Source organism: Lactuca virosa, chromosome 3 (genome assembly GCF_052849685.1).
Source record: "Lactuca virosa cultivar CGN04683 chromosome 3, Lactuca_virosa_CGN04683_v6, whole genome shotgun sequence".
In the NCBI taxonomy this organism is placed as follows: Eukaryota; Viridiplantae; Streptophyta; class Magnoliopsida; order Asterales; family Asteraceae; genus Lactuca; species Lactuca virosa.
Genome location: NC_136428.1, coordinates 103,078,605 through 103,150,693, shown reverse-complemented (window position 1 = coordinate 103,150,693; position 72,089 = coordinate 103,078,605). Strand labels below are relative to the sequence as shown.

Sequence of the window (72,089 nt, the reverse complement as noted above, 5' to 3'; positions counted from 1 at the left end):
GTATTTAAGCATGTAAAAATGCATTTTAATGATTATTTCATATAAATAATTGTTAAAATCTGTAAATAATTATAATTGGGCAAGTTATTATTTTAATAAGAAATTATTAAAATCTGGCCTAAATTGAAAATATAAATTAATTATGCAAAGTAAGTAATTCAATTTAAAATTCATTTAACAAATAAATACCTTAATATTATAATCAAAATGAATTATTGTTAATTCATCTAATATAAGAATATGTGTCTAATTATTTGTATTAATACTCCATTCTCGTTTAGCAGTTCCTAAACCAAAACTATTAATTATATTAGGTTCTACGCCATTTTGACCCGAATCGTCTATCGTACGACACACGCATTTCGTTTTGGGACTAATGTGAGTAATCTACCCCATATTTTATAATTTTCAATACTTTTGGGGTGTATCATGTGGTTCTAATATGTTCCAACTTCATTTTATTGTTTTATCACAATTGAGACATTGTTGGGACATTTATACGTGAGTCATTAATTGTATAACTATTGTTTGTTTACGCTACATGTACTTGTAGTGCATTATCATTTTTAGTCTAATCTCCATGACTATGCCCGTATTCTTGAGGTACGTTATGGACAATAATAGCGCTATTGGGTTGACCACCCAGCCTTGGGACGCTAAGGTGATTGATCGCACGTGGTTGAGTGTGTATGATGATTAGATGCTCCATCCTTTATATATATATATATATATATATATATATATATATATATATATATATATATATATATATATATATATATAGGGTGAGGACTTATTGTTGTTGTTATCATTTGTTAATCAATTTTTGATTTATAAACCGTTATCTCAAATACTATTGTTTGTCGACTTCAAAAGAAAACAAATTTCAAATTATAAATGTTTCAACTTCACAATTTTCTCTACTAAAATTTGATTACTCACCAACTCTAGTAGTTGACCTGTTTTTACCCATGGTGCAGATTTGAAGAATGAAGAATGATGAAAAATAGGTTGCGCCTTAGAAATCCACAAGACAATTTAAATTTGATGTAATAAATGTTGTTCGTATTTGGATATGTATTTGTATGTTGTGGATCTTGTTTGCATACTTAGTACTTAATTGAATCTAATCATATTATAACATAGTTGTCATGAGACTTTGAACAATATATCACGCCTTGATCGATTCCGACAAGGATCGGGGTGTGACAGCTTTGCAATCAACGCCCCTTCCTTTGGCAAAATAAACATATGGACCCTTTGGTAATGGGACTATCTCAGACTTAGCCTTTCTCTTTACCAGTTGGTCAACCGAGTTGACTATGGCCAATCCCTTTCCATTGGGAAGAGAATGCTTTTTCTGGATTTCCAGTGTCACCATTGTCACTGTCCATAAAGTTTTTGGGACGTTGATCTTCTAATCAAATTTGCTTTACTATCGTTCCAAATCATTGCTGATTCAGCAGCACCAGGCAAATAGATATGATCATTAAGGTTCATGTCATAGTCTGTTTCATAGTAGTCCCAAAGGAACTCACTATGTGACTTAGAAAGTGATTGAACATCCAACTTTCTCAAGACTTTGACACCCAACTCTCCCGGCTTGTCAATATGTGACTTCATCTCTAAGATGTGATCACACATAGACCTTGCTTGCCAATAAGGCTTGAGTGACCTTGAACTTGTGGGTTAGGGAGAATAACTGGAGGAGGTGGAGGAAGAGAAGTATGACTTCCATGAGCCAAACTCGAGAAGTCATATTCATTAGGAAAGCTTGGTTTGGGAAGATCATTGTTGTCTAAACCAGACATCAACAATGGGAGAAATTCACGTAAAGTTGATTTAAGTCCTTAATATAACACCCAATATGATATATTAAGGCTAGGACCCAACAAACTATTTTATAACTTGGAAGAGGGATGCCGTAATCCAAGCTATAAAATATTTGAAGGTAGGTGAATGACGATTCACCAATTTCCACCAAGATAAATGAAATGTATTATTAGGTTTTAATTGGTTTTGAAACTCCTAAATTCTTTTGAGATTCATTGAACTTTTCAATGTCATGTTTCAATCTCGAGTGTGCCGTTCAGGTTTTGTGACTGGGATGCCGAGGATCACAAAACAAGGTGTGAAGTAACCATGCGAATATACTTGGTACCCTTAATATTTACCCCTCAATCGATGTGCCGGTTAACCACACACGCTCCAACGATACTATGATAAACATTAAGTTACCCTTTTCCTACCTTGTTAAGTCCATGTTAGTGTGCCGGTTAACCACACACGCTCCACCAACAGCTTAAACAAAGTGCAAAGTGTAATTTCATGGATTAGCACCTTATTCACATTTTCCTAAGTAACTAAGATTGGGAATTTATAAGTGTTTAGTTACTTAGTATTTATCATTATACTTATAATGAAGGGAGAATTATAGTCCTTGTCCTACCTGTTCGGCTAACGACCCTCCACCGGTCAAGGAAGCGGTGAGTGAGAGTGGACACCCATTAAACTGTCATTTTATTGGCAGTAACCTTATACCCCCCTTATAGACCGGCTTCGTGAATGAGGCCTACTAATGGTAAGACGACTTGCTCTTATACATATAATATATTAAACTTTTAATATTATAATAGTATAAGGGTGTATTTTAGACATTTAAAATACTTGGTGGTTTAATCTATTAATTAAACTAGACTTTTAATTTAATTAAACTCAAACCATATATTTATGGATTAATAATACTCTTTTAATTAAACGCTTTTAATTAACTATTAATAAAGTCCATAAGAGTTAATTTGAACTATTCAACAAAACATCATAATTCCAATTATTAAACTCAAAATTAAAACCATTTAATTAATTGTTTAAGTTATGAACCCAAGAGTTTTAGAATTCAATTCTTTTTTTTCATAAAAAACTTTTCTCAAATTCCAAAACTTGAGGGCAAGTTTTGTAATTCTTGAAAACCTTTGGATTCCATAACTTATGGAATTAATGGTGTTTTATGATGAAACTTTCCATGTTCCATAACTTAAGAACAAGTTATGGAATTCTTTAAAACATTAACACCAAATTTTGTAACTCCATAAAAACTTTGAATTTTAAAAAAACTTTCATATCCATAACTTATGGAAGTTTCAAAAACCCTTAAGATCACAACTTTAAAAAAAACTTTTGAGCTCCAAAAATTTATGACAAAATATGTAACTCCTTAAAACATTTAGATCAAACTTTTAAAACTAATAAAATAATCATATCATTTTATCTTTTACTAAATTTGACCTAATTCAACTCATATAACAAATGATTCAAATTTTACAAATAATTCGTTTTTCACAAAAACAAGTAATTATCTTAAAGTTTGACAAACGTCATGTTTTTTTTTCCTTTTTTTTCAACTTGAAAATAAAAACATTTGCATCAATATAACAGAAAACAACCCATGGCTCTGATACCACTGTTGGGTTTTGAGCATTCTAACACTCCTATGGTGTACATGCAACCCTATAAACTTTGGATCTATGTTTTCTCTATTATACATGCAAATATTAACTATTCCAAGGTTTCATCCTAACTAGCATATTATGAAGCACCTATACTACAAAGTTCTAGTTAGATGACATACCTTTTGATGTAGCTTGATGTCTTCAAGCTTTAAGAGCTTAGCCCCAATAGTGTGGAAGCCTCAAATGGAATCACAAATCACCAAAACACCTTGGAAGAACTTGAGAGAATATGTATGCACACTAAAATCGGCCCACTCTTATTTTCACACACTTGTGCCAATTTTGTGAGCCAAGGACCCCTTTATATATTATGGAGGATTAGGGTTACATCCATATAAACCCTAATACCCATGACCTTTCATTTACATAGGATCCATGGGTTAAAAGCTCCATGGACCATCCATGAAAGCTTAGCCCAACCTAAATGAACTTGGACCATTCCATATATATAAGAGTCCATATTTAATTAGTTCTTTTTGATCACTTAATTAATTCTAAATTAATTCTTGATCAATACTAATTAAATAATATGATTCCATATTAATATATTAGAACTTATAATATATTAATATAAATCATAAATATACTATTCTCAAAAGACTATCCATATAAATTATACTGGTGAAGTGCAACCCAAATGGACCATGTCGGGTCGGGTCAAGTACATACCAAATATAGTTATGGACTTAGACATTAATCCAACACTTCTTGGTCAAACGTGTCAAGGGATAAATCTCCGATAATAACCCGCTAAACCCAAGAAGCTACGAATCTCCGAGGCATTCCTCGGTACTTCCCATCGCATCACAGCCTCCACCTTCGCTGGGTCAACCGAAATACCCTCCTGATTGATGACATGCCCCAAAAACTGCACTTCCCATAACCAGAATTCACATTTTGAGAACTTCGCATAAAGCTTCTCCGCCCTCAAGGTCTCTAGCACCTCCCTCAAATGCTGCTCGTGTTGTTCCCTGGTCTTGGAGTAAACCAGGATATCATCAATAAAGACGATCACCGACTGATCTAGCATCGGCCTGCACACCCGGTTCATGAGGTCCATGAACGCTGCCGGAGCATTGGTGAGCCCAAATGGCATCACCACGAACTCGTAATGCCCATAACGAGTCCTGAAAGCTGTCTTCGGTATATCCTCATCCCGAATCCTCATCTGATGATACCTGGACCGAAGATCAATCTTGGAGAACCAAGATGCACTCTGAAGCTGATCAAACAAGTCGTCGATCCTAGGCAAGGGATAGCGGTTCTTCACCGTCAGCTTATTCAGCTCCCTATAATCGATGCACATCCTGTGCGACCCGTCCTTCTTTTTCACGAAAAGGATCGGTGCTCCCCATGGAGAACTACTCGGACGGATGAACCCTCGGTCTAGTAGCTCTTGAAGCTGTGCAGATAGCTCCTGCATCTCAGGTGGCGCCAACCGATATGGTGCCTTCGCTATCGGGGCGGCACCCGTCACCAAATCGATGCGAAACTCCACCTGCCTTTCTGGAGGCACTCCAGGTACCTCTTCGGGAAAAACGTCCTGAAAGTCCTGCACTACTGGCACACTATCAATATCCGTCACTGGCTCCACTCGCGTATCCGAAACATAAGATAAAAATCCCATGCAGCCCTGCTGCAAAAACCTCCTCGCCCTCGTGGCTGAACAGAGGGTTGGGCCCTGTGAGGCCCTCTCACCCTGGATAACCACTTCTCCCCCCCTTGGGGTTCGAACCTGAACCAACTGCCGCTCACAATCGATCATGGCCCCATTGGCCCCCAGCCAGTCCATCCCAATGATCACCTTCAATCCCCGCAACGGTATGGGAACTAAATCCACGTGAAACCTCTCGCCATGCACATTCAGGACACAGTCCTGACATACCCTCACAACACTCACAGTGCGATCATCTGCAATCTCCACCTCGAGCGGGGTATCCAGAGTCCCCTGCGCGTCTCGGAACTTCTTGCTAAGCGCAAGAGACACAAAAGATCGGGTAGCTCCCAAATCGAACAAGACATGGGCCGACATACCATTGACCAGAAAGGTCCGTATACAAGGCATAATACGCACATATAAGCATTTAACATAAATAAGACAGAGAAGAATGAACACGTACCAGCCATGACGTCTTGCGCTGCTCGAGCCTCCTCGGTAGTCAGCTGAAATGTGCGGCTCTTCACCACTGGAGCTTCCGCCTTGACAGGGCGGCCATCGGCAATCCTCATAGTGGCGGGCGCGGGCGCCACCACCGGTCCTCATGTCCTCATCCGTAGCATACTGAGGAATCAACAAAGCTCGCTCTCGAAACTCGGCAGTGATCTCCGCCACAGTCTCAGTGGTCTGCTGCAGATCATGAAACTTCCTCACCATCCGTTGCACCTCAATAGGCGGTGCAAACTCTAGATCGAAACGTCGAACAAACTCAGCCCACGACATATCAGTCACACCGGCTGCTCCCACCTGACTAGTAACCTCGCCCCACCAATCTCGGGCCCTGTCCCTTAGCATACAGGAAGCAAATCCAACCTTTGCCTCCTCCGGGCAAGAACCTGTGTGCTGGGCATTCTCAATGTCCGCTACCCAGCGTCTGCTCACAATGGGATCCCTGACCCCGAAAAACTCTGGAGCTCCGCATGCCTTGAACTCCCTAAACGAGGGGGTACGAGCTCCACTCTGACCCGCAGCAACATCGGCCCTGAATGCTCTAAGTCTCTCCTCCATGATCTCCATCATGCCCTCCTTAACCGTCCCAAAGATGAATGAGGTAGCGTCAAGGATGCCCCTCGTAACCTCGGCCGCAATCAGCTCAGGTAGCCTCTCATCAATACCATCAGTAGAGCCGCCTGACCCAGCCCCGGATCCCGATCCTGATCCCCCTGCTCCAAGTCGTGTCACCACCATGCTGAACTGAAATACCATAAAACATAATGATCAGGATACCCATAAAGAGGGTACTTCCATACCATTTTCCCTTGGAGCTCCCAAGTAGAACATGGATTTGGGTACGGGTCCTGTGCTTCCAGTAGTACGGGCCCAATACTACCTTCCACACCTACCTATACCTTTCCCCCACTGCTTTACCTAGTAATTCCAAACTGACCCAACACCAAACCACGACCCACAACTCTCGCATGAATAAAACCCTGGATGCCCTATGATTGTCCTACTTATAACAATCAAACCAATCACAATAGGTTGCTTTTATGCATGCAAATTATACACAGAAGGGATCAAATAGACTTTCGAATAAGAGATTCTACCCTAAGACCACATCCAAACAAGGAAAAGAAAATAAGGCTAAATCAATCATTCTGAGGCTATCAGCTCCTAACTGTATATAATTTTAAAAACATACACTTAGCAATTTCATATAATAGACAGAGCTCACTATCAGTATAACATGGCTATTCAAATTGGGAAACTACTTACTTGGCTCGGCTGATCACGCGCGTTGCACTCTCATCTTTTTGGGTTTCTTTTAAAATCCTTTTTAGGTTACTTTTGAAAACATCTTACCACTTACTTAGTTTGAGTCCCGACACACCCGAGAATGTGTCCGAATCCCTCAAACCAAGGCTCTGATACCAACTTGTAACGACCCCATTTTTACAAAGAAATTTTTCATTTTCAATTAATCAAACCAACTTCATAAACCATAGATTCCCAAAACATTTGTTTTCCAGATCACATTTATTACATCATTGTTTTTCTTTTTGAAAACATCAGAGGGTCCCAAACATACTAAAAAGAGAGATAGAGTGCACATCACGTCATCACGCCTTGCCCTTGCACTTGGGCTCAGAAGTACCTGAAACAAATGAACAACCTGTAAGCGAAATGCTTAGTGAGTTTCCCAGAGCATACCACACACAATCACATACACATATCCTGATAGCAAATAAAGCTATAAACATACCACAGAAACCATGTAATATGATTCAGCAAGAATGTCATGGGCTACCCCACATGGTCTTTACCTAGGACTGCCATGGGCTACCCCACATGGTCTTATATCCAATTCCATGGGTTACCCCACATGGTCTTTACCTAGGAATGCCATGGGCTACCCCACATGGTCTTATATCCAATGTCACGGGCTCCCCCCGGGGTCTTTCATGCCAATATAATATCACATAACATATCAATTAATAAAAGAATGACACACACGTAACATGTTCACATAATGGGTCGGCCTTGGTGCCTTAGACCCATAGGTGTGGTGAGAAGACTCACCTGACACGAATGCTGAACTGACACTTTGCGACCAAATATGTCCCACGTGCTGCTCCAACTCAACTGCCTAAAAGTGTCATACCATAACTAGTCATTACCCCCCCCCCCCAAGTCAACCCTGGTCAACTTCAGTCAAGGTCAAGTCAACAGTCCATGTTGACCCTAACTCGCCGAGTACATCTAGTGACTCACCGAGTTTCTCGGGATATAGCCCACTCGCCGAGTCACCGGGGTGGCTCGTCGAGTTCCTAAGGTTTGATCGAAATTCTAAGGCCACCAGTCGAGTTTTCCCCTCTTGCGACTCGACAAGATCACATGCATCGTCAGCTAGGGAAAACCTTAACCGACTCGCCGAGTTGTTCCTTCAACTCGTCGAGTCTACGGCAATCTTCATCGGACTCGCCGAGTTCTTCATCCAACTCGTCGGGTCCAGGCCTATCTTCATATGACTCGCCGAGTCAACCTTGCGACTCGCCGAGTCCCTACAGTCCTTAAGCCATACAGACTCTTTTAAGCCATGCAGTGGCTCCAAATTACAGATCCAAGCTTCTAAGGCCTGCTTTTCACGTAAAGTTGCAAACTTTACGTGCATGCATGACTAAAAAGGCTCTTAATGTGAAATCCAAACTCACAATGGGGTTTCACACTCAAGTAAGGCTTCATTCAAGGCCAAGCTCAGAGCTTTATGACTCTAGAACCCAAGGAGGGTCCAGATCTGAAGTTACAACTTCAGATCTAGCTCATATCCCACATAAACCTCTCAATCAAGCCATAAAAACCCTAAATCTCAAAGAAAAGAGGTCTAGAAGGAAAATGAAGTGAAGGTGGCGACTTAATACCTTCAATAATGCTAATCTGAGGTAGACTTCTGATTCCTTGCTCCTAGCCTCTTGCCCTCCAAGCTCTTCTCCTCAAAGATCCCCTCACCAAGGCTTAAAACACACAAGGAAGAAGCACCACACGGATTGGGGTTTTCTTAGACTCTCAAAGGACTGTAAAGAAGCCAAGGGAGGCTTATGATTCCTTAAATAGGGTGCACAACCCCGGGATTTAGGATTTCATCTGCCAGCTCCTACTCGTCGAGTCCCCTCTTGGACTCGGCGAGTAGGTCATTAAACTTAACGGGCCAACCCGCTACTACTCGACGAGTAGGGAGACCAACTCGTCGAGTAGATCTAAAACTCAAAGGATTCAATATTATTAATACCTGAGAATCGGGACGTTACAGTTCTTCCGGAAGCTAATCTGCTTGAAGATGGTCCAATTGATGACCCGGTTCTAGGGTTTGTCTACACAACCAAGAAGACAAACAAGAAGGACTTTTTCCGTGTCCTTGACAAAAACCTAGTCCCGACCAAAGCACTCCGGAAGTTCATCTCTCGTACATCAAAGTCTAAAGCTCCGGAACAGGTCAAAGCAAAGTTTGTAAATCAACTGACCTGGTACATTGAAGTCAGAGAATGGTTGTTCCGAGCTTTCTCCTTCATCAAGGAAGAAGCAGTGTAATGGGATGGATTGCTAAGTTCACTTAGGGGGAGATTGTTGGAACCTGAAAGTAAACCTATAGCAATCCTAAGTCCGGATTCAAAAGTACTTGCATTCCGGAACAAATGGTCCGGAGTGAAATGTGAAGAAGGTCTGGAATCTGTCCGGACCAGGAAAGAAGAAGATGCGAAGATGAAGGCATTCCGGAATGACTCTCATGTCCGGAATGGATGTTGAGCCGGAGGAACTCTATTTTGTCTTTGTGCATTTATTTAGTTTGTCTTTGTATTGATGTGACATTTCATAGGGCTTAGTCTTTTGTTGTATTTAGACAATCAGAATGTCAGGAACATTCCTATTGTCTAGTCATATGCAAGTATTCTAGTTAATTCGATGTAACCTTCACTCCTATTTATAGGAGCATTCAATACAAGTCAACTACGAATCTTTCACTCAACTTTTGGCATTTCACTGAGTTTATTTAAAACATTCTTCTTGTTCTTAATTTATTAGCTTTACCTTGATCATTCATTCTCATTCCTCATTTAATGACTTGATCATTTGTTGAATATATTATCTAAGACTTGACTGGTCTTTCCAGGCTTGACTTGAGCATCTATTAGCAAGCAGACATTGATCTTAAGCATTCACTCAAGGTTTGAGTTCTCAAACCTTGTCCCTACGCATCAGATCGATCTTGTTCTCACAGAACGTATAAACTTCGACCCAAATTCTTGTTTGTACCTACTCATCAAATCACACACAACAATATGTTTTATAACACCAAGTTACTGGTGCGTTTGCATATTATCAATGTGCAACCGACTTGTAAATTACAACTCATAAGTCTTGGTTTCAAGAATATAAGATATTATCGTCTCACTAATCACCTGTGATAAAATCCATGAAGTGATTCAAGTGAGTGTGGGTTTAATCCAATACTCTAACCTTATAGGAGCACTCATGAACTCTGCAGCAAACTTGTGCTATGTCTAAACACTTTAGACAATCTACAGACGGATTCATGACAATCTTCATTCATACCTACTTCCAAAGTATGATCGATTGTGGAACGTTTGAATAATCTTATTATTCTGGAAGTCAAAACATGCAACGTGAAACACAATAATAATTGAATCCAATATGATCTCAAACGTTTGAGTATAAATAAAACCCTTTTTATTTAGTCACCATATTGATTACACATTATTCATTGTATAATGTTTCGGATAATCAACTTATTACTTGAATTATAACAACAGTTGTCCCATGCTCCAAGCATGCACACTATGTTTACCTATGGTCCTTACTTTGTGAAATAGATCAATTGAACACATTTCCAATGATACTCATTTCACAATTCCCAATCCTTATCACAAGTGTAAGAATACAAAATTCTTGCCACTATTAGAATATACCAAATTCTAACATTTTACGCAATGATCCTTTTGTAATGATATAGCCCAAAAGTCACAAAGACTTTGCCAGTGATATTACAAAGTACTCTATGAAGTCTCACATTCAAAGTACATTCCTTTGAACATCCTTCTAGCATAAACGTTTCTAATCTAGACATAAATTCTTAACGTCCAACTCCCAATATGGAAGCATTTCCATATTTTCCATATGACAACTCATTCTTAATAGATTCCTATCTATTCATAATAATGTCGATATGGTCCATCCTTTACTATAATTCCAACTGCTCACAAGCAACCAATCCTCAGCGAACCTTAGATTGTCCTTGACAGTTGTTTAATTATTTTAGTCAGAACCGGTATTTTAGTCATAACCGGTTCTGGTCCTTATTCCCTCTTAATGCCCTAGGCATTTCAAAAAAAATTTAGAACACGTGAATATTATAGCATATGCAATCGATCCCATACCCGAAGCATATTAGATACGATTCATAACAAAGACATGATACTTTACCAGTCTCCTGCTATAATATTTCCATATATAGAATTTCTTTATGTTGAATCTTTTCAACATAAATTATATATATGTACTTTTGACTAAATTCGTTTAAAATTTCTCGATCCAATCCTTTAGAATTTGAAACAAAGTATAATATTCTCTCCCTTAATTATAGCAAAACAACCTTTCGACCCCTGCAACTTTGCAAAGTGAAACTTTTGTTTTCTATAATTAATATTGCTAGCTTGCAATACTTAAAATAATAATCATGCTCCCACTAACATGATGATTATATCCATACTAGCATAACATTTATGCTCCCACTAGCTTTGACATGTACTCAGAAAACAACTAAACTTCTGGAAAACAATACTTATTGACTTTCTTAACCAAAGTTCATGTTTCTAATATGAGATGCTTCAATAAGCTTTTATATAAGCTTCTTAAACTCATACACCTTTCCTTAGATAGGTTACATGTGTGTCTAAACAATTCTAGAACTTATAGCAATAAGTCTCGAATGTTCAAACTAATTGCCAAATCTCACAATTCGAACTATGAAGAGGGATGCCGTAATCATAATCGAATTTGAGAATGCAATTTACACAATTGCTATCTCCTTAAAACCTCTCTTAGTGAAAGTGTTTCCTCACAATCATTTTCATGAAGCGGAGAGAAACCTTATGACACTTAGATTTTATGGTGCATGTGTTCATATCCATGTGAATTTGTCATAACCATAATCATAAGATAATGCTTGTGACAAATCCAAACTCTTATGGACAGAACTTGTTCATTCTTCCTTTCTTGTCATCAATGGTCCTACCAATGCTTCCAAGTTATTTAGCAGCTCACCTATACCAGTCAATGCACTTTCATTGAACAAGGTGCTAGCCTTGATGCAGTCAATTGAGAACTCGTAGAACTCATATACATAAGTAACTTTGCTGGAATGGCATAGAAACAAGAATATGTCAACACGATAGGTTACAAACCTCAAGCCGTCTGCTAGTGATTAATAATAGGTTTACTCTTGATTAGTTTTTGAAACCTTTCAAGATCTTTAAGACTCCCACTAACCTCTTGACATATAAGATTCTCTTGTCAAGAAACATTCCTCGACAAACAAATATTCAAGAGTTAGTGCGGGTTCTTATCAAGACAAACACTTCACACAATTGGTCTTAGTTGGTCTTTGTCTTATCCAAGACATCACAACTTACCAATTTTCAAATGTGCAAAAGTAAGAAACTTTTCTACTCCACATTTGATGAGTGTTATAAACCTATTGTAGATGTGTTACTTACTTAAGACGTGTCACTCAATACACAATCTTGGAGTACAACTCTAAGACTTGATTTTGGAATGAAGTATGATTCACTTTTTGAGAACTCGTAGAGCTCATATGCATAATTAACTTTGCTGGAATGGCATAGAAACAAGAATATGTCAACACGATAGGTTACAAACCTCAAGCTGTGTGCTAGTGATTAACAATAGGTTTACTCTTGATTAGTTCTTGAAACCTTTCAAGATCTTTAAGACTCCTGCTAACCTCTTGACATATAAGATTCTCTTGTCAAGAAAAATTCCTCGACAAACAAATATTCAAGAGTTAGTGCGGGTTCTTATCAAGACAAACACTTCACACAACTGGTCTTAGTTGGTCTTTGTCTTATCCAAGACATCACAACTTACCAATTTTCAAATGCGTAAAAGTAAGAAACTTTTCTACTCCACATTTGATGAGTGTTATAAACCTATTGTAGATGTGTTACTTACTTAAGACGTGTCACTCAATACATAATCTTGGAGTACAAATCTAAGACTTGATTTTGGAACGAAGTATGATTCACCTTTTGATTTAACCATTTCAATAATTCACGACTCCTCTGCTTAGAGGATCAATTGTGATATGGTTTTATAATCACTTACACGATCATAAAACACGATACAAAAGTACTCTCCCATCTTTTCAGATTGAAGAAACTTTTATCTTTCTGCCTAATTGATTCTTCTTATTTGTTCTGCCAAACATTGAAACTTTTCCAATGTTTCAGAATTACACTTAATCTTATAAGCATAATCATATTTACTAAACCTTTAGTAAATCATGACGAATAATGTCATTGTTATTTATGGTGGACTTGATCAGCACACAACATTGTGCACTAGACCCTTTAGTCCTTCACTTGACTCACATACTTATGTGAACAAGGAACTAGTCTTAATTACCTAAGTACCAAGATTTCCATACATCACACAATACAAGTTGTATGATTCCAAGTTTTTGTCCAATTGAAACTTGGGTGATGGGAATCTTTCCTTACTTAGAAAATTACGACACTACCATAAATAACATAACTAAGAATCACATCCAATTAATATTGCTTATATTAGAAACACACAAGCATCAATTTTCACAAATGACATTGCAAGGATATAAATAAGACAAAACTCAAAATTTATTTTATTTATAAAAAGGTGCAGAAAACTTGTCCTTACAACAAAAATTCAAATGAAAACTATGATATTACATATTCCTAAGCAATCTATCATAACTCTCTAAGTAGCATCTCAAAAATCCAATCCTCGAATCATGCGATCGAAATCCATTTCTTCGTGATTAGACTCAGCTCGCTCTTTCTTTAAGCTTCCTCTCTTTTCTTCTATCCTACAAAACATCAAAATGCAATCTTATCACATCATGTATTATGAATAAAAAAAATAGGAACTTAATAGAGTTAGATGGTGGATTTTAACCGAAGCAGATTCATACAGCTTGACTCTCCCATCTTCGCGATCCTTCAGATAATTGCGGCAACTTCATAACCAATGTTCCTTCTCTTGGCAATAGAAACAAGTGGACTTCTTCGGAATAGCACACGGGACAATCTCAGACTCAGCCTTTCTCTTGCGTAGAGAAAACTTTTCTGGACTTCCGATGTCGCCATCAATGTCCATATAAGTTTGGGAGGTTGACTTACCAGACACATTTGTTTTACCATTGCGCCAAATCATTGCTGATTCAGCAGCAATAAGCAAATAAGTCAACTCAATGAGGGTAACATCGTGATCCATCATATAGTACTCTCTAATGAACTCACTATATGATTTAGGAAGTGATTGAAGAGCCCAGTCGACAACCAACTTCCCTGGGAAAACAACACCCATCATTTTCAACTTGTTAATGTGTGACTTCGTCTCTAAGACGTGTGCACACACAGACTTCCCATCTTCATGTCTTTTTGCCAATAGGGCTTGAGTGATCTTGAACTTTTCAAGCCTTCGAACTTGTGGGTCGGGGAGAACTATTGGAGGAGGTGGAGGAAGTGAAGCATGATTACCTTTTCCACAATCCAATCGTGGAACATCATCTTTAAGTGGAAAACTTTTTTCAACGGATTCAGGAAGACCATAGTTGTCAGACTTTGACATCTACAAAACGGGATAAAGTTCAAGTTAGTTGATTGGAATCCTTGATATAACACCCAAATGAAATATCAAGGCTAGGACCCAACACAATATCCTACAAATTGGAAGAGGGATGCCGTAATCCAATTTGAAAAACATTTGAAGGTATGTAAATGACGATTTACCAATTTCCACCATGAAAAACGAAAATTGAAGGTTTAAGTTTTAAATGAATTGAAACTCCTAGATCTTTTGAGATTCATTGAACTTTTCAATGGCATGTTTAAATCTCGATATGCCCCACAAGTTTGTGACTGGGATGCCGAGGATCACAAACCGGGTGTGAATAACCATGCAAATGTACATGGTGCCCCCAATGTTACAGTCACCTAATCGACGTGTTGGTTAACCACACACGCTCCATCGATCTATGAAAAACATCGAGTCACCCTTTTCCACCTTTTCTTAGAGCCAAATTAGTGTGCCGGTTAACCACACACGCTCCACTAACGTCTTAGCAATGGTACAAAGTGTAATTTCATGTAATTGCATCAAATTCACTTTTTCCTAAAGTAACTAAGATTTGGGAATTTATAAAAGCGTTTAGTTACTTCGTATTTCATTATACTTATAATGGAAGGTTGTGTCCTATCCTACCCGTTCGGCTAACGACCCTCCACTAGTCATGAGTGCGGTGGGTAAGAGTGGATACCCATTCAATCGTCATTTTATAAACAATTTCCTTAAACACCCCTTAGAGACCAGCTTCGTGAATGAGGCCTACTAACGGTAAGACTGACTCTTTACTCATACATATATAATATGTTAAACTTTTAAATGTTATATAGTATAAGGTGTATTTTATACTTTTAAAATACTATGTGGTCTAATTCAATAAATTATACTTTTAATTTAATTAAAAATTAACCAAATCATTATGGATTTATTAACTCTCTTTTAATTATACACTTAATTAACTTAATAAAACCATAAGGGTGTAATTTGAACTTTTCAAATACTAGGGTTTTAGAATTTAATATTTCAAAATTAAACTTTTAATCAAATATTCAAATTCCAAAACTTGAGGGCAAGTTTTGAAAAGATTTGGATCTCGTTTGTCTAATGAACATGCAATAATCATCCAAAGCTCATAAATCCTAGATCTAGCATATAATAATCGATATCATCATAATAAAAGGGTTTAGATCTTTACCTTGATTGTTATGTACCAATAACAATCACAAATCTCCTTGATATTAACTCTTGAAAGCTTGGTGCCTCAAATGTGGCACCTCTAATGGAGTCACAAACACCACTAGCAACAAGATGACTTAGGAGAGAGGGAGGAGGCACCAAAAACGTCCAAGATCTTCAAGAGAATGCTTAGCCACGTTTTTGGGAGCCCTATGGATCTTTATATACTTGTGTGGGCTGCTAGGGTTTCAGGTGAAACCCTAATTCTCTGCTTAGGCCTTAAGCAACCCATGGAGTTCCCTTAGAAAGCCCTTGGACAAAATCCATATGGGCTTCCCATATATTTCGTCCAATCCCCTTTCCATTAGGAATTCATAGCCAAATTTGCAACTATCATATAATTACAATATCAGTCCCCTTTATTTAATTAATCTCTTTTAGCCACAAAATTAATTCTTAATTAATTCTTGACTAGTATTAATTAAATACTATGATTTCTCTTTTAATATATTATTCTTATAATATATTAATAAATCATAATTAATCCTCTTTCTCCTTAATTCATCCTATCAGTTGTTATGGTGAAGGCAGCCCAAAAGGACCATGCTCATAATCGGGCCAAGTACATACCAAAATAGTTATGGGCTTAGACACCTAATCCAACAAAAAGAAGTTGCTAACCTACAAGGGGCGGTTGGCACTGTAATTCAATGGCCCCGGATTGCAATTATTCTCGCAAAGGTACATATGCATTATCCTTTACTTTTTAAGCTACTATATAAACAACAAATTATAATTGTATGTGATAGTAAAATGAACTAAATGTAGGAACAAAGAACTAAGAAACAAATTCCAACCACAAGTTTGGTGCCAACAAATGCAAGGGCTGGTACAAACAAGAACATACCCAACCAAGCAGCCAGCAAGGCAAGGCCGATTGAATATCTTCGTGATTGCTTGAAGACCAACCCAGTGGTTAACATTGTAGCCGATTCTGGGATCTTGGAAGTCGTGACATATGATTTTTCGGTTACAAGTGAAGAATATTTTCGATTGTTGAGAAAACAAACAACTGATGCTTCCATCTTGACTGCTTGGCAACTGTAAGTCCATTAAAATTTTGTTATTATTAGTTGAACATAACATTTTTTGTTTTCTTGTTTGTAGGATTCTTTATTCAATGGTTCGAACACGCATGAAAAAATGTGCTTTCTTGAACCCCTATAATATTCTAGGGGAGGCATGCCAGAAAAACCCAGAGGGTGTTGTTAGTTATCTTGTTGATTCCATTCGTCTGCACCACGGAAAATTGTTTCTTGTTGCACCATATTTGCAAAAGTACAATAAGTTGTTATCTTTATTATTATTCTTTTGTTTTTTTGCTTATTATTTATACTAAATGTTTAAACATTTCTAGTAAGCATTGGGTGCTCTTGGTGATTTCCCTTCGCAATCGCATTGTTTATATTTTAGATTCTCTTAAGGATCGTATAGAAAAGTCTGCCGACTACCTTACCTGCTCCAAAAACATGTGGACATGTAAGAAATTACTTACTAATAGCAAGATATAATTCTTTTTATTATTTTGAACACAACACTTGTTTATTTCTTTTAAGGGCTTTCATGAGGTATGAAAAAGACACTTCAACTCCAATTGGATGGATTTTTGTTGAGGTAATTCATCTTGTTATATACGAAAACAAATAATTGTTGTAGTTTCATTTGTTTGATTAATGTTCACTTTTTTCTACAATTTTTAGTGCAACCAACAACTTGGTGGTTTAGAGAGTGGGCATTATGTAATGTGATGGATGTTTGATTTCTTGACGACAAGACAACCTGGATTTCCAAGTAAAGTAAGTACCTTTTAATATTTGTTCATTTTGTCTATTGCATCAAAATATTTGTTTTGTTAATGAATATATTTAATTTTATATTTAATATAGTCTGGTAGCATTTGGGATGACAAAAGTCCCTTTGAGGAAAAGGCATTTCTTGCAACTGTTGCTACCTGGTCTAGAGAGTTTTTGAATAACTAGTTGCTCTTGTATGTCTTCATCAGTATTGTGTCTCGGAGCGAGTCTTGTCTCATGTGGCCCGTTAAATTTCAAACGCATCCTTAATGGATCATTAGCATCTAAGAACCGACAATGACCGACATAAATTTATTTGTTGCGAGGTACGAGGGAATATCTTCATGGTAAGTCGGCATGCTCTATACCCTTGTCCGCTCCAATCCGATAAACTACTACAAGATGGAAAGTAGTTTATTGTCCATAACAAAATATCTTTCATCGTGAAGAATGTGTTTGTCGTTGCGTCTTTAATACGTACGCCTGAGTGCCACAAAAGCTTAAGCTCTTCCACTAACGGCCTAAGGAAAACATCTATGTCCTTTCCAGGTGCTTTGGGGCCGGAAATCAACAATGCCGACATGAATGATGACTCTTTCATACAAATCCATTATGGCAGATTGTATGTGGTGAGTACGACCGCCATGTACTATGTGGATTACACATGTTACCAAACGGATTAAATCCATCAGCTCCTAGTCCTAGGCGTACGTTGCGAGGTTCACTCGAGAATTCAGGGTAATCTACGTAAAATTTTTGCCAAGACTCTCCATCAACGGGATGACGCATCACATTGTCTTCTGATATCCCGGTACTATGCCATATCATATTTTTGGAAGTATACCTTGAACAATAACGTCGTAGTCTAGGGGTCACTGGTAAGTATCGTAACACCTTATGAGCCACCTTCTTACCCTTGGTGTTTTTATCAATCCACCGACTCTCTTTACAAACGGGACAAATCTGCAATGACTTGTGTTCCTTCCAGAAGAGAAAACAATCGTTTGTACGCACATCTATTGACTCGTACCCGAAGCCTATCTTCTTCAGTTTCTTTTTGGCTAGACAATATGAACAGGGAACCTTGTTTTCTTGTGGAAATGTTGAATGCAACAACTCAAGGAGTTGACCAAATGAACTATCAGTCCATTTGTTGTTGACCTTGATATGCATCACGCTTTGCTAAAAAAATCAAGGAAAGAAAACGTATAACCAGGATATAACTTGGTTTTGACTTCCTGTAACAACTGTTTATCCTGGTTATACATTTTCTTTCATCGAGGTTGGTATCATTTTCTCTCGACTCCCACATAACATCGTCGATAACATCAGACATCTCGTTACTTGTCGCTACGACATCTACAACCAGAGGAATTAAAGGTTCACCATGATATGTCCATGTTTTGTATGACCGACTGAAACCATATATACGAACATGACATCTCATTGCTTTCGGATCCATAAAGTAACAATTATCACATTGCTCACACGTGTTGGGTGCAAAGTTATCCATGTATGACTTTTTTTGTAGACCCACTTGCATGTGGTGTATTAGCCTTATGACTTATGAGATAGAGAGTGACAGAGAGACATGTAAACACCTCTATATAAGGTGGATTTATTCCACTTGTAGAGGTGTGCTTGAGAGATGTAAAATTGAGTGTGTAAGTGTGTGTTATTTATGTAGATTTAGATCTAGATCCCTTTTTGTAACACCATACATAATCGAATGCATCTCTTAAACACCGAAATCACTGTGTTCATTGTGTGTTCTTTAATTCTGCATGCCAAACCAAAACTCAAAAATTCACATTAATTGGTATCAGAGCGGGTCTTCAAGGTCGACATGATTTTTTGAAAAACGATTCTCGGTTTGGCAAAATTTGTCACAATTGGAGCATTTTTGGTGAGTCTCTCTCTATGATCTCTTTTAATCTCAATGATTCGTGCGTTGCGTTCTTGATTTTTGATCGTTTTGACTCGTTGGATCAATTTTTTTTGAAAAACCGATTTGTTGTGATCCAATAAATTTTTTGTTGATCAAAGTCCGATCCAATCTCATATTTGTTCGTTTGATTTGATTTTCAAATTGCAATCATTCGTTTGAATCAAAATTTGACCCAAAAACATTTTAAATCCATTACTGTCATTCGTTTGTTTTGAGCCCAATTATATGGATATTCCTGTTCATCGATCTTATTTGGGGCCCAAAGTGCGTTTTAATCTGATATCACTTCATTGAGCCCAAATCAAGAATACTTATTGTTCATCAATTATGATCCACATATGTTTTTGTGATAATAATCCTTTGTTCTGATTCTTAAATCTGTTGAGATATCTTTATCATGCGCTTAAAAGAGTTGTACATTCATGAGTTGTATGTTCTTGACTCTTGTTGTGTTCTTGTTTCCAATGTTTCGATTTCATCAATTTTATCATTCTCAATAATTGATTGATGCTTGTTTTGATCAGTAAAATAGTATTCTGAATCGATTTTGTGTCATGTGTTCGATCTTCAAAACGATCTTATTCAAATCTTACTCTAGAAATCGACAGTTGATTTTTGATTTCTATGAAATTGGGCAAGAACACTTGAAATCGATGAAGAACAGTTGAAGAACAGAAGTTTTGGTTTTGATCTGAAATTGTTTTAAACATTATGGATTTCGTGTTTGTCGATTTTGGATGTTTGACTTTCGAAAGTCAAAGAATGTTTAAGAATGAACAGCGATTATTTTAATTTCGTTCTTGATTGAGGATTGAAAAGCAAATTGTTGGACTGGGATGAGTCGATGTTCATTGATTTGGATTTGGAGTTGATTGTTTTTGAAATTGACTGGAAAGATGAGTTTCACATTGAGAACGAAGGATGAATTATGGATGGTTTGGATGTCAATTGATCTAAGTCAAAAAGCGAATTTGTTGTTGATTAACGAATAGTCGATGGTTGTTGACTAAGGCAAAGAATTGGGTTGGGGAAATAACGAATCGAAGGATTTGGTGATACCCGGACTAACGAAAGTTTGTAATTTTCGACATTTCAAGGAAAAGTTTCGTTAAAATGGTGTTGTGGATTTCGTGATTGAAATTAACGAAGTGAAGATGAAGTTTCGTTATCTGCATTTAATTTCGTTAGATTGGGGAAGAAAACAATCATTTTCGATTTTGGTCCCTGCATTTTTAACGAAGTGGCACAAATGGTCAAATTTCGACATTTGGGGTAATTTTCGATAGTTTGGAAGAAAGGAGGAAGAATTTTCGAAAAACAGTCCCTGAAATTTCGACAGTTTGGCACAACATAACCAACTTCAACATTTAGGGTGATTTTTGACATTTTGGGACAACAAAAAGCAGAAATTTCGAAATCAGTCATTGAAGTTTCGAAAGTTGGACAGTTTTTGCCTAATTTCGAAAATGGACTGATTTTGCTGAGAAATTGAAGAATATGCATTTCAGGCCCCTGCAGTTAATGCGAATTGACGCTTTCTACCCAGTTTCGAAAAATGGGGAGAGTTTCTCATTTTTGGCTGTTTTGGGCGCACCGGGTCACTGCAGAATTTTGAAATTGACAATTTCTACCCATTTTTGAGAAATTTTGTCAAAAGCGATGCGTGAACGAAGCTAAAAATTGAAGTTTTTTGGATTTTCCGGATTGAAGCAAAAAGTTTATGCCACATGTTAAGGGGGAGTTTTGACACGAAAAATTCCGAATAGAGCATGTTCTCTTTCCTTGATGGTTTTATAATCAAATTTCGATTATAAAAAGGGGGAGAAATTTATATGGAAATTCGAAGTTGAATTTTTCATATTACGCGAACTTGAAGACTAAAGTGACCTTGAATTTTTGAAGTTTATGAAATGATGCGATTGGAGATTCGAAAGTGATTTTGGTTCGAGATGGGTTTGGATTTATTGAAGATTTTCGGGGTGTGTCTTTATGCTCAACTTTAGGGTGATTATTTGGAGTTTGAGAAGCTCGTGATCATTCGTTGATGCTCGGTTTGTATGGTCTCACATTCTAGAACCCAAATTGAAGATTCATGGAAGAATTGAAGATTTGAAGTTCATCTCAACATGTGTCACGCTTGAGGCTCGTTCGCGTAGTTCCTCGAGTTTGGAAGATTTGAAGCGATTCATTCATTCCTAACTTTGAGGGGGAGAATGTTGGGTGCAAAGTTATCCATGTATGACTTTGTAAATAGGTTGGCTTTTGTAGACCCACTTGCATGTGGTGTATTAGCCTTATGACTTATGAGATAGAGAGTGAGAGAGAGACATGTAAACACCTCTATATAAGGTGAGTTTATTCCACTTGTAGAGGTGTGCTTGAGAGATGTAAAATTGAGTGTGTAAGTGTGTGTTATTTATGTAGATTTAGATCTAGATCCCTTTTTGTAACACCATACATAATCGAATGCATCTCTTAAACACCGAAATCACCGTGTTCATTGTGTGTTCTTTAATTCCGCATGCCAAACCAAAACTCATAAATTCACATCAACACGGACATCTGGTTTCACCTTTAAAATATAGGTGTGATATGGATCTCTTGAAAAAAAAGTCGAGTCCTAGTGGAAACTCGGGAGATTAACGATGTGGATTAGTAGTCCAACTTTTATCAATAGACATAATGCAACTGAAACATAGTTTAGTGTTTAAGGTTTACTCTATGGGAAATAAAAATCAAAAAGAGTACTCATAAAGTCGATGATTCAAAAAGTACTCCCAACACGGGAACACATGAACAAACACTACAAGGAACGATACCTATACCGACGACTTTTTATATCCCTATACCGACAACATGTCGTCGGCACAGGCTATACCGATGACTTGTCGTCCGTACAAATTCGTCGGAATAGATCCGTTGGTAAAAGTCAAAAAAGTCGTCGTGATAGGTGTCGTCTATACAGATTCAGCAATGCAGACAGCTTGTATTCTAGAAAAGGGTCGTCGGAACTGATTTTCGAGGGGAAAAAAGTTTTGATATAAATCTATACCGACAACTAATCGTCGGTAAAGGTTAGTTATACCGATTATAAGTCGTCCGGAAAGGTTCCTAACGGTTTGAATGGCTAAAACCTATACCGACGACATGTCGTCGGTATAGGTGTTTTGTTTTTATATATTTTTCACGTATTTTTTATATTTACCAAACCTGTTTTTAAAACAAGCCCAATATATTTACCAAACTTGTTTTTTAGACATGGAATCATTTGAGATGCTCTGCATCTCCTGTTGTTTGGTTCTCCTTGGATCTTGACTTTTCTAACTTGTCTGAACAAGTAAAGAGACATATATTACAAAAAGACCAAAATACCCTCGTTCCATATACACTCAAGAAACATGAAGGATTCGTGTTACACCTTCAACTGCACCCAAATTGTTGATTTTAGAGGATATGGCCTCAGGCATGGGTGCATCAGGATCTTTGCTTCTGCGAATTTCCAAATATGCACTTCTTTGTGATACCCCTTTTTGCCCTTGGTTCAAATTCTGTCTTGAGGTTCTTTTTCCTCTTACCACAGATGATGGTGATCTACCATTACAAAAAACTTCGATAAATAAATTTTATAAAGACAAAAATTAATGAAAATGTCATATATCATTATATCCTTCTCACATGTCAGTTGATTCCTTAGTTTGCTTGAAGCTACCCGATGACTTAAGTTTCTTAGATGCTCTGGACAAGAGAAATGAAAAGATTAAGACTTAAGAGCATGTGAAATCCTTGAATGTATGTTATAAACTACAAATAAAATTAGTATTTATTTTATTACAAGTTGAAATATCATGAGTATAGTGACTTACCCTTCTTTAGGGTGTGGACTATATGTCATGAGCTTCCTCTGTAAAGGGGGTGGAGTGAAACATCATCAGAAATCAATTGTAGTGTATTGTAGAATGGAATCAGGGAAGGAATGGAATGTAATTGAATGGTTCATTCCATTCCTTCCAACCAAACAAAACCTAAGCATAAACACAAGGAATCATACCTCTGCAAGTTTGTGCCCACTCTTTACAAGTTTCCACCTTTCCTTATCCAAACATAGCACTTCAATATCTCCATCATCATATAATACCTTCAACATGATCCGAGTGTTAGATATGCACATCAAACCATATCAATAAGTCAACTATTTTGACCATCGAGTAACAAGGCAAATGTGACAAATTAACTCAAAAACAAGGAATCTCATCTCACCACATGTTATTTTCATGATCATAAGACTTCACCAAGCCCTCATAAAACCTGTAATTTATACTTTCATGCATCAATAACAATTCTTGTAGGAAAAAAATATCACATTTTCATGAATCTTTGTATAAAATTTTGAAAAGAAACTTACACTTCGTCCATAGGTCACCAAACTTTGATGCGTCTGCCAATCAAGTCTTTGGTTATAAATTCGGTTGCATCCGTGGTGCACTAAGAAGAGAGAAAAACAAAAAATATTTATATATAATTAAACTTTAACTTATACCATACCACTGTTCTCTCATACAACCAATTATTTGTCAGATTTTCAATCAAGGCAACAATTCAGGCCTATTTACTAAAATTGGTTATATTTTAAGAATAATCACAAAAATGACCAACATATGATGACATTTAAATAATACACCATCTTTTTGACAAATAGCACAAAATAACACCTATTTTGCAATCGGTTAGTTCGAATTGCAACATTCTTTATGAAGGGTCCCTACTTATTTTATTGTGAAACTATTTATACTTGCAAAAGAATGACGCAATTTCGTAATTTATTTACAGGTTTTTATTAATAAAAAGGTAAATTTGCAATTGATCCATTGAGAAATAGTTGTGCTATTAGTAAAAAAGGGATGACAATTTATGAAATTTCACATCATATGGTGATCATTTTTGTCATTATCCCAATATTATATATCCAAAGGGCAAAATAGGTAACAGACTTAGTTAAAAAAAGGTCAGACAAGCCAAACAAGTCAAAATTTGACAAAGTATATTCAAATGCATACAACCTCCTAAATAGTTATTATTAATAAGATTAGATAGCTATTTTGATCATATGTAATCATGTCTAAGTTTCAAAAAATTTAAAAGGGAACAGTGGATTGCACCTGGATTGGATCATAGATATGAGAGATTCTAGAAGCTTGAAAACATCAGAAGGATTCAAGAAAGCTATCGAGATTGAAATATTATGCAAACATAAACAATCATGTAAATAAATCTTGTAAAATTTAACCAGCATCCGACACTTTAATTATCAAATAAATACTTAACCTTTTCATCTTGTCTAAATAAGCAGTCAAGAAGAAGGGACCACCAAAAGGCTTTTGGCCTGAGTGATGGTCTCAAATGAGAGGTCATGGTTCAAGTCTCTTAGGAGACATAGGTGGTATTTAGGAGTAGGTTTAGATATTTAGCCGTTTCAAAAAAAAGGGATTGATCATCTGCATCAAGTGTTGTTTAAGAAGTACGTGAATCGAGTCTTTTTTGTTTTCTCTTTGGGTGCCATATCATCATTTGTTATACAATTATACAAAAATTCATCACAAGATTCATACAACCTATACCACAATTTCATACGATTACCAAACAACTTATACCACTTTCACACAATCAATTTCAAACAATTATACAAATAATCATACTAGGCATACAAGATATCACAATTTTATAAGATTATCCAACCAAAATAAAATAACATAAAAAATACCAGTTATATGGCTGTGGTAACGGGATTTCTCTGGGTTGGCTTCAATGGTGGTCCTCTGGTGGTGGCTGGTGGTCACCGGAAAACAACAACAGCACATCAGTAAAAAAAACAAATCAAAGCATCCTTACCTGCTCTGTGGGCAGTGGCCACCGGATTTTGGGGGTGTTCAACGGTGGTCCTTCGGTGGTGGCTTATGGTCACAGGAAAAGAGAAATAAGTAGAAAAAAAACTCAAAAGTCAAAAATCAAACATCTTACCTGATGTCGACGGTCAGAGAGAGGTTGGAAGGAGAGTGAGGTCGGCGGTGGTCCTCTAGTGAGACCCTAACCGGAAAACAAGGAAAAAAGGTGGAATATTAAATACCCAAATCAAAATAAAACCTCAATAAGAGGAGAAAATCGAACTTATGGTCAAGATTTTACCTATACCGGTGGTCGAAGGTGAAGGAGGTGGCCGGAATTCTGGTCTGAAGATGGCATTTCGAGAGAGAAGTGTAAGATTACGGTGGCTGCAAATGAGGGAGACAAACCCGCCGTATTGGGGTTAAAACCTTATACAGACGACAAGTTGTCGGTATAGGGACTAAATATTACGACGTCGTATTGTTTTCTCACAAGTAAAAAAATAATGACTGACGACCTGTCGTCAGGAAAAGTTACAGGAAAACTATATCGTTGTTAGTTACTGGAACACGAATTATAAGAACATTGGAAATTAAAATTTCCTTTACCTATACCCGCGACTTGTAGTCGGCATACGTTTCAGAAAACCCGGAAAAAATATTCCGTTCCCGCCTACCCTGTTCAGACTCGGCATATTGTTCAAGATCAATGAATTTTGGTCAACTTGGTATCTACGACATGTCGTTTGAATAGGTAGAGTTCTACCGACGACATGTGTCGTCTGTATAAATGTCGTCGGCGCACAGGTGGTGTTTGTTGTAGTGAAATAATCAGAAATGGGTCAATTACATGTCGAACGGATAGGGTTCATTTGACGCAGATCGACATTGTACCGTAATAGCGGCGATGCTTTTGGCGACGACAACCCCATTAGCGGCCACATGTAACGTTCAATGACATGTCGCCGTTAATGGGGGCGGTCGCCGCTAAAGGCGTCGCTGCTAATACCCAACTTTCTTGTATTGTTGTGGCATATTGGGTTGATGAGTTCAAAAAGAACTCCTATAAGTGAAATTAAATCAATCTCCTAACTTGAGTTTAGAACAATGGGTGATGTCTTATTCCTGTTAAACTTGAATGTGATGTTAAAATTAACTCAAATGGGAATGGATAATCATGCTCGTTCCAGTGGCGCTATTAATCCGATAGGTAAAAAGAAGGCTGCAACTGAACGTTCGTTCGATTTTTGCCACGAAAAAAAAAACCACAGTCGGTGGGTGAGGGCGGTGGCGGTGGAGTTTTAAAGTACTTTTGGCAAACTGAACTGATTAATCATTGGTATCTGTTGTGCAGGAAATCAAGACATTGATTACCGGGAGTGCAGATATTGAGAGCGGAGCACAACTTTTCACTTTCAATTTCTATTCCCCTGCTAGAGCTATGGATTTTTCTTTTGGTGATAAGCTTGCTGTAATCACCACTGACCCTTTTATGGGTTTAACTTTTATCCACGTACAACGCATTGCCGGTGACCCTGTGAGTAGAGAAAGGAACTTTAATGCATTGGTAATTGGTTTGTGTTATAGAGTGATAATTTGTGTAATACTGTATTTCAGAGGTTGGTGAATCTGTAGTAGTACTTAAGGGTCTTCAAGGAAGGATCAATATAGCTGTTTGGGGACCTCTGAAGAAGACCATCATTATTCCTTAGTGATGGTGAAGATGTTGTGGTTCGAATTTGGGGTACAGAGATACTTATGTTTTCATCTATAAGCACTTCCGAAGGTGAGGCTTTTCTGATTCTCTTGGATTAACTGGTTTTAAGATCAGATCTTTCTTTAGGGATGCGTGTGGGTATGGCAGGAAAGTGGTAAGAAAGTTTTAAGAACATAATCCTGCTATTCCCCTCATGTACTTCTGTTTTCATTTATAATCATTTTCTTTTAATTTGTGATTTCGTTGTATTAACTAGTTCTTACGATCGGATCTTTCTTTAGTGTTGTTGTGTCTTCCTTTTTGATATTTTAGGTAAATGGTTTACAGTATCTAATCTATGTCAAGTTTCATGCAGTATTGAAGGAGTATTAAACAAGGATAAGTGAACGGAGGTGGATTTATACTTTATAGTAATGTCTGTTATCCTGAGTCGGCAAACACTTTTTCCTATCCTTTTTCGACAGGAAAATGCTAAGCTCCTAAGATACTTTGGGGTGATCAATAAAAACCTTGAGTTCAGCAAACTAATTCACACTCGTTTTATAGTGTCTAATCAAGATACTATACAGGAGAATCATGCTCTGATCGATCTTTACTCAAAAAGTGAAGCACTGGGATCTGCAGGCGCTCTAACGTTAGGGCATTTCCAAAATGGGTCTGCTTTTGAAGTTCTTAGATTGTTTAAATCAATGGTTTCGGATCATGATGAGTCTTGCCCACCTAACGACTACATATCTGGATTAGTGCTTTCGTCTTGTTTAAATGTTAGGTTCCTTTTATTAGGCAGGCAGTGTCACGGGTACCTTTTGAAATCTGGATTAGTGTTCAATCATTACGTGAAAACTGCGCTTGTACGCTTGTATTCCCTGTTGTCGGATGTCATTGGGGCTATGGAGGTTTTACTTTATTGTAACCCTGGATTGCAATCGGACACCTGCAGTTATAATCTGATCTTGATCGGACTTGTCGAGAAAGGTTACTTGGATGAGGCGTTGATTATGTTAAGGAGAATGTTGGCTGAAGAAGATATGTTGTGGAACAAAGCTACTTATATTGGTGTTTTTGGTCTTTGTGCTCTCCTTAAAGATTTAAACTTGGGGAGGCAAGTTCACAACAAGCTGTTAAAGAGCTATCATTTTGAGCCCGATGAGTCTGTATGCAGCACAATGATGAGTATGTATGTAAAATGTGGAGAGATTTTAAGTGCAAGAAAAGTCTTTAACAGGTTTGAACCTCGAAACAATGTGGTTATATGGACAGCAATGTTGGCTGCTTACTTGGAACATGGGTGTTTCGAAGAGTCGTTCAAATTGTTTGCAGTAATGCGACATAAGGATGTTGTCCCAAACGAATCTACATTTTCTGTTGTACTCACTGTTAGTGCAGAGTTATTCTCTAGGAGATGCGGAAGTATGTTACATGCACTTACAGAGAAGACTGGGTTCAAGGTTCATAAGAATGTCGAGGATGCCTTGATTAACATGTACTCAAGGACTGGCGACATTAAAGCTGCTGAAAAGGTGTTTTTAGGTATGACTAATTATCGTGATGTTACAACGTGGAACACGATGATAAATGGATACTGCTATCATGGCCTTGGTAACGAGTCATTGGCTTTGTTTCAAGAAATGTTGAGATCGGGGGAAGATCCTAATGATGTGACTTTTTTCGGTGTTCTGAGTGCATGTGGGCATGCGGGGCATGTGGAACAAGGGTTCTACTATTTGTACGAGTTAATGAAACAGAAGGGTGTCAAACCTGGTTTAGACCACTATATGTGTATCATTAACATGCTAATCAAGGCAGGGCAACTGAATGAAGCTTTAAGTTTCATCGTATCAACGCCAAGCAAGTGGGATGTCTTTGCTTGGACTGCCTTGCTCAATGCTTGTCGTGCTCATGATCTAGGCATCCGAGTTGCAGGGTTGATCCCTGATGATGTGGCGACCAAGGTGAGTGAAGTGATGGATATAAAAAAAGAAAAGCGTGGGGTGAGCTGGTTGGAAATCGAGGATAAAACATATGCATTTGCATCGGTGAAAAAGGGAGATCCAAGATTTATCGAGTATGATGTACTAATGAAGATTATTTTTGCTACCATTAGATCTTTTTCTAAAAATCCTGATATTGATGTTGTGGATGAAATGAAGGGAGATATCTATGGTTATCTCAGTGAGGAGATTGCAGTATCTTATGCCCTAATGAACACACATGTCAAGGCACCGATATGTGTCATAAAGAAGTCAGGGAAGATCGATGGTGGTTGCCACACTCTTATGAAACTACTCTCGGAGGTCACAGTTAGGTCGATTACGGTGAGAGATGCCTACCATTTCCATCACTTCAAGGGTGGAAGATGCTCCTGTGCAGATTTTTGGTGATCATATCAGGGAGGACATGGATATGAATATGTTACAAAATAATAATGTGAGTATTCATAGATCTATGTGTTCTATGTTAGAGATTTGTGTGCTTGTCATATCTGAGACCTTTTTGTTCATGTTTTTGTTTTTCAGGTCTAGAAATATTCAAAGAAAAAGCAGATCCAAGAAACCTTTGGTGGGTATAGATTGTTAATTTACTAATTTTTACAGATGAAACTCTTTGTCACTTAAAATAAGCTTATTTTGTTTAATTTTTCTTTGTTACTTTTTGGATCTTTAAATGTTAATTGGTACTTAAATAAAGTAATGTACTCATAATACTTCAAAGAAAAATAAATATTTTGTTTGAAGTTGTTGTTCATATTTGTTTTGAGATCTTAATGTTTTGGTTGTTTATTATTCATGCATTACATAATAAAACAAAAGGCCTTTAAAAATATACAAGTATTAATAATATGTTTTCTTAAATTAAAGTTTTTTAAAAAACAAAATATTTATGTTTGTGGTTTAAAAATATCGAGATGTGAAACATATGTGGTTGGACTACTGATGAAGTTGTCATTAGATCTGTGCTTTTGATTGTATATCTATAACAGTGCTGTTGAAATCGCTTAAATGTTTTTTGTTATCATAATATAATGTGTATATGATATAATCTCAAGAGGCTCATACAGGGGTGTTGATATTTGGATGAGTTATTGGTAGGAGAAATCAAATATCATTTTATATTTTTTTAATAGGTGTGAGTCTCTCGTATACCACACTAATTTATTAAAGATAAAAGTTTAATATAAAATTGTAATCAATATAGGACAACATATGTCGTATGGTAAGTTTATCATATATTTATATAAACTTATTAAGTTTACACAAATACAAACGAAATGATTAATCAGTAGGTAATTAAATATATACTAATAAAACAAATTATTGAGATATTGTAAATAATGTTTATGAATTAGAAATTTTCAAAGACTTGTTTGAATACAATATTAGATGTCGTATTGTTAAGTTTACTATCTTTGTCTAAAATTAATATTTTTAATCCATCTTTGTTTTGAACTCTCGACAATGCAACATACAACTGCTCATGAGTGAACATTGGTTGTCTAAAAACAAACTCACTTTCGATAATGAATGTCCTTGAATCTTGTTTATTGTCATCGCAAAACATACAACTAGTGGAAATTGTCTTCTTTGAAATGTAAAAGGAATCCTTTTATCTGAAGGCGTCAAATACATTCTCGGAATAAATGTACGTTTCCTATATTACTTTTGGATATTATCTCTACTTTTTATAACACGATTATCCAATACTATAACTCTTAGCCTCATTCCATTACACAAACCGCAACCCGGATCAATATTCCTAAGTAACATAAATGGAACATTGACTTTTAATACCAACTTATGAATTGGCAAACCTGATGGTTTAAGACCATTTAAAACATCAAGCGGGTATAAACTTTCATCAAAGTTATCGTGAACATAATCTGAATGACAAATACTATTTGAACTTAAGCATTCTTTTTCAGCTCCCGAAAATAGTGATAACCAACGATCGTTTATTTCTTGGACGACTTCATTTTTTGGTGCAAGAATTGTTGTAACACCCAGTTTCGAATCGTTTCCTAATTCGGGGTTGTGAACCGAAGAGCAGTCATCATAAAGCTTTGGGCCTTGGGGAAAGGGAGATTTAGACCCCTTTGGATGTGGATAATGTGGATTAGGAGATCCGAGAGTTTGGTTTGTGCTTTGGAGCCCAAGGGTATAACTGTAAAGTGATAGTTTGGGCCTTTTATGAATTTTGGATTTAAGTTCGGAAAGTTTTAAAGCAAAGGAGAGTTGATAGGATTGCAGAGCTTCTCATTACCTTTCTGTATATAAGGATCGTCGAAATCGAACCTAAAACGAAGAAGTCATGGCCTTCGTAAGTTAGGAGGTTTCTGGGCTAAGCCTAGTACGTTAGGCGTACAGGGTGTACGTCGGGCGTACTAGCTCGAATGGATTGCGCATGGCCTTGGAGTACGTTGGGCGTACCAGTGATACGCATGGCGTACTCCAGTTAGGTGCTAACCTTAATTTAGGGTCTTGGACCCTATTTAAAGGCCTTAACTTATGTGGAAACCCTAGTATCTTCAACCTCCATCCCTTAACCCTAAATTCAAAAACCTAGCCTCTCTTGTGTGAATTTCAAGCCTTGGTGTGGTTTTTGATGGACTTTGGAGAATAGGAGATATTGTAAGAAGCATTGGCTTGGAGCTTGAGGATCCAAGCTCTAATCATCTCCATCAACTTCCTAGAGGTATAAAGTTTCTAACTTGATGACTCTATGTGTTAGATCTACTCTAGGGCTTGCTTTGGGTGTAATATGGTCCCTAGAGTCATTCTTGTGAGTATGGGATACTCCAGGAGCTTAGAATGTTAGATCTTAGCATTTCTGAGGTTGTTGGTCTATAAAAATGTCATCTTGATGGGTTTTGATGAATCATGGTAAAGTTGGTGGTCATATTATGGATATTGATGGACAAAAACGGGTTTTGGGTCCCATTACGACATGCAAATGAGTAAAGTTGCCAACTCTATAGTTTAAGACCTTATCTAGAGGTTGGATCTGAGTTTGGACGTTTGGTCTTAAGCATTAAGTGCTTAATGAGAGTTTTGGCCCTCTGATGAGTATGTTAGGCGTACGTATGCGTACACTCAGCGTAATGCAAAGATTTCATGTCTGTAAGCTTTGGCGGGTTGTACCTTGTGCAGCATCAGGCAGTACGCGGGGCGTACTCCTGGAAAGTTGATTTTGGGCCTTTTGGGCCTCGAGTCTTTTGGGGTTTGGGCCATGGGTTGCTGGATCAGATATGGGAAGGGTAAAATGGTCGTTTACCCATTGGTAGGATAGGATATGGTTTAGACATTGGATTTTGGGAAAATGTCTTATTTATTAACCAGGGGTAATTTTGTTGTGTTCAGTGTGAGGATCTTTGTTGCAGCAGTGTGTGTGTTCAGTTATCTCGGATTGAGGTGAGTCTCCTCCCAGTGTTTGACGGGTCGAATGCACCAATGTCGGCTCATAGATTACATACAACTATATCACTATACAAGTTAGAAAAAATGTGCAAACCATAAGTACGGTATGCCACCTACGGTGTACACACTGCTAATGCACATTTTGTTTATTATCAGCTTGTACACCGTCATACCGCACCTACGGTTTGCATATTTTTTTTAGTTTTTTTTCAATATATATATATATATATATATATATATATATATATATATATATATATATATATATATATATAGAACCAATACTAATATATTTCATAGTGAATGACATTAAGCAAAAAAAAGTTACGAGAAATACTTGGTTGTCTTGCGGAGCCACCATTAAGAGCGTTTATCTAGCTTCAAACACTAAAAAATTACCTAAATTGAAATTTACAACTTTATATATTCTAGGTTACTAGGCCCTTAAACATTAGATGGACTCTGGAATAGTAGTCAATTGGCCACAAACCGTAATTCATTTAATCCGGTTATGACGAAACCGTATGTTTCCTTAATTATCTACTGTTTTGTTGGCTATTTTTGACTAAAGGCTAACTTTTGGCTATTAAGTGAAAAATAATTAGGTAATTTGGCTAGTTTTGTCATTTTCTCCAATATTTTTATCTTTCACTAAAACTCGACCATTTTCATTCTAATTATACCTCGCGTTTCTTATCTCCCTATATTTATCTCTCTTGATTTCATTAACTTGTAAATTTCATTCTCTGCGTTCTTTTGTATTTATTCCCACATATATCTCTAAAACTTTAAAACAACACAAGTTGTTTGTGAAGAAATCGAAATGCTCTTTCGGCCATGCAAGGTTAGAGTATGTTGGACATGTGGTGAGAAATGAAGGGGTATCAGCGGATAAAAGGAAGATTGATAGCATGTTTAGTTGAATTCATTGCTGTCAAGGGGTTAAGAGGCTTTTTGGGTTTAATGAGCTATTACCGAAAATTTTGAAAGGGGTATGGGGTTATTAGCAGCAAGCCACTCACCAATTTGATGAATTGAATAAAGATAGCTTCACCTCGAATTATACTCTCCTTTATTAGTCATTTTCTTTTTTTCTTCTTTTTTTTTTGGCTTCTTTATATACTTCGTGCGCACAAACCTTTTTTCCCATCCTCACTACTCATGAAAAAAAATTCTTATAATGATTTTGTTTTACCCTAACCTAACTTGTTTGGAGAAAATTGGTCTTATTATTGCACTGAGTTGATTATAATCTTCATATAATAAATTTATTCACGATCTTGATTTGGCCCCATAGACTATTTACACTCATTTCGCAATGCCTCCACATTTCGATGTGCACCCCTACAAAATAAGTGTACTAGTCGAAATCAGGTAATTTTTGGTTGACTTAACAAACAAACAAACAAACAAACAAAAAAAAAAAAAAAACTTGAGAATACTTTTTTGAATTTTCTCCAAGTTTAAAATATTACAAGAAATGTTTATAAAATGATACATCAATTTACAAGAATACAAATTTGAATTAATACAAGAGTCAACAACTTGAGATCTTTAAGAGATCTTTTTGCTGAAATGAGAAAAACATATTTGAATCGGCACAAAAATAGTTATTTTTGCAAATTTTATCCAAGTTAAAAGTATTACAACAAATGTTTATAAAGTAATATAACAATATGCAAGAATACAAATTTGAATTTGCACAAGAGTCATCAACTTGACATATGAGATCTTGAAGAGATCTTTTGGCTGAAAATGAGAAAACAAACTTAAATTGGCACAAAAACCACTCAACCACCATACTATAAGAACTCTTTTGAACAATTCAAAAGCAAACACACTATTCATACTACCAAAAGTCCAAAATACAAAAAGAAAAATCATAAATTGTGAAAATAATGCCAAATACAAAATAGTTCTTTCTACATTTACACAACCACCATACCCTAATCACAAAACAAATAGTCTATTAAAGACCGAGAGGTTACATGTAAATAGTCTTGCCCGTCACCTGTCACCGTCACCTCCATTGAATGACAGAGAGACTGCTTCCACAGAAGACTTTCGTGTCCGCCAAACAAGGGTGAATAAAAAAATGGTTCTTCCTACATTTGTATTTTCATAATTTGTCCAAAACTTACAACAATGACATAAAAAACCAAGTACAATGATTAGAAAAGTCCCTAACTTGGTTCAAAGAATCAATCAATCTATCAATTATATCAATATCAATATACCCAAATATTATATATCACAAAGATCTATCCCATGGTAAAACCCCAGTGGAAACATCAACCAAATTCCCCAAAACAAAATCCCTTAAACCCGTATCCCAAACCTCACAAAATTGCAATCTCCAATCAACCGGTTCAATTGCTTCTGTACCCAAACCCGGTGCTCGATCTCTCGACCCTTCATTATGATTTTCCCTCCAATCCGTCACATAAGTAGCAACTCTTCTATAAAACTTTGCCCTAAAAACCTCCCACACTTGATACTTATAATGATTAATCACTGCAACTCTTTGATCCACATCCACGAACGTAAACCCTTTCCTCAAATGAAAATGGTGGACCACATTCATTAGGGTAAAGTCAAGTGCATCGGGTCGGATTATGGATTTGTGTCTTTCTGGGCTTTGTAATCTGCAGGTGTACCCTACTGTGACTCCTTTTTTAGGTCGTGAAGTTAACCCAGATGGCCCAAAGCTATGGCAAGATGTTCTGATTTCTCCGATTGAAGAAGATGAAGTGAAATTAGAAACTAGGGTTAGGAGAGAACCTTGAGATGGGGTTATGGTGGAGGTTAAACGTGGGAAGTGATAGAATTCGTCTATATCCATGAAAGAAACCCAGTTGCAGGCTGTTCTTGCTCGCATAGCACAATGAGAGAATCCAGCTTCTTGAGTTTTGATCCATGGCCAGATATGTCGGGTGATGTTGTGGCCCTCGAGGTTAAGATTCTTGACGACGTCTTTGATTTTGTCATCACTGTTGTTGTCGTAGATGAACCATTTTTGTACACCGAGCCATGAATGGTAGGTTACCCATTCACGAATTGAATCAGCTTGATTCCATAGCATTGTGCAGACGCAAAGATCGTGTTTTTTCATGGTTGTGGTTGGTTTTGAAGTTGAGATTTTGGCGACAGAAGGGAGAAAAATCCGGTGGGAACGGCCATGGATTCTGGGCATTCGGAAACTGACGGTCGCGCGTATGCCTAGAGCTTTCTCCGGGTGCATGAGGATGCTTCTTGGTAACATACACCGGACGACTTCTTGAGCTGCCGTTAAAGCTCTGGTTGTGAGCATGAATTTGTCACCGGTTTTCCAATCGCCTAATCCGAAATGACAACTGAATTGTTTCGGGTCGGATTCCTTATCCTGTCGATGGCTGATCCCTTTCACGAACACGACGGCGGTGTTTCCGTCCAACACCGCCTCATACGCTAGATTCTCCCATGAATTTACAGGTTTATCTTCTGTTGTATCGATCATCAGACCATGTTGTTGTAGTGTGATTAGAGATGAGAAGTTCACCGGAGGGAGCGGGCAACGAACGAGAAAACGATTATCGTTGTACTCCTCCACCGACAATGGATTTCTACCCTTTCTAACACCGTTATCGAGATCCGAATCGGAATCGGAGTTGTTACTTTTGTAAATACATTTCAATCTATTTCCGATTTCAGTTCCGGTATCTGTACTTTTTGAGACTAACAGTAGAACATGATCAGGAAACGAAACCCTATCTTCTATTTTAAACTGAGGTAACTCGTTAAACTTGGAGAAAACTGAAACGGGGTCCATTTGAAAGGCGGATAAAGAGGATAATCTGGAGTGTGCTATGACGTGATGAAACGCCGACGTGTGTCGCCGGAAAAGGAGATAGAAGAAAACAAAGAAACCGAAACAGTAAAGGAGAGATCTTACAGGAGGAAAATGGCGGAGAGGTGAGAAGTTTGTGGGTTTCAGAAACCGCTTCCGCTTCCGCCGTTGCTCCGGCGAGTCCATAACCATTTCCTTCTGTACGTAGTTCTGATTAAGTACTGGTGTAATGAAAGGGTTCAGATAAGTCTAGATCTGGCGATGGAGAATGGGACTATTCTTGGTTTTATGGATGGGGTTATTCCTTTGCTCCGCCGGCTATTGTCGGAAACGGTGTTAAGGGCGGCGGTGGACGCGGTTGTGCGGTGGGGATGTCCGCGTTGGATACGGTGGGTTTTAAGGAGTTATGAAAGAATGGGTGAAGCCGTGAAGGAATGTTTTAAGAAATTGGTATGACTGGTGAGTGGTGACCACGCTTACCACTTCAAACTAATATACATTTGGTTAATAAAATAAATATTTAATCGCAAATATGATAGTATTTAAAAAAAAATAAGTTTATTTAATATTGAGTAACAATTGCAAATTTGGTCCTTCACTTTTCTCCTTTTGTGGAACTGGTCCAACCTAACGTGTATAAGATGTTCAAGACAATAATTTGTTTGTGGATTTTATTCTTTTCAAACTTGATTTTATATGAAATTGTTTATATCAAAACTGAAATAACTAATTTATAGTTAAATAATTATTTTTTGATTTTTTTGATTTAATTTCTTTTTTTATCATTATTGTTTAAGATCGCACAAATCCCTACTCCTCTCTCTCTCTACATCATCCGTAAACATCACCACCGTCCAATTCATCTTCTCATGATAAGAGATTTCCCTTCAAATGTCACAACTGTGGAAGAAGAGGACATGGCAAAGCATTGTCGATCTCGTAAAGAGGAAGGCAATGTGGTGGCAGCTGAGAACCATGAAGCAAGCTGGGAAACCGAAGCCCTAATGGCCCAAGTTGTGAATAGTGATATGACCCAAGGAGTTGAAGTCCAACTCGGAAAAATGAGTCCAACTCATGTGCAGCCACATTTTGCCCTAGTCGAATCAACTGGGAGTTAAATGAACACATTGGATGATTGGATTGTAGACTCTGGCTGTACAAATCATATGACAGGCGATAAAAGTTGACTCCTAAATCCAGTGACATATGGTGGAAATCAAGTAGTGATGATTGCGTACAACTCATGACACAAAATCGCTCACATTGGAGATGTTACGTTTCCCACCAGTTCTGGTCAAGAGGTAAAACTTGTGACATCCTCAATTTCACAGCCAAAAAAGACCGATTTATTTATGTTTATTTTGAAATCATGGTATCCTTAACAGAATAATATTGCGAAATTTGTTTCCAAAAACATGATAAGGATATTATCAAAACATTTCCGAAGAAACGTATTTTATTTATATTAAAAACATTGGGACGTCATTGTCGATACAGTACATAAGCATAAACGAAATAATACAGGCCTTACACTAGTGTATCTAAACTACTGCCTATAGGCATCCATAAATCTCTCATCATATCATCACACGTGTGCCCTTGTGTCATTACCTATAATATAAGAAACTGAGGTGTCGTTTGTTTTTTCGAAGCGAAAATGTCTAAAGTCTGCAGACCACCTCTACAATCCTCTATAACAGAAGAGAGGGACCAAACGGATGCATCATGTAATAAAAAGTTTGTTTGTTTTTTAACCTCTACAGACTGCTGCAATAATTTAAAGTAAGGTGTGAAGAGGTTTGAAGCAGAGGGTCAAGTGTTGCGCCACACAGCACACGCGCAGCAGTTTTTAAGTCGGAAGTCTTCTGAAAAACAAACAGCTACAAAGGGCCAAGTGTTATGCGTGTGTTGTGCGGCGCAATAATAAGTGGTTAGAAAAGGTTTTTTAGAAAAAAAACAAACCCCGCCTAAGTGGGTCAGACTTGGGGGCCCGGTGAGCGCATAGGATTTTCAACCCACAATAATTAAATCTTTATTTATTATTATCAAATCATCAACCCGATTACCCCTTCCCTCTATCCTCACTCTCTATCCCTAACATCTAATTTCAAGGGATCTATCATAAGGATCATCTTCGGGATAGACAATAACGCTTAGGGGAGTCCATAACAATATATGTCAGTAAGGCAACCATGAGGGGATGGAGTACGCCTGGTGATCACTAAGTTCAAAAACACCTACATGTTGTGAACATGATAGCGTTCCACTGGACTATCTAGAATAGTCCACGGTCGTTATCTATAATCCACTAGACAATTGGATCATCTTTAAAGTCAAGGCATCTAATCATTTGTATCATCTTTCATCTTTCATCATCTATATCACCTTTCATCTCTCATCATCTATATCACCTTTCATCTCTCATCATTTATGTCATCTTATATCTACCCATCTTTTACCCAACATATTTATAGGTAATAAAATACATATACAATTTAAAATCAAGTAAAACATGTATAAATTGTTCATCTAGCATAGATATCAGGAACACAGACAATAAGCACATATAGCATGTACTTATCTTAAATACTTTATATCTATGTGTAAGATGAAAGTAATTATGCACTCACATGATAAATGGGTGACTGGTGATTTGGGCAGAGCTTCGTCTAACACCTCAGATATTCCTTGACGTGACCTAAGTATAATTACTACAGAGTTTTAGTTTAATGATCATGGAGACTAAGAATAGTATATATCCTCCTTAATCTCAATGTCTACATCAAGATCTATCAAGTAAGGATCAGTCAGGCAGGACAGTTGGGAGGCAGGATCATTTCGGCATAATAGTTTTTCTGAAATCCAACAACCAAGCCAACATGACCATTCTAGACACCTCTCCCGTAAGTAGATCAATCAGTATAATGACATGGAATTACTGATAAATCTTATTTATAAGTTCATAATAACGACTTATGACTATAAATATAAGTTACACTGAAAAGACTAGAGTGTAGCTTAACTTACAGAGGTTCTTCCTGACAGAAGTTAGGAAATTGAACTGGTAGAGCTTTTAGTCGCTATCTACTACTTTTTCAGGGATCGCAGGGATTCGCCGAAGGCTAAAACTAAGGGAAATGAGCTAAAATCGAGAGAATTTAGAGAGAGGGGATGATGGGGGAGTAAGGAAACTAATGATCAGTTGAAGCCTATTTATAGCACAATTGCGCGTCGCGCACACCTGAGTCGTTGTTCCTCCCGTTTTTCTGTCACGTGTGGCAAATATGGTGGTCCACGCCCCACCTTCTAGAAGGTGCGCGCCGTGCAACCCACTCGCTCATGGCGCTACTCGGAAAAGTTTAGAAAATCGTATCTTCTTCATACGAGCTCCGTTGTCGATGTTCTTTATATCCCCGGAAAGCTCTCGACCCGATCTACAACTTTCCTTTAGACTCCGTCGGGAAATTTGGACTTTATGTTTAAAGTTATATTTTTAATAGGCTTAGACTGTTAAAGTTTATTAAAAATTTATAACTATCTCATCTGACGTCCGATCTCGATTGTCTTTATATCAATGGAATACTAACAACGAGATCTTCAAATCTCGTTTAGATTGATTTGGCTAACAATCTACCGATCTAAAATTTGATATCAGTGCGCATATTGTTGCGCCGAATTTTAGAAAAATCATAACTTCCTCTATTGAACTCAGATTTAGACGGTACCTATACGCACGAATTCACTTTTACGATATCTACGACTTTTGTTTAGATTACTAAGGCTAATAATCGTCCTAACTCTGATTTGTTATTTACGATATCGTAGTAGTGCCGGTTTGAACGTGAAACTTCAACGGGTCATAACACATCCGTTATAAGTCCATTTTAAGCACTCCTTATACCTCCAAAATCCTTATTGCGGCTACTCCATCTCACTCATAGGCTATTCGTCCTAATATTTAATCTATTTAGACGTGAATTTTATCCCTATTTTATTACGTAGCTATAAACACACAATATATACATATATATATAGATACAAATACAACATAATAATCAAATAACCCTCTTTTATTAACCTCAAAAGATTACAATTATTGACCATAATCACTTCATCATCTTTATTAATATCTAGTGAGAAACTCAGGCATTACAAAGCTAGACAATGTGTTTCATGTACCTAGTGTGGGGAAGAATCCCTTTTCATCAGTCCAACTACAAAGAAAAAGAACCTACAGGATTAGTGCATACTGACGTATTTAGACGAGTGAGGTGCTCGTCTATTAGAGGTATGAGATTTACGATCACTTTTATCGATGAATTTTAATGGTTTCTATGGGTAGCATTCGTGAAGGAGAAAAGTAAAGCATTGGTGAAGTTTAAAGCCTTCCAAATTAAGGCTGAGAAATTAACTGAAGGTAGATTAAAGTGCTCAAGACTGACAATGGTGGTGAGTACTTGTCTCAGAATTCGCGAAGCACCTTGATGAATGCAAAGTCATAAGACAACTGATATGTGCCAACACACCACAACAAAGTGGAGTTGTAACACCTGGTTCTTGGTACGTATTCTTTTATCAAATCTTTAAATGTATAGCATTTTGGGTCTTGGACTCGGCGAGTTGAAGGACCAACTCGCCGAGTAGAAGCGGGATGGGACGCGGGGTTTAAGTGATGTACTCGGCGAGTCGGGTCCCCGGACTCGGCGAGTAGACCCTGTTTGGACAAAAACCCTAATCCAGGGGTGTGCACCCTATTTAAACACCTTAACTCGGCCTCCTTTGTCCCATTTACTCCCAGAAGACCCCCATAGCAAACCCTAGCCGTTATTGAAGAGTTTTAAGGCATTTAGAGTGATCTTGGTGATTTTGTGGTTCAAGGAAGAAGGAAAAGCTTGAAGGATCAAGAGGAGGCTAGAGGGGTTCAGTTGTGAGCATCATTTGCAGTCTTCAGAAGGTATAAAGTCTATACCTTGCTCTTTCATTTGTTAGATCCCTCTTTGGGAAGATTTAGGGCTTTTATGAGCCATTTTGGTAGCCAACCATGTTTGCAAACGTGGTTGGGGGTTTGAGCTTCTGAATGACATCATTCAAAGAGTCACTAGGCAGATTTGGGTTGCTTTTGCACCCATGAAAGGTTCCATGTGCCATATGAGCTTGTTTTATGTCCTTTTGAGCTCAAAGTCCCATGCAAGCACGTAAAGGTTGTAACTTTACGTGTTAGATCGATTGTAGAAGCTTTGATCTATCTTTTGATCAAAGGATGTACATCAAAAAGCAAAGATTTAGGGTATGGACGTGACCAACTCGGCGAGTCTAAGGGTTTTGCCCTTTTCTGTTGAGGGTCAAAAGAACCCAATTGAGTGTGGAAAGGTTTTAAGGGGGTCCCAGGGAGTGACCCAACGTTCTGGACTAAGCCATTGTGCTGGAAGTTCATGGGACTCGGCGAGTGCATGAACGGACTCGGCGAGTCCAAGGCAATCTCCTTAGAACTCGGCGAGTTGTTAATCAACTCGACGAGTTGTTCATCAACTCGGCGAGTCGGATGAGTTTTCATGGGGCGTTCGAATGAGAGAAGAACTCGCCGAGTTGACGGCCCAACTCGACGAGTAGGGTCACGGATGAGGACGAGTAGAGAGTGAGGGACTCGGCGAGTTGACGGCCCAACTCGGTGAGTCGGGTCAACTGGAAGTTGACTTTGACTTTGACTTTGACTTGACTTGATTGGGGGTAAATGGTCATTTTACCCTAAGTATAGAGATCAGTTTCTAACTGAGTGTTTATGGGGTTTGTAGCCGGAGGATTTCCGGAGCAGCAGCGGACGGAGGTTTCCCGCACAGATTATCAGCAGCCACTTGTACGAGGTGAGTTACCTTCCAATAGGGGTGGGTCTACGGCCACAATGCCGGCCCACCAATGAGGAGTATTTAGAAGATGATTGTCTTTGTGATATTCATCTTGGTATGGTTATGTGTTTGGTTATGAGTTATATCTGTATGATATGTTACGTGCATGGTAGGGATAGTTTCCCTGATAGTGGTCCTTAGGACCGAGGGGTAGGTCAGTACCCGGATATGCCTGACTGTATGCTTATATCTTGTATTGTATGTTAGTGGTAGGGGGTGGAATAGTCCCCATTTACCGGTTGAAAGATACCAATGAATGGTTACCGGTTGAAAGATACCGAAGAATGGTTACCGGTTGAAAGATACCGATGAATGGTTACCGGTTGAAAGATATCGATGATATAGTATGGTATGTGGTATGATGGGGGAAATCACTAAGCTTTGTGCTTACGGTTTCAGTTTTGGTTTCAGGTACCTCTTCGTCTAAGGGGAAGGAGCCGGCGGCGTAGCATGGCATCACACACACACATGATTTTTCGCATGGTGTTCTCTGGGATTGTACTCTGATATGACATTTGTTTATGTTGTGGGTTTTAAACATGATACTTGGTTTTTTGAGATGACGTGTTTATACAATATTTTCTAATAAATGTTTTATGAATTAATTAATCAAAAATGAAATTTTTGGGCTTGAATTTTGGGATGTTACAAGTTGGTATCAGAGCTCTGGTTTGAGGGATTCGGACACACCCTCGAGGGTGTCTGGACTCAAACTGAGGGGCTAAAAGATTTGTACAATAAAATGGTTTTCTAAAAGTCTAAACGGAAGGGTTTTAAGAAAAACAAGGTGTGTGATGCATGCGACGGCCGGGCTCAAGTAAGTTTCCCCAAGATACCCATACTTGTTATATTATGCTATATGGTTTGATTCAGAATTGCATGCTAGAATAGGACTAAGGATCTAGGAAGATGCCTTGTGTGCCTGCTATATGATTCTGATAATTGCATGCTAGTTAGGGCTAAGGATCTAGGAGGATGCCTTATACGCCGGTTGTATGAGCTGTATGCTAGGACTGTTTAGTCAGCAGTAGGATGGCCTGTATAGGTTATGCCTGGTTTGGTTACTCGATGCACGAATGCTGCTTGCTTTGTACTATGGGGGTCCTGGCCATTTCCAACTAACTAAGGAGCGGATATGTAACAGTATCTACAAGTTAGTTAGGGGGATATAATAGGGACTCCTAATGCAGCTGATGGTGGAGGGTAGGTCGGAGAGTGCCCTAGGGAAGCCTAGGATGAGGTCAGTGGAAAGGGTATCGGTAAAGGGACTTCGCGAAGTCGAAGCAATCCGTGAGGAAAGTACAGGTAGATGTGGAAGGTAGTATGGGCCCGTACTACTGAAAGCAGAGGACCCGTACTCGAATCAAGGAGGGCCTAGATGGAACCAAGGACCTTGGAGAGGGTGTTAGATCTCTCGAGTATATGTATGATCCTGACGTTTATGCGTGTATTTTCAGCATGGTGACCACACGACATGGAGCAGGAGGTTCCGGATCAGGATCAGGATCGGGATCAGGCTCGGGTGCAGGATCCGAGTAGGTTGATGACGGGTTGCGCGAGTTCATCGCGTCTGAGATCACGAGAGGCATCCTTGAGTCGACCCCTATCATCTTCGGGTCGATCAAGGAGGGGATTGTTGAGCTAATGGAGGATCGCCTCCGAGCATTCAGGAGTGATATGGCGTCTAGCCAGGTGGGCACGCGCACACTGTCCTTCAAGGACTTTCGTGGGAGTGGTGCGTCAGATTTCCATGGGGTGAAAGACCCCATTGCTGCCCGGAGATGGATCGCAGACATTGAGTCTGCGCAGCTGACGAGCTTCTGCCCGGAGGGGTCGAAGGTGAGGTATGCAGCAGGTTGCTTGCGAGACAGGGCCCGAGATTGGTGGGAGTCTGTTAGTGACTCATTGGGAGCCTCGGCGGTTGAGGCTATGACTTGGTCGGACTTTGTGACCAGATTCAGGACGGAGTTTGCGCCAGCTGTGGAGCTTCAGCGGTTGGCCAGGGAGTTCTTGGATATGAGACAGACTACGGAGACTGTGGCGGAGATCACCGCCAAGTTCCGGGAGAGGGCATTGCTGGTGCCCCAGTATGCGGGAGACGAGGATATGAGGAGGACCCGCTACCACGACATGCTACGAGATGACATTCGGGAGCATGTTAGTTTTTCGGCTTGCCCTACCTTGGACTCCATGGTTGCCAGGGCTAGGGAGAGGGAGATTGATCTGGAGCACATCCAGAAGAGGAAGGCGGTAGATGGGCTGACGACCGGGGCTTCGGGGAAAAAGCCCAAGGGATCTGATGGTAGGCCGAAAGGCCAGGCAGGACGGGACCGCTGTGGGAAATGTGGTCGGTCACACGAGGGGGCTTGTCGCACTGGGCCGGGTTCGGGTTGCTATAAGTGCGGCAAGGTTGGGCATTTTGGCAGGGATTGTATTGCCCCCGCCCCCGCAGTACAGATGACAGACCTGATTTGCTTCCACTGCAATCAGAGAGGCCACAAAAGGGCCAACTGCCCGAGATTGGCAGCAGCGCCAGCAGCGGCGCCGGTCTCAGGGACGCCGCGGGTTGCAGATGGCCGGAAGGTCAAGGCAGAGGCTCCAGTGGTGCGGAGCCGAGCGTTTCAGCTGACAGCCGAGGAGGCACGCGCTGCACCCGATGTGGTGACGGGTGTGATTCTTTCCCTCTAATTTATTTTTATGATGTTTATGTTATTGATATGTGCTCTGTTTAGGATCGTTCCATGTGAACGGCATCCCAGTTCAGGTGTTGTTTGATTCGGGCGCTACCCGATCGTTTGTTTCTCTTGCGCTCAGCAAGAGGTTTTCCGAGTCTTCGGGTATGTTGGATTGCCCTCTAGAGGTAGAGATTGCAGACGACCGTTCGGTGCGAGCATCGACGGTGTTCTGAGATTGTGTGCTGAGATTATTCGAGGAGCGCTACCTGGTGGACCTGGTTCCCATACCTTTGCGGGGAAACAAGGTCATTATTGGCATGGATTGGTTGAGCCCCAATGGGGCAGTGATCGACTGCGCGCAGCAGTTGGTGCGGATCAGGACCCCAAGTGGGGGAGAGCTGGTGATTCAGGGCGAGAGGCCACAGCGAGGACCAGCTTTATGTTCAGCAGCGATAGCTAGGCGTTACCTTCAACAGGGTTGCGCAGGTCATGTCGCCTACGTTATGGATACCCGGGAGGCGGGTAGGATTACGGTGGACGATCTGCCCGTGGTACGAGAGTTTGCGGACGTATTCCCCGAGGAGTTGCCTGGGATACCTCCGTAGCGACAGGTGGAGTTCAGGATCGACCTAGTCCCTGGTGCGGCTCCGATAGCCAAGGCACCGTATCGGTTGGCTCCTCCTGAGATGCAGGAGTTGTCTACACAGCTTCAGGAGCTGTTAGACAAGGGTTTCATTCGACCGAGCAGTTCACCCTGGGGAGCCCCGATTCTGTTTGTGAAGAAGAAGGACGGGTCGCATCGGATGTGTATAGATTATCGGGAGCTGAATAAGGTAACGGTGAAGAACCGCTACCCACTCCCGAGGATTGATGACCTCTTTGACCAGCTACAGGGAGCATCTTGGTTCTCCAAGATTGATTTGCGTTCGGGGTATCATCAGATGAGGGTCAGAGAGGAGGATATGCAGAGGACTGCATTTTGGACGCGTTATGGCCATTATGAGTTTGTGGTGATGCCATTCGGGCTCACCAATGCTCCTGCCGCGTTCATGGACCTAATGAACCGCGTGTGTAGACCGATGTTAGACCGGTCGGTGATAGTATTTATTGATGATATCTTGGTTTACTCCAAGACGCGAGAGCAGCATGAGGAGCATCTGCGAGAGGTTCTAGAGACCTTGAGGAGGGAGAACTTGTATGCCAAGTTCTCCAAGTGTGAGTTCTGCTTGCGCGAGGTGCAGTTTCTTGGGCACCTTGTCAACCAGAACGGGATTTCGGTGGATCCGGCCAAGGTGGAGGCCGTGATGAGATGGGAGGTTCCGAAGTCTCCATCTGAGATTCGGAGTTTCCTGGGATTAGCTGGCTACTATCGGAGATTCATCCAGGATTTCTCCAAGATAGCATTACCCCTGACCAGGCTAACGAGGAAGGTTGTGGTCTTTCGTTGGGGGCCTGAGCAGCAGGCAGCGTTTGAGGCTTTGAGACAGAGATTGTGCGAAGCGCCAATCTTAGCCCTGCCAGGGGGCGTGGAGGATTTTGTAGTATACTGTGACGCGTCCATTTCAGGTTTGGGCGCGGTATTGATGCAGAGAGGGCACGTCATCGCCTACGCGTCGAGGCAGCTGAAGCCTCACGAGGCGAACTACCCGACGCATGATTTGGAGTTGGGGGCTGTTGTGTTCGCCCTCAAGATTTTGCGACATTACCTCTATGGGGTTCGTTGTACGATTTACACGGACCACAAGAGCTTGAGGTACCTCATGGATCAGCCGAATCTGAACATGAGGTAGCGTCGGTGGTTGGACGTGGTAAAGGATTATGACTGCGAGATCCTTTACCATCCGGGGAAGGCCAACGTGGTGGCTGACGCGCTTAGCCGCATGGCGGCGCCGATCAGAGGTATCTGCATGCAGATGACAGTGGTGACTCCGCTTTTGGAGCGGATTCGGGAGGCCCAACAGGAGGCCATGAAGGAGGAACATCGGAAGAGTGAGCGTATAGTGGGTCAGGTTTCCTCCTTCGATTATGATAGTCGAGGGTTATTGACCCTTCACCGTAGGGTGTGGATCCCTTATCATGGAGGCGTGCGCCAGGTCCTGATGGAGGAGGCGCACAAATCCCGATTTTCCATCCATCCCGGAGTGACGAAGATGTATAGGGATCTTCGTCCCGATTACTGGTGGCCCTGCATGAAGCGGGACGTGGCATGGTATGTGGAGCGGTGCTTAACCTGCAGGAAGGTCAAGGCCGAGCACCAGAGACTGCACGGCAAGATGCAGCCGTTGGATATCCCGCTGTGGAAATGGGAAGCTATCACGATGGATTTCATCACCAAGCTTCCCAGGACCGCGCGGGGAGTGGATTCGATTTGGGTCATCGTCGATCGATTGACCAAGAGCGCCCACTTTATCTTGATTCAGGAGAGCATCTCGGCCGAGAAACTGGCCGATATCTATATCAGGGAGGTGGTGGCACGGCACGGAGTGCCAGTTTTGGTGATTTCGGATAGGGATGTGCGGTTCACTTCCAGGTTTTGGAAGAAATTCCACGACGAGTTAGGTACTCGTCTGCATTTCAGCACCGCCTTTCACCCGCAGACGGATGGCCAGAGCGAGCGGACCATCCAGACTCTGGAGGACATGCTGCGGGCATGTGTCTTAGACTTCGAAGGTAGCTGGGATACCTACCTTCCATTGGCGGAGTTCTCGTATAATAATAGCTATCATGCGAGTATCGACCGTCCTCCTTTCGAAATGTTGTATGGGAGGAGGTGCAGGACCCCGATATGCTGGGGCGAAGTTGGCCAGAGGGTCATGGGGAGCACCGAAGTAGTGCTCAAGACGACAGAGAAGATTCAGCAGGTCCGGAGCAGGCTTCAGACTGCTCAGAGTCGGCAGAAAAGTTATGCCGATAAGCGTCGATCAGACCTGGAGTTCCAGGTCGGGGATAAGGTTCTCCTGAAAGTGTCGCCTTGGAAGGGCGTCATCCGATTCAGGAAACGGTGCAAGTTGGGTCCCAGGTATATTGGACCGTTTAGGGTTGTAGCCCGGGTGGGCAAGGTGGCATACCGGCTGGATCTGCCAGCCGAACTCAGTCAGATCCACAACACTTTCCACGTCTCCCAGCTGCGGAAGTGCCTGGTGGATGACTCAGCAGTGGTACCCTTGGAGGACATTCAGGTTGACGACAGCCTGAATTATATCGAGCGGCCTGTAGCGATCCTCGACCGGAAGTCGAAGGATCTGAGGAACAAGAGGGTTGAGCTGGTAAAGGTGCAATGGCAGCACCGGAAGGGCTCGGAATGGACATGGGAGCCGATGGATGAGATGATGGAGCATTACCCAGAGCTGTTCCAGGATCGAGCAGCAGACTTCGAGGAAGAAGTCTAAAATAAGTGGGGGAGATTGTAACACCTGGTTCTTGGTACGTATTCTTTTATCAAATCTTTAAATGTTTAGCATTTTGGGTCTTGGACTCGGCGAGTTGAAGGACCAACTCGCCGAGTAGAAGCGGGATGGGACGCGGGGTTTAAGTGATGTACTCGGCGAGTCAGGTCCCCGGACTCGGCGAGTAGACCCTATTTGGACAAAAACCCTAATCCAGGGGTGTGCACCCTATTTAAACACCTTAACTCGGCCTCCTTCGTCCCATTTACTCCCAGAAGACCCCCATAGCAAACCCTAGCCGTTATTGAAGAGTTTTAAGGCATTTAGAGTGATCTTGGTGATTTTGTGGTTCAAGGAAGAAGGAAAAGCTTGAAGGATCAAGAGGAGGCTAGAGGGGTTCAGTTGTGAGCATCATTTGCAGTCTTCAGAAGGTATAAAGTCTATACCTTGCTCTTTCATTTGTTAGATCCCTCTTTGGGAAGATTTAGGGCTTTTATGAGCCATTTTGGTAGCCAACCATGTTTGCAAACGTGGTTGGGGGTTTGAGCTTCTGAATGACATCATTCAAAGAGTCACTAGGCAGATTTGGGTTGCTTTTGCACCCATGAAAGGTTCCATGTGCCATATGAGCTTGTTTTATGTCCTTTTGAGCTCAAAGTCCCATGCAAGCACGTAAAGGTTGTAACTTTACGTGTTAGATCGATTGTAGAAGCTTTGATCTATCTTTTGATCAAAGGATGTACATCAAAAAGCAAAGATTTAGGGTATGGACGTGACCAACTCGGCGAGTCTAAGGGTTTTGCCCTTTTCTGTTGAGGGTCAAAAGAACCCAATTGAGTGTGAGTCGGGTCAACTGGAAGTTGACTTTGACTTTGACTTTGACTTGACTTGGTTGGGGGTAAATGGTCATTTTACCCTAAGTATAGAGATCAGTTTCTAACTGAGTGTTTATGGGGTTTGTAGCCGGAGGATTTCCGGAGCAGCAGCGGACGGAGGTTTCCCGCACAGATTATCAGCAGCCACTTGTACGAGGTGAGTTACCTTCCAGTAGGGGTGGGTCTACGGCCACAATGTCGGCCCACCAATGAGGAGTATTTAGAAGATGATTGTCTTTGTGATATTCATCTTGGTGTTGTTATGTGTTTGGTTATGAGTTATATCTGTATGATATGTTACGTGCATGGTAGGGATAGTTTCCCTGATAGTGGTCCTTAGGACCGAGGGGTAGGTCAGTACCCGGATATGCCTGACTGTATGCTTATATCTTGTATTGTATGTTAGTGGTAGGGGGTGGAATAGTCCCCAGTTACCGGTTGAAAGATACCGATGAATGGTTACCGGTTGAAAGATACCGATGAATGGTTACCGGTTGAAAGATACCGATGATATAGTATGGTATGTGGTATGATGGGGGAACTCACTAAGCTTTGTGCTTACGGTTTCAGTTTTGGTTTCAGGTACCTCTTCGTCTAAGGGGAAGGAGCCGGCGGCGTAGCATGGCATCACACACACACATGATTTTCCGCATGGTGTTCTTTGGGATTGTACTCTGATATGACATTTTTTTATGTTGTGGGTTTTAAACATGATACTTGGTTTTTTGAGATGACGTGTTTATACAATATTTTCTAATAAATGTTTTATGAATTAATTAATCAAAAATGAAATTTTTGGGCTTGAATTTTGGGATGTTACAAGTTGGTATCAGAGCTCTGGTTTGAGGGATTCGGACACACCCTCGAGGGTGTCTGGACTCAAACTGAGGGGCTAAAAGATTTGTACAATAAAATGGTTTTCTAAAAGTCTAAACGGAAGGGTTTTAAGAAAAACAAGGTGTGTGATGCATGCGACGGCCGGGCTCAAGTAAGTTTCCCCAAGATACCCATACTTGTTATATTATGCTATATGGTTTGATTCGGAATTGCATGCTAGAATAGGACTAAGGATCTAGGAAGATGCCTTGTGTGCCTGATATATGATTCTGATAATTGCATGCTAGTTAGGGCTAAGGATCTAGGAGGATGCCTTATACGCCGGTTGGAGATAGAGATTGATTCATTATTTGAATAATAAATTGAAATAAATGATTTGTTAATATAGTATGAAAATAATATATTAACTAGAAATAGTAATATTTAATTCATATTTAATCATAAATTAATTGGAATGTATTTGGTGATTAAAAGAATTAATTAAAAGTGTAGGGACTGAAGTGAAATTGTTCAATAGTTGAGAAAGAGGCATTCTAGAACCCTCCATGAGGCTTTGGAAGGTTTTAGGAGTCTTAGGGTTTCTAGAATTATTCCTGGTGGATAACTAGGAAGCTGGATAATTACCCGGTTCAAGATAATATTATTATATTGGGTTTGGGCTTATATATGGTTTCTTGACTGCACTATAAATAGGCCCCTAGGGCTATGAAATTCGGCACTCCTTTCCCTAGAAAAGATCTGGCCAAAATTCTCCTCCTCCCTCTCCATAATCCTTAGTTGCTAGTCTTGGGTGTGAACCATCAGAGGCACGACGCTTGTGGTGCTAGCTGCCAAAAGATTTGAAGAAGGATTCAATGTTATTTACAATAACAGTCTTCAAAGTAAGTTTCTTAACCTATTGAATTCGTTTTTCATTAGAAAAGTTTTATAAGATGATAGTTCATAGTATGTTGCCTATACGTGAAAGACATCGATCCCCAATAGGTTGCATGTGCCCTAATCATTTGAATTGTTTGAATGTTTTCCGCTTGGTGCATAGAAATTTTGTAATCTACGTTTTCCATTACGTATCGCCACAAAAAAAACTTCTAAATCAAAAACCTAATGGCAGTTTCCTTCATGTGTCCGTATATGTTTGTTTTGTATTTGTACCTAGCTTACAATGTCATAAGCTCGAGAGGAAAGCAACTAAGAATATATTCGTCAGGTATGATAATGAAAGAAAGGATGGAGGTGCTATGATCCGACCACAAGAAAATGTATAGCGTCTCGAAATGTTGTTTTTGATGAAGCTTCCTCATGGTGGTCAGATTCGACTAGTATTAAAAAATAAGAGCCCTCACCCGATCAAGTAAATTTACCGTTATTTGGCATGTTTGAAGCAGCAGATGAAAATGTAATCCATGATGATGAACAACCACATCAGTAAGAAGATCTAGTAGTGAATGGAGGCAGGAATCCTTGGAGTACAGGAGTAACTGTGTCACAAGATGAGGAGTTATGAAGATCAACAAGGATTAATAAGCCTAATCCTAAATATGCTTATGTTGCCACTGTTGTGGATGAAATTAAAGAACTTGCTAGTTTTGAAGAGGCTAACACAAAGCAAGAATGGAAAATGGACATGGTAGAAGACATCCAAGCATTACAACAAAATGAAACTTGGGATTTAGTTCCCAAACCGGTTGAGGCAAACCCAATTTCCTGAAAATGGGTGTACAAGGTCAAGTTCAAAACTGATGGTTCAGTCGAACGGTGTAAAGCTCGCTTAGTGGCTCATGGTTTCACTCAATAACACAGATTAGATTATGAGGAAACATTCAATCCGGTAGTAAAACTTACCTTAGTTCATGTACTCCTTGTAGTTGTTGCTAACAAATGGTGGTTGTCGCATCAAATGGATGTCAACAACGCATTCCTATATGGTACATTGGATCATGTTATACATGAATCAACCTTTGGTCTTTGAGAATTCGAGGCATCCTGATTATGTTTGCAAGTTAAACAAAGCCATTTATGGCCTAAAGCAGTTTCTGAGATCATGGTTTGGTAAGATCTCTGCATTTATGGTTCATGATGGTTTTTCTAGTTATAATTCAAATGTTAGTTTGTTTGTGAAGAGTTGTGGCACAAAAGTTTCTGTTGTATTGGTTTATGTGGACGACCTTATAATTATCGGGGATTAATATGAAGATGAAATTCTGCAACTAAAGTCCAACTTGTGTGTTAGATTTCGAATGAAGGATCTTGGGAGGCTCAAAAGGTTCCTTGGTTTGGAAATAAAGTACGAAAAAGATGGATTTGTATCAGCATAGGTATGCAACTGATTTACTGGATAAGCTTGGAATGTTGGACGCCAAACCCGATGTTACTCCTATACATCTTAACTCCAAATTGTATCAGCATGAAGGATCATTGTTAGAAGATGCCACCATGTATCGAAAGGTCGTTGGTAGCTTAATTTATCTAACGTTAACACAACCTGGTCTTGCATACTTAGTTGGAGTGTTGAACATGTTTATGCAGGAGCCTAGGAGGCCACACTTACATGATGTTAGAAGGGTGCTCACATATGTTAAAGCTACCATGGATTTTGGAATCTCATTCAAGAGGGAGAAAAGTTTGAAGCTAATGGGGTTTTGTGATGCCAATTATGGTGGAGATCAAAACACTCGTCGTTCCACCACTAGCTACATGTTTATGATTGGTCGAGGAGCTATGTTTTGGTGTAGTAAATTACAACCCTCAGTTTCCCTGTCAACGACAGAAGCCAAATACAAGTCTGTTGCGATAGCTACACAAGAAGGTACTTGGTTGAAGCAATTGCTGACTGATTTGAAGTTAGAATTCGAGGATCGGATAATGTTACATTGTGACAACAAATCAACAATTCAACTAGCAAGTAATCCTACTTTCCATGCGCGCATGAAACATATTAAAATTCAGTATCATTATATCAGGGAGAAGGTTGTTTTGGGAGAAATTGATTTAGTTTATGTACACACTAAATCTCAAATTGCAGACATGTTAACCAAGGGATTGTCAAAGCCTATTCTCAGTGAGTTTGTTACTTAGCTGGGAATGAAGAAGCATGATGTTGAAAGGGAGTTTGTTGGCTAGCAACATCATGGAGTCCACATCATCAGTACACATCATCAGGTCACTTTGACTTGGTAATATTTACACACTGAAGGTTGTTATTTCCATGTTTTAGTTAGTTGCCTTTGTGGCTATTTTTCTGCTTTGACTATGTAATGGGTAGTTGTTTGTTTCCTTTAAGTACTTTGTATTTCCTTTCTTTTGTAATGCACATTAAATAGAAGATACCTTCAGCAGAAACTTCTGTGATCACTGTGTGTTTCTTAATTCTTTAGTTCCTTCTAATTATGTTCAGAAACCAACACTCATATGGGTATCCTTCCAATCCCGTTTTCATTTGTTGTCCCCGAAAACAATTTTGAGCACGTTCTAGTGTGTGTACTTCATCATCATCATCATCATTCTATACATTAAAACTCAATAGTATTAGTAGTAGTAAAACAAGACGATAAGAAGATAATGAGGATCAAGTTCTATCATTTTTTATGTGTGTGCACCAAAATTAGGATTCCATGACACAGTCCTTAATCCATTCACACACACACACACATACACACACACACTTGCAAAACATACACTAAAACAGAGGTTTAAGAATTGTAACTCAAATGTGTTGGGTTTTTCTTAATCGAAACTCAATGGAAATCATTTGTGGTTTTATTTTCTCAATGGTAACTCAAGAATCGGAATCCTAGATTCGAATAAAAAACTGAAATCGTGTGTGTTTTTGTTTTCAGAAATCAATTTGAGATAGTGTGTGTGTGTGTGTGTGTGTTCTCATGTCTAAAAATCAATTTGTGTGTAGGTGTTCATCCCCCCATAAATTGATTTGTATGCGGGTGTTCATCCCTCACTGATCATCAGAGAGAAACAATTATTCCATTAGCTCTGATAACAATCAACCAAAATTTGGATTCAAGGCAACTACACCAATTCTTCATTGGTATCATAAAATGAAATAAGAACACAGATATATCACCATCAATACCCAGTTCATTATTCCTTCAATCATGAATATAACATTTTCATCCCCCCATACTCTCTCTCTCCCTCTCCCTCTCTCTCATGGTGATGTTCCAACGGCCATTACCATGCTCTCTGAATATGTCCTCCTATGAGATTCGATAGCCATGGTGACACTGAGATGCTCTTCATTTGGTCAAATAAGTAACTGAAAATTCGATTGGGTTAATACTTTGTTTTTAATAGTTTGATACTTTATTTTTTTACTTTAAATGGACGCACTAAACTATATCAGCATTGCTTAGATTTATAAATAATATTGATATGGGGTAATGGAATTTCAATGACGGTGGATTAATTTGGGTTGATCGTCATCGGAACTTAGTGGTCGTATTTTGAAACATAATTATGATGTTTTGATCAATGTCTTTGGTGGTATAGATCTTTGATGGCAGTGGAACAGTTTCACTAATTATAATGGAGCGTTAATGTATTTAGATGGCATCTAATGTAGTAATGGTGGTGATATTTTTCAAAGTGGTCAACAAAAGAGAGAGAGAGAGAGATATAGAGAGAGATGATGTGGGCCCTACTATATATATATATATATATATATATATATATATATATATATAGCTAGGTTATTTTGTTTCTTACATCTATAGTGTGCCCGTAAGCACAATTATGGACCAATGGATGAATAGAATCAATGGTCATGATTTGAAGGTCTACGATATTACAATAGGGTAATATGTACCGTATAATCACACAAATTTCAGCAGAAATGTATTTTGGTCAATTAACCTATATTAAAAAGGAAATTTTCAGATTTTAAGGAATAGTTAATTTCCTTTTTTTTCATTGATTTTTTTTTTATTAATTCAAATTTAATTCTATTATAATTTTTAATACTAACCGATTTTATTCTGTCAGAATGACAGAGAGTCAAACATAAACTAGTAAAGATATTTTCGATTTTATTCTTGCAGAATATGGTTCATTCAATATATTTTTTTATAATTAACATGCTTAAAGATTTATACAACATATTATCAAGAATAACATTTTCTAAAGAATACATATTTTATTCTTTAAGAATCACTAATTACATTAATTCGTAAAGAATAAGACTAAACAATTATTACATTCATTCTGAAAAAATATGACTAATAATGGTTTAAGCATTACATTTATTTTTAACGACTAAAACTAAGAATGGTTAAAAAAGAAAAAAAAAACATCAAAATCTAACTAAATATTAATCCATTCTGAAAGAATATTATTGTTAATAAACATTTTATACATTCTGGCAGAATACATTCTGCTAGAATACTCTCGTTCTCCATATTTTCCTTCTTTTCCAGATCAATGACAGCCTCTTCAAAACCTAAATCCACAAAGAAAACATAATCAACTTTCAAAGATTAAAACATTCAGTGTATTCTGAGAGAATAAAAACTATAAATTCTGATAGAATGTAGTAGACATTATTAATTCATTTTGTTAAATTGATGCTGATGAAATCATATTCTATTAGAATAAGTGACGTTCAAAATTCTTGACATTAATTTATGGTTAGTATTTTGTAACTTTACATGCATTCTTAAAATTATCAAAATTGAGAACCAAATTGTTTATAAATGAAAGTCGGTGGTAATAAAGGTCGATCCCACATGTGTTATCAATACCACAAATTTACAATTTCTATTTAAAACTTTTAATTCAAAATTTCAATGATAAAGGTCGGTGGTAATAAAGACGATTCGGTGAACTTAGAATATTGAGAAGTATAATTTCATACCTGATTGGATGTTTAATTTCGGGTCGATGAAGGTGAGATTTCCACCCTTTTATATCACCATTCCACTGTATAGGTTGCACACATCCAAGGCCGATCCCACCTGTGTTATCAATTACTCATCAATGTGGAGTTTCCACCCACATCTTTTCTGCTAGGCATTTCACCAAACACCTTTAGGGCACACCCAAATCATCATGCTTTATAGAATATCACTAATGAAATGAACTAAATCCACCCACATCAAAAGGATTTAAAAATAAAGACACCTTGCTTAATTATGTATCAGTAGGATAGATGTAAATGCCTCAAATGATGTAACTGAAACTAATTCGCAATCAACAGCCCCAAAAATAAGTATATACTACGCTAATATCAAACTGAAAAAGTCCATCATTAATTGGATTCACAATTAATATAACACGAAACCCTAACAACATAACTCAAATTGCATAAATTATAGCATAACCAAAATACCAAATTAATTGAAAAAATAAAGATAACCAAAAACTTTAGAATACAAGAAAATTTGGTACATGAAACAATAATAATTCATATTGGACTTTGTTATCCCAATAATATGATAGTTACGTACGTAAACATAGGGATATTTGCTAAAATGGATTATAAATCAAATTCATCCACCAATTAATAGTTACACGAAGAGGATGTAAATAAGCCCAAATTAACTTAAAAAACAAGTGGCATAAGAAATTAACCTACAAACAGTAGCTCACCATGGTGGCATAAGCTGGCCGACAAATTGAGATACGCAAGAATATGTTATAATTTAGAGTGTTTCTCTTAATTTTTATCATTTTTGAGATTTTTTTTATTATTTACTTATATGCTCATCATCCAGTTCCAAATTAAAAATCGCATCCTAATTTACAACGCATAACTCTAAATTTGAATTTTTCCAAAATCCAATTTTTGTTTTCTTTAAGTTGGTTTTATATGGAAAACCATGAGCAATGTAAAAACCTTAAAAGAGAATAAAGAAAAAGTAATACTTATTGATCTCTTTTGAGCCCATATTCGTTGGATACGTTGGTGGCAGAGACCAACCTTCAAACCATCGATTCAACAGTTGGACTTCATCAACGAATATAAATGGCGATGTTAAATCGGTTCCACCAGAGAAAACGCAAAATAAAGTACCGATTATCCGCAGGAATTGGGAGCATACCAAGAAGACGATGAAAATGGGGGAGACTGCAAATCGAAGAGTCAGTTATCAGTAGTAACGACAACGAGAGACCTGGGAAGAGTGAACAACCGGGGGTGAGGGATGAAGTCGTGAACATAGGAGATCATAAATTGTGAACGTAGAGGCAAATGTGAATCTAGGGTTTTAAACTGATTATCCTTATTTAAAGGGATATTAAATATTTTAAACAATTACTAAAATTAAATATGGTAAAGATTACTAATATACCCTTTAACAATTTAATAATTTTTTAATATTTGCTAATTTCTGATTGGTGCATTTAGGACACAATAGTTGCTAGAAACATTTGAACCTAACTCTCTCTCTCTCTCTCTCTCTATATATATATATATATATATATATATATATATATATATATATATATATATATATATATATATATATATATATATATATATATATATATATATATATATATATATATATATATAAACTGCAAATTTGGTCCATGTGGTTAGCAAAAAAATGTGGATGGAGTCCAAAATCTTTTCAACTTGCACCGTTGGTCTAAAATCAAAAACTTTTTGTGGTTTTGGTCCCTGAAAAAGTTGAAAAGACTGGTTTACCCTTTCAATTTCTTTTTTCCATTTTTTATTCATTGTAATTCTTTTTAGTTTGAAATTTAATAATAATAACAAAAATTAGACACCCCGCCCACCCCTCCATCCATCGGACCCCCTCCCATACCGGTCTCTCTCTCTCTCCCTCTCTCTCTATCTATCTCTGATCGCGTTCTTGCTTTCATCCCAAATTCATCCTATGTTCCTCAAATCAAAGAAACCTCACACCTTCTATGATTACTATGAGCTAACACATCAAATCATTTATCCCTTTACCTCCATTCCAACAAATTTGTCTAAATAGAAATGATTAAAGAGAAAGAGATAATTGATTAAAATCAAGATTGGTGCTTTGTAATTGAGTTCCATCTTCCCCATATCACCATCGAGTTCACACTAGACATACATCACATATACCATCTTCTTCTCCAAGCTACCAGATCTGCACATCAACCATCTTCATCACTGTTCACTAATATGCCCATATCACCATCTCCACCCTCTATCATCTCAATACCTAACTGCAAATGGTGTGACTGAAGAATCGAGCTAAGAAGAATACTCTCCCTAGTTGTGTGAGATGAGATACCGAAACAAGTCTATACATATTCTCTCATATTGGATCGATACCGAGGAAGGACGGTTGCAGAAGGGTTCTCGAACCTCGGCTATTCACGATGCGATAACCAGAGCGCCGAGCGTTCCAGCCGGGCTAAGCCCAGCGGGCTCAGCGCCCGCCAGCGCCTCTGGGACAGAATGCCCAGGCGAGGGGCTCGCGCCCGCCAAAGAATGCTCTCAGCTCCAAGACAAAAAAGACAATCAGGGGACAAACAGTGGATCAGGCCATTACCGCCAGAGCCAATAAGAGCGCTCTAACGGTTGAGGATGCACGATCCTCCAATCAGCGCCTCTGATCTTGTCTCCCCAAAAAGCGATCCTGTCCAGTACGGACTGGGCAAGAGCGCTAGGTATAAAAGGATGCACCCTTAGACTCACAAGGTAAGCTCTTCTCTCCAAAAGAAGATACCACAAATCCTAGATACCTTCTAACTTGACCGTCAGAGCGTTCTTCCGGGAGCACCCTCCCAGGAAACGGCTGAGGGCCTCTCTTTCTTGTGATCTTGCAGAGGCAACGAGGAACCCGATTCACCAGTGTTAATCCGGCGGAAGCCCAGGTCGCATCATTTGGCGTCATCCGTTTGTGAGACGAAGAACACAAACTAAAAGCAAAAGGCTGAAGAATCAATGGCGTCCGATGGCAGCGATGGACACGATGGCAATCAGGCTAGTCCCATACGCTCCATGGCAACGTTGGACGAAACACCGCCGCCCACGGTGGTCAACAGAGCAACCCTAGGTGAGGGAAGTTCTACGATAGCCACTAACACCGCCCCGCAACCGACAACTCACCAACCAACAAAAGCGCCGACGGGGCCACTTTCAACCACATCCGTTCAAATTCCGCCATTCTTTGCACCACCAACGCAGCAACCACCGTCGGTCCACCCAACGATGCTACCACCAGGCCAAATTTTCAACAGTCAGCCGTCGTTTTCAGTGCCACTGTTCCATCAAGTGACGGGTGGACTGGGCCCAATGCTTTCTCTACCCCCACTGGCGCAGACTATGGTAGCTCATACACCACCTATCTACTCGATGGCGGGCACGTGGGCCGGACCGACCATTGCCTCCAACCATAACCTCCAGCAGGCCTCGACAATCAGCCCTTTAACACCAATACACCCTTTCCCCTCCGGCTATCCTCTCTAGTTGCCATTCCAACAGCACCCCTTTTACAGACCAAGTCCAGGCTATCATGCATCGTCGTCATGCGGTTTAAACCTCCAACACCAGTCGCAAGGCACATCAATCGTTCCAACCCAAGACTGCCTTTCTCGCAGCGTTACATCCCCGTTTGTCAAAGAGTTGCTAGACTACGAAATACCAAACACGGCCAAACTGCCAACGCTCAAAACCTATAATGGCACTACCGACCCAGACAGCCACATCGACACGTATGAGTGGACAATGACGTCTCTGAAGCTTGACGAGAGGTTCTGGTGCACATATTTCCCGACGACTCTCTATGGCAACGCATGCACATGGGTCAAGACGTTACGTCCAAGCAGCATCTCAAATTTCGCTCAACTTAAATACCTATTCCTTTCCAATTTCATGCAGCTACGCAAGTATAAAGGAGATTCTCATTCCATAATAGGTTGTAAGCAAAAGGAGGGTGAAACCGTGCGAGAATATTTCACCAGGTTCATAAATGCCACGTTAGATGTGCCGGGACACGACGAGGGGCTCATAGCTGGCGCGTTCACATGGGGACTTTTACCAGGCCCCTTGTCACAAAAGCTTATGGGTAAGAAACCCCAAACAAGGGCCGAGTTAAAGGAGAGGGTAGAACGATATTTGAGACAAGAAGAAGGCGAGGTAGCAAAACAGGCATACCTAAACGCTATGACGACCAAACGCCACAACCCAAGTCACACGGACTTTCGAGGGGGAGGTAGGCACTTTGGCCAGGTAAGGAGGCCTCAAGCGAGGTTTCGGCCATTCGATAGAGACGACAGACAGAGTCGTCGACCGGAGGTGTATACGGTATCAGAGAAACAACAGCCAACTAAGTCACCCAAGAGCCGGTATTGCGAGTACCACAAAAGCAAGACACACGATACTGCCAGTTGTTCGGTACTCAAGAAGGAAATGGAGGAAAAGCAGCTCAAAGGAGACTTGGTGGAAATAGCACGGAGTTTGCGAGCCAAATTTGACGCCGAAAACGCCAAGAACGCGCCTCGAGAAGGAGTCCAACCCAAGGAAATATTCATGGTACGTAACAAGAGAAGTAGGGAAGCACAGTCGCCAAACCAATGGATCCCCGGGCCCCCGGCGCGGATGCTCACGTTCTCCGCGCAAGACCCCCGTCCTGAGGGATGGAGAGGTGATAACCCATTGGTAATCCAGGCCTCCATCAAAGATGTTACCATACACAGAGTCTACATCGACACAGGGAGTTCGGCAGATATAATCTATGAGCACTGTTTCTGGCTTCTCCCAGATCGATGGAAGGACAACCTGAGATCCACGGCAGGGAGGCTAGTCGGATTCACCGGCCACAGCCTGTGGCCGCTGGGCACGATTCACCTCCCCCTGACAATCACCAGCCACGATAAACAACGAAAGAAGACGGTACTAACTGACTTCGTGGTCATTCGATATTCGGCAGAGCACAACATCATCTTGGGGAGAACGGCCCTCCTAAAGCTAGGAGGGGTCCCGTCTACCATGCATGGAATTTTGAAGTTCGACACCTCGGCAGGCCCAACCACAGTACTCGCCACCCCTCCCAGGGAGTTGCAGTGCTTTACGGTCATGAAGCCAGCAGAGATGACTAAAGAAACAAAGAAGTCGCGACAAGACCCGACAAAAGGAAAGGAAATAATCAACGAAGAATACCCTGATCAGCCGATCAGCATTGGTCACAACCTCCCAGGCCATGTAAGGGAAGCAGTAGTCGACCTACTCAAACGGTACAAGCACATATTTGCATGGACCCCCACAGACATGGTGGGGGTAGATAGGAAGGTCATTGAGCATAAACCGGCGATCAAACCAGGGACAAAGGAAGTGAAGCAGAAAAAAAGGGTCCAAGGAGGGGACCGCAACAGGGCAATTAACGCAGAGGTGGCTAAGCTGGCGGAGGCCGGAATAGTAAGGGAAGCAGTTTTCCCAACCTGGATCGCTAATCCAGCCATGGTGCGCAAGCAAGATGGGTCATGGCGTATGTGTATTGACTTCTCAGACTTGAACAAAACGTGTCCCAAGGACTGCTATCCCCTCCCGGAGATCGACCAGAAAGTGGAATCCCTACAAGGGTTTAAGCTAAAGTGTTTCCTGGATGCATATAAGGGATATCATCAGATTCTGATGAGCGAGCAGGATGAAGAGAAAACGGCTTTCTACATGGATCATGGCACCTTTTGTTACTGATGGGTTTTGAGCACTACAACATTCCTATGGTGTACATGCAAACCCTAAAGCTTTGGATCTACTTTGTCTAATGAACATGCAATAATCATCCAAAGCCATAAACCCTAGATCTAACATGTGATAATCAATATTAACATAAGAATAAGGGTTTAGATCTTACCTTGATTGTTATGTAGCAATAACAATCTATTCCTTCTTGTAATTGGCTTCTAAAAGCTTAGAGGCACAAATATCACTCCTCTAATGGCTCACAAACACCAAGAGCAAGAGGATGAAGAAGGAGAAGAGGTGGAGAACTTCAAAAACGTCCAGAAACCCTCTTGAAAAGGTTAGCCACGTTTTTGGGTCTCAAGGGGCCTTTAAATAGGTAGGCAATTAGGGTTATCTAACAAGGAAATCCTAATTTGACTGCTTAAGCCCTAAGCAGCCCATGGACCCCTTCTGGAACATGCCTTGGACGAAAATCATATGGGCTTCCCATAGATTTCGTCCAACCTATATTCCAAGGTGATCCATAGCCCAATTGCAATTATCTTATAATTACAATTCCAGTCCCCTAAGTTTAATTAATCTCTTTTAGCCACAAAATTAATTCTTAATTAATTATTGATTAGTATTAATTAAACAATATGATTTCTCCTTTAATATATTATTCTCATAATATATTAATAAATCATAATTAATCCTCTCTCTCCATAATTCATCCTATCAAGGTGCTTTGGTGAAGGCAACCCAAAAGGACCATGCACCATCGGGTCAAGTACATACCAAAATAGTTATGGACTTAGACACTAATACAACAGTCTCCCACTTGGATAAGTCTAATAACTATTCTGCGTATGACTTCAAATCCTGATCCGCAATCGTAGCTTTCAAAAGCCGCTGTCAACTCTGATCTTATCAGATACGCATCCTTTAGATAAGGAATCATATATTCCTCCATTCTAGATATCATATAGACGTGAGACATGGATTGAAATCATTATCTCAGTCTATGTGCTGTTTCCCGATTTCTGATTTACGACGACTGACTAATTGAACAAATCAAATTAGCCCTGGCCCGGCCGAGCACTTTCCTTTGTCATCACTAAATCATTGAGGGGCCCACAGATATCACTTTTATCCCATATTGGGTAAAAGGAGTGGATAAACTTCGACTCAATGCTCGCTTTTATTCACTCACCGAATCACACACAACAATACGTTTTATAACACCAAGTTACTGGTGCGTTTACATATTATCAATGTGTAACCGACTCGCAAGATACAACTCACACATCTCGGTTTCAAGAATATAAGATATTATCGTCTCACCTATCACTCGTGATAAAATCCATGAAGCGATCCAAGTGAGCGTGGGTTTAATCCAATGCTCAAATCATATTCATAAGCACTCATGAACGTTGTAGCAAACTTTTGCTATGTCTAATACACTTTAGACAATCTACACACCAATTCATGACAATCTTCTTTCATACCTACTCCCAAAGTATGAACGACTGTGGAACGTTCAAATAATTCGATTATTCTCAAATAACTCAATTATTTAGGAAGTCAAAACATGCAAATTGAAACACAAGAATAATACTAATCTTATATGGCCCCAAACCTTTGAGTATAAATAAAACACCTTTTGTTTAATCGCCATATTGATTACTCATTATTTGTTGTTTCGGTTAATCAATTTCTTACTTGAATTATAACGACAATTGTCCCATGCTCTTAGCATGCACACTATGTTTACTTATGGTCCTTACTTTGTGAAATAGTATAATTGAATAACATTTTCAATCACACTCATTTTACAATTCCCAATCTCTACCACAGGTGTAAGAATACCAAATTCTCGCCACTTATAGAATATGTTAGATTCTAACACTTTATGCAACGGTCCTTTCGTAATGTCATGGCACAAAAGTCACCAAGACTCGGCCAATGAAATTACAAAATGCTCTATTGGAGATTGTTACAAGACAATTCCAAAGACATGAAGTCTCACATTCAAAGTACATTCCTTTGAATATCCTTCTTGCATAAAAGTTTTTCTAATCTAGACATACAGATTCTTAACGTCCAACTCCCAATCTGGAAACATTTCCATATTTTCCATATGACAACTAATTTCAAATAGAATCTTATATATTCATAATAATGTCAATATGGTCCATCCATGACTATACTTCTAACTGTCCACAAGTGACCAATCCTTGGCGAACCTTAGATTATCCTTGACAGTTGTTTAACTAATTCAGTCAAATCCGATTCTAGTCCTCTTTCCCTCTTAATGCCCTAGACATTTGAAAATTTTAGAACGGTCGAATATTACAACGACATGATACTTTACCAGTCTTTTGCTATAATATTTCTATTTTCCATGTTCTCACGATTCGAACTATGAAAAGGGATGTCGTAATCATAATCGAGTGTGAGAACGCAACAAATATTTCCATATATATAATTCTCTTATGTTGAATCCTTTCAACATAACATTCATATATCTTTTTGACTATATTTGATTAAAATTTCTCGATCTAAAATTTTAGATTGGAAACGAAGTATAACATCCTCTCCCTTAATTATAGCAAAAACAACTTTTCAACCCCTGCAACTTTGCAAAGTGAAACTTTTGTTTTTCTATAATTAATATTGCCAACTTGCAATAATGATCATGCTCCCACTAACATGATGATTATATTCATACCAGTATAACATTTATACTCCCACTAGCTTTGACACGTATTCAGAAAACAGTTGGACTTCTAAAAGACAATACTTATCGACTTTCCAAAGTTCATATTTCCAATACGTTATGGTTTGATAAGCTTTTATCTAAGCATCTCAAACTCATACACCTTACTTTAGACAACTCACATGTGTGTCTAACCAATTCCAGAACTTATAGCAATAAGTCTCGATTGTTCAAACTAATTGCCAAATCTCACAATTCGAACTATGAAAAGGGATGTCGTAATCATAATCGAATTTGAGAATGCAATTTACATAATCGCTATCTCCTTAAAATCTCTCTTAGTGAAAGCGTTTCCTCACAATCATTTTCATGAATGAGAGAAACCTTATGACACTTAGATTTTATGGTGTATGTGTTCCTATCCATGTGAATCTGTCACAATCATAATCGTAAGATAATGTTTGTGACAAATTCAAACTCTTATGGACAGAACTTGTTCATTCTTAATTCCGTACCATCAAGGGTCCCACCATTGCTTCCAAGTTATTTAGCAGCTCACCTATGCTAGTCAATGTACTTTCATTGATCAAGGTGTTTGCCCTTATGCATTCAATTGAGAACTCATAGAACTCATATGCATAATCACTCAACTGGATTGGCACAGAAATAAAATTTTTTCAACACGATAGGTTACAATCCTCAAGTCGTGTGCTAGTGTTTAATAGATTTACTTCTTGATTTGTTCTTGAAACTTTTCAAGATCTTTTGACTCCCACTGACCTCTTGACATATAAGATTCTCTTATCAAGAGACATTTCTTGACAAAACAAATATTCAAGAGTCAGTGTGTGTCTTTATCAAGACAAACCTACACACAATTTGGTTCTAGTTGGTCTTTGTCTTATTCAAGACATCACAACTTACCAAAATGTGCAAGTGTAAGAACATTCCTACTTAAGATTATGTCACTCAATTCACAATCTTGGAGTATAACTCTAAGACTTGATATTGGAACGAAGTACGATACATCTTATTGACTTAACCATTTCTACAATTCACCATTCCTCTTCTTAGTCAAACTAGTGTACTAAGGTATCCTTATAGGATGAATTGTAATATGGTTCCTACAATGACCAAGACGATCATAAAACACGATACAAAAGTACTATCCCTTCTTCTTAGATTGGAGAACCTTTTATCTTTTCTGCCTTCATTGATTCTTCTTATTCGTTCTGCTATTCATTGAAACTTTTCAATAATTCAGAATTACACTTATTCTTGTAAGCATAATCATGTTTACTATACTTTTAGTAAATCATGACGAATAAACTTATCGTTCGTTGTGGTGGACTTGACCAGTGCACAACATTGTGTACCAGATCTCCTAGTCCTTCACTTGACTCACATACTTATGTGAACAAGGAATCAGTCTCAATTTCCCAAATACGAAGGTTCTCATTCATCACACAATACCAGTTGCATGATTCCAAATTTCTGTCCTATTGGAACTTGGGTGATGAGAAACTTTCCTTATTTGGTAAATTTCTGACATTACCACAAATAACATAACTAAGAATCAAATCCATTCACAATATTGCTAGCAATAGAACCATTCAAACACCAATTTTCATAAAATCCATCGCAAGGAAACATAAACAAGATAAATCAAAATTTACTTTATTGCGGAAAAATATTGTCCTTACAATGCGATTACAAATGAAAACTATGTAAATATTACTTAGCAATCTATCCTAACTCTAAAGTAGTAGCTCAAACAATCCGATCTTTGAATCATGCGATCAAGATCCATTTCTTCATGACCAGATTTAGCTCACTTCTTTACTTTTAAGCTTCCTTTTTCTTTGATTCTACAAAACACCAAATGTAATCTTATCACATGATGTATTAAGAATCTAAAAAGAACTTAATAGAGTTAGATAGTGGATTTTACCTGATGTAGAGTCATACATTTTGACTCTCCCATCTTTTAGATCTCTCAGGTAGTCAGGGCAGCTTCGTAATCAATGCCCCTTCTTTTGGCAGTAGAAACATATGGATTCTTTTGGAATGGTACACGAGACTATCTCAGACTCAGCCTTTCTCTTGCGTAGAGAAAACTTTTCTGGACTTCCAATGTTGCCATTGCCCATAAAGGGTTGGGATATTGATTTACCAGACAAATTTGTTGACCAGTGCGCCAAATCATTTCTGATTCAGGAGCAATAAGCAAATAAGTTAAATCAATAAGGGTCATGTCGTGGTCCATCATATAGTACTCTCTAACGAACTTACCATATGATTCTGGAAATGACTGAAGAACCAAGTCAACAGCCAACTTCCTTTAAACATCGACACCTAACAATCCCAATCTATCAATATGTAACCTTTTATCCAAGACATGAGCACATATAGACTTTCCATTTTCATGTCTTTTGCCAATAGGGCTTGAGTGACCTTGAACTTTTCAAGTCTTCGAACACGTGGGTCAGGGAGAAATATTGGAGGAGGTGGAGGAAATGAAGCATGATTTCCATTTCCACAATACAATCGTGGAACATCATCTTCACGTGGAAAACTTTTTCCAACGGATTTAGGAAGACCATAGTTGTCAGACTTTGACATCTATGAAACGGGAGAAAATTCAAGTTTAGTTGATTGAGTCCTTAATAAAACACCCAAATGAGATATTAAGGCTAGGACCCAACACAATATCCTACAAATTGGAAGAGGGATGCCGTAATCCAACTCGCAGAACATTTGAAGGTAGGTAAATGACGATTTACCAATTTCCACCATGAAAAACGAAAAGAAGGTTTAAGCTTTAAATGAATTGAAACTCCTAGATCTTTTGAGATTCATTGAACTTTTCAATGCTATGTTTAATCTCGATTATGCCCTTCATTTGTGATTGGGATGCCGAGGATCACAAATAAGGTGTGAATAACCATGCGAATGTACGTGATGCCCTCAATGTTACAGTCACCTAATCGACGTGTCGGTTAACCACACACGCTCCATCTATCTATGACAAACATCGAGTAACCCTTCGCTACCAATGCCAAACCAAACTTAGTGTGCCGGTTAACCACACACACTCCACTAATTGTCTCGACAAGGGTACAAAGTGTAATTCCATGGAAGTGCATCGATTTCACTTTTTCCTAAAGTAACTAAGATTTGGGAATTTAGTAAAACATTTAGTTACTTTAACATTCATTATACTTTTAATGAGGAGAGGGTTTTCCCTATCCTACCCATTCGGCTAACGACCCTCCACTAGTCAAGAGTGCGGTGGGTAAGAGTGGATACCCATTCAATCGTCATTTTATAGACAATTTCCTTAAACACCCCTTATAGACTAGCTTCGTGAATGAGGCCTACTAACGGTAAGACTAGCAGTTTAAGTTATACATATATAATATTAGACTTTTAATGTTATATATAGTATAGGGTGTATTTTACACTTTTAAAATACTAGGTGGTTTAATTTTATAAATTACACTTTTAATTTAAATTAAATATAAACCATATCATTATGGATTTATTAATTTTCTTTTAATTATACCTTTAATTAACTTAATAAAACCATAAGGGTGTAATTTGAACTTTTTCAAAACTAGGGTTTTAGAATTTAACATTTTAAAATCAAACTTTTAATCAAAATTTAAATTCCAAAACTTGAGGGCAAGTTTTGAAACATTTCAAAATATTAGGGTTTAACTATTAAATTTCAAAACTAAAACTTTTAAAGTTGAAATTTAAAACTATGAAACCTAAAGGGAGAAAATTGAAACTTTTCAAATTTTATAAAGAACATTCTAGATTAACTAACAATTAAACAATTAATTGGTGATTATCTAAATATGATCTAATTCAGTTTCTTGCAAGACAATCTATCAAATAATTCAAATAAATCAAGTTTATCACATAAGGCAATGATTATCTAGTTAATTTGACAATTATCTTCTATTCTAGCAAGGATAATCAATACCAAACATAAAAAATCGAATTTTAAGAGTTAAAAACGGTTTTGGTAACGTATCCAAGCAAAAAAGGCAAGTAAATCACGAATTTTAGCTGCCAGACCCTCTGACTCGTCGAGTCCAGGCCTGAACTCGTCGAGTACAGCCAACTCGGCCAGTTCACCAAGTGACTCGGCGAGTCAAGCAGTCAGAAGCTCAAAAATTCGATTTTTAGGTAATTTCGATCAATTAAGCATCAAATTTATTAACAAACAGCCTAGGCTCTGATACCACTGATGGGTTTTGAGCACTACAACATTCTCATGGTTGACATGCAAACCCTAAAGCTTTGGATCTAGTTTGTCTAATGAACATGCAATAATCATCCAAAGTCATAAACCCTAGATCTAACATGTGATAATCAATATTAACATAAGAATAAGGGTTTAGATCTTACCTTGATTGTTATGTAGCAATAACAATCTATTCCTTCTTGTAATTGGCTTCTAAAAGCTTAGAGTCACAAATGTCACTCCTCTAATGGTTCACAAACACCAAGAGCAAGAGGATGAAGAAGGAGAAGAGGAGGAGAACTTCAAAAACGTCCAGAAACCCTCTTGAAAAGGTTAGCCACGTTTTTGGGTCTCAAGGGGCCTTTAAATAGGTAGGCAATTAGGGTTATCTAACAAGGAAACCCTAATTTGACTGCTTAAGCCCTAAGCAGCCCATGGACCCCTTCTGGAACATGCCTTGGACGAAAATCATATGGGCTTCCCATAGATTTCATCCAACCTATATTCCAAGGTGATCCATAGCCCAATTGCAATTATCTTATAATTACAATTCCAGTCCCCTAAGTTTAATTAATCTCTTTTAGCCACAAAATTAATTCTTAATTAATTATTGACTAAAATTAATTAAACAATATGATTTCTCCTTTAATATATTATTCTCATAATATATTAATAAATCATAATTAATCCTCTCTCTCCATAATTCATCCTATCAAGTTGCTTTGGTGAAGGCAACCCAAAAGGACCATGCACCATCGGGTCAAGTACATACCAAAATAGTTATGGACTTAGACACTAATCCAACAGTTACACCAAGATGCCTTTCAGTTTGAAGAACGCGGGAGCCACATACCAGCGCCTGGTTGACTCGATCTTCGCCGAGCAAATTGGGAGGAATATCGAGGTGTATGTCGACGATATGGTGATTAAGAGCTCCCATGAAAACAAAATGTTACAGGACATCGAGGAGACTTTCCGAACACTGGAAAGGGTCAAAATGAAATTGAATCCGGCTAAGTGCACATTCGGGGTAGAAGAAGGACAGTTCTTGGGATATTATGTTACCAAACAGGGCATCCAGCCTAACCCAATTAAAGTGGACGAGTTTATGGAGACACCACCCCCAGGCACCCTCAGGGACGCGCAGGGTTTGAATGGGAAGCTCACGGCTCTGAGTAGATTCATCTCAAAATCCGCTGACAAGGCCATGCCGCTATTCCATACACTGAAAGGCTGTATTGAAAAGAACAACTTTCAATGGACAGTCGCGGCGGAAGAAGCGCTCCAGAAGATTAAGGAAGCACTACACAAGCTACCCACACTGGCCAGCCCCATCCCAGGGGAAACACTGCAAATGTATCTCTCGACCTCAAACGAAGCGATATCCTCGGTGTTGACCGTAGAAAGGGAAGGAGAGCAGAAGGCGGTATACTTCGTGAGTAAGGCATTACAGGGTCCTGAACTCAACTACCACACCCCTAGAAAAGCTAGTCATGGCGCTCATTTACGCGACGCGACGTTTGAGGCGCTACTTCCAAGCGCACCAGATAGTGGTACTAACAAATTGCCCCATCAAACAGATATTACTTAAGCCAGAAACATCGGGCCAGTTAGCAAAGTGGGCAATTGAGCTGGGGGAGCATGAGATAAGCTATCGTCCAAGGACAAGCATTAAGGGGCAAGCACTGGCTGATTTCTTGCTCGAAATTCCAGACGAAGGAAGCTCAACCAAGGAAAGAATCTAGGCGGTAGAGGAGGTCCCAGCCAACGACTGTTCATGGACGCTATATACCGATGGGGCATCCAGCAGGGAAGGCTCGGGGCCAGGTTTAATCTTGACTAGCCCAGAGGGAGAGGAAGTGACCTACGCTCTCCTGTTCGACTTCCACACCTCAAATAACGAGGCGTAGTATGAAGCCTTACTCACAGGGTTGCGCCTAGCCAAACAAATGGGAGCGAAGGCTGTGACAGCTCTAACGGATTCGAGATTAGTCGCGAACCAAATTAACGGAAGTTTTGAGACAAGAGATCAGAGAATGGAGAAGTATGTGAGAATGGTGAGACAACTGATCCAGTCCTTCAGACAGTTCACGATTAAGCAAATACCTCGAAGCGAGAATAAAAGGGCAGACGCTTTGAGCAAGTTGGCATCCACATGTTTCGATCACCTATCGAAGAAGGTTTTGGTAGAAGTGCTCAGGGAACGAAGTATAGACGAACAGCAAGTAAATACCTTGACAACAACCGGGCCCACATGGATGACACCATTTATGGAGTATTTGCGAAGGGGAGTACTACCAGACGGCCACAGTGAAGCTAGGAAAATACGTATAAAGGCGCCCTCATATGCATTGATAAACGGGGAACTGTATCGAAAAGGGTTCACGGCACCGTGGTTGAAATGCGTAGACCAGGCCAGAGGGATGGAGGCGCTACAGGAGGCGCACGCAGGCCAGGCGGGAGCACACGAGGGAGCCAGAGCTTTAACGGGTAAAGTGCTCCGAATGGGAATATATTGGCCCACTGTACACCAAGACGCGCTGGGAGTGACTAGGAAGTGTGGGGAATGTCAGTCTTATGCTCCAGTCCAAGCAAACACGCCAGTACCACTACAGAACATACCCAGCCCTTGGCCATTCTACCAATGGAGCATAGACATTGTAGTCACATTCCCGGAAGCACCTGGAAAGCTGAAGTACATGGTGGTGGCAGTGGACTACTTCACAAAGTGGATTGAAGCAGAACCGCTAGCGTGCATATCAGGAAGACACATGATAAAGTTTGTATGGAAAAATATCATGACAAGATTCGGAACACCTAAGGTGCTCGTCAGTGACAATGGCCTACAATTCGCTGAAAACCCTTTCAGAGAATGGTGCGCCAGTAAAGGGATAATAAATCAGCGGTTCACATCAGTGGTGCACCCACAGGCTAATGGGCAAACAGAAGTGTCCAATCGAACCATTGTGAACGGCATCAAGAAACGGTTGGGTAAGGCAAAGGGGAATTGGGCAGAGGAAATACCGACAGTATTGTGGTCATACAAAACCACTCCACGAACAAGCACACGGGAGACCCCGTTCAGCCTAACATATGGGACGAAGGTTGTACTCCCCATTGAAATAACGGTTGGCACGTTGAGAGCGGTCAACACGGATGAAGAAAGTAATGCCCAAGACCTAAGATTGAATCTGGACGTCCTCGAAGAGAGGCGCGAGAAGTCGGAGATACGCCAAGCTGCATACAAGCGCGTAACAGAAAGGTATTACAATCAGAGGGTGAAGGAGAAAGCGTTCAGGGTAGGCGAATATGTGTTGATAAGGAACGAGGCAAGTCGAACCCAACCTCAAGGCAAGTTGGGCCCGGTATGGGAGGGCCCGTATAAGATCATAGAAGCAAATAGGAATGGCGCATATGTGTTGGAAACAGTGG

General features: G+C 39.3%; 2 protein-coding genes and 1 pseudogene across 4 annotated transcripts; 1 reads left to right on the top strand and 2 right to left on the bottom strand.

Annotated features, from left to right (window-relative positions):
• Positions 1-22,770: 22,770 nt before the first annotated feature.
• Positions 22,771-25,869, bottom strand: LOC145166323 (uncharacterized). Of its 3 annotated transcripts, none has more exons than XM_079085275.1 (10): positions 25,738-25,869; positions 25,573-25,638; positions 25,316-25,505; positions 23,960-24,039; positions 23,815-23,862; positions 23,606-23,692; positions 23,421-23,458; positions 23,233-23,292; positions 22,976-23,148; positions 22,771-22,886 (listed from the first exon to the last, which is right to left on the bottom strand). In XM_079085275.1, the coding sequence occupies exons 7-10, from the start codon at positions 23,447-23,449 to the stop codon at positions 22,822-22,824; spliced, it is 327 nt and encodes a 108-aa protein (XP_078941401.1). In that variant the 5' UTR covers positions 23,450-23,458; positions 23,606-23,692; positions 23,815-23,862; positions 23,960-24,039; positions 25,316-25,505; positions 25,573-25,638; positions 25,738-25,869; the 3' UTR covers positions 22,771-22,821. The 3 variants fall into 3 exon arrangements, 2 of the variants coding, with proteins under 2 accessions (XP_078941401.1, XP_078941403.1); XM_079085277.1 differs by having other exon boundaries at positions 25,316-25,380; XR_013740486.1 differs by having other exon boundaries at positions 22,771-23,148.
• Positions 25,870-27,566: 1,697 nt separating this feature from the next.
• On the top strand, positions 27,567-29,541 carry LOC145163892 (pentatricopeptide repeat-containing protein At5g39680 pseudogene; annotated as a pseudogene).
• A 4,889-nt stretch (positions 29,542-34,430) lies between these two features.
• Positions 34,431-36,872, bottom strand: LOC145166322 (glycosyltransferase family 92 protein RCOM_0530710-like). The gene has a single exon (XM_079085274.1). It carries the CDS (start codon positions 36,580-36,582, stop codon positions 34,816-34,818), a length of 1,767 nt encoding a protein of 588 aa, XP_078941400.1. The 5' UTR covers positions 36,583-36,872; the 3' UTR covers positions 34,431-34,815.
• Positions 36,873-72,089: the final 35,217 nt, after the last annotated feature.

Bases quoted from the DNA above. Each gene is read 5' to 3' on its own strand.
- LOC145166323 (XM_079085275.1), bottom strand. From the start codon at position 23,449: ATGACATATAGTCCACACCCTAAAGAAGG. The intron at 23,293-23,420 runs GTAAGTCACTAT...TCTCTTGTCCAG, and splicing joins AGTCCACACCCTAAAGAAGG to AGCATCTAAGAAACTTAAGT. The intron at 23,149-23,232 runs GTGAGAAGGATA...TTGTAATGGTAG, and splicing joins ACTAAGGAATCAACTGACAT to ATCACCATCATCTGTGGTAA.
- LOC145166322 (XM_079085274.1), bottom strand. From the start codon at position 36,582: ATGGTTATGGACTCGCCGGAGCAACGGCGGAAGCGGAAGCGGTTTCTG.